Below are 72,089 nucleotides of genomic sequence, written 5' to 3' on the forward strand. Positions count from 1 at the left end.
CATTAAAATGTTATTACAACAGTCAGGACATTTTATGACATTATTAGGAAACTATTGTATTATTGGGTGCTACTATCCTCAACAACACACACAAAAAAACACATCTGCTGCTCTTCAGGAAGGCCTTTTTATCGGCCTACCTCAGTGGTGGTAGCAGTTCTTAACTGTGCACATACTGTACTGAGACCTCTGCCCTCTCTGTTTGGAGTAATCCTCTAATTTCAACATAATTTTATTCCAAAAACCAACAAAATGCTATTTAAAAGAATAGAAATCCTTTTTAAATGACTATGGTAACACTAAACAATTTTTCTCTGCTGCTATGTGTCCTGTTTTATTTACAATGTCGCCTCACAGTGTGAAGGTTCCAGGTTCGCATCCCTGCCTGGGCCTTTCTGTGTGGAGTTTGCATGTTCTCCCCGTGTCTGCGTGGGTTTTCTCCGGGTTCTCTGGTTTCCTCCCACAATCCAAAGACATGCATGTGTTAGGGTTAATTGATGACTCTAAAATTGCCCGTAGGTGTGAATGGTTGTCTGTCTCTGTTCGTCTCTATGTGTCCTGTGATAGACTGGCGTCCTGTCCAGGGTGTACCCCGCCTCACGCCAATGTCAGCTGGGATCGGCTCCAGCCCCCCGCGACCCCGACCCTGGGATAAGCGGTTGAAGATGAATGAATGATATTGCTTTTAACAACTGTATGTCCTTTTCTCTCTCATCTCTTAACTGCATGCCATGTTTTTCATCTTTCGCTGGGATGTAATTTAGGAAGCCTCGGTCAGGGACTACAGATGGAAAATAGCCACTTGGCTTATTCTTGGCCTCTTTGAATAAACTAAACAACCTTAAATGAAGATGTGAAAGACAGATACAGGATATGGAGAGGAAGAATCTAGAAGTTTTAAACCTAGAGTTAAAGATGGTTAAATCTGTGCTCCTCACAAAATGCTGTGATGGCTTTACGATACAAGGCAAGGCAAGTTTATTTGGCACAATTCAACAAGGTGAGTCAAAGTGCCTTACATAAAACATTAAAAGCATTGGGGGAAACCATAAAACGTACATTTAAAACACAAAAGGTCATTCAAATCATAAAAGACTTAAAAGACATAAAAGGTCATTTCAAACATGTAAAAGTTTATTCAAATCATAGAAGTTACAGTGACGTTCACTGGAAAGTCTTCAGTCTGGATTTAAAAGAGCTGAGAGTTGCAGTTTTCTGTAGTTTGTTTCAGATTCGTGGAGCGAAAGATGTGAACGCTGCCTCTCCAGGTTTAGTTCTGACTCTGGGGACACAGAGCAGACCTGTCCCATGTTTAGTCCTGACTCTGGGGACACAGAGCAGACCTGTCCCAGGTTTAGTCCTGACTCTGGGGACACAGAGCAGACCTGTCCCAGGTTTAGTTCTGACTCTGGGGACACAGAGCAGACCTGCCCCATGTTTAGTTCTGACTCTGGGGACACAGAGCAGACCTGTCCCATGTTTAGTTCTGACTCTGGGGACACAGAGCAGACCTGTCCCATGTTTAGTCCTGACTCTGGGGACACAGAGCAGACCTGTCCCATGTTAAGTCCTGACTCTGGGGACACAGAGCAGACCTGTCCCAGGTTTAGTCCTGACTCTGGGGACACAGAGCAGACCTGTCCCATGTTTAGTCCTGACTCTGGGGACACAGAGCAGACCTGTCCCATGTTTAGTCCTGACTCTGGGGACACAGAGCAGACCTGTCCCAGGTTTAGTTCTGACTCTGGGGACACAGAGCAGACCTGCCCCATGTTTAGTCCTGACTCTGGGGACACAGAGCAGACCTGTCCCAGGTTAAGTCCTGACTCTGGGGACACAGAGCAGACCTGTCCCAGGTTTAGTTCTGACTCTGGGGACACAGAGCAGACCTGCCCCATGTTTAGTCCTGACTCTGGGGACACAGAGCAGACCTGTCCCAGGTTTAGTTCTGACTCTGGGGACACAGAGCAGACCTGCCCCATGTTTAGTCCTGACTCTGGGGACACAGAGCAGACCTGTCCCAGGTTTAGTTCTGACTCTGGGGACACAGAGCAGACCTGTCCCAGGTTTAGTCCTGACTCTGGGGACACAGAGCAGACCTGTCCCAGGTTTAGTTCTGACTCTGGGGACACAGAGCAGACCTGCCCCATGTTTAGTCCTGACTCTGGGGACACAGAGCAGACCTGTCCCAGGTTTAGTTCAGACTCTGGGGACACAGAGCAGACCTGTCCCAGGTTTAGCTCTGACTCTGGGGACACAGAGCAGACCTGTCCCAGGTTTAGTTCAGACTCTGGGGACACAGAGCACAGCAGCAAATAAACTGGACTGACCTGACGTCCCTGGTTTTTCAGTGACCTGTCCCCGGCTGCTGCTGTCCCCAGAAATGTCCCTGGTTTTCACTGACTGAAAGACCCGAAAGTGTAATGTAGGAAAAAATGTATAGTTTCACACCCTAATACTCACAGGCCAAAGCCGAAGTGGTTTGACACCTCCAGGTCAAAAGATAAGGAAACAGAATAGAGTTAAGTTTTGTAAAATAAAAAATATACAATTAAAAAACAAACGACCCTTGTGAAACATGAGGGATGTGAGTCGTTATGCTGCAAAGGGGGTTTGACATCATTCAGTGAAATGGTTTAAATGCATACTGTGTTTTTATTCTAAATATCAAATGAATGTTAGTGATCAAACTGACTTAATGCTGGTGTCGTGTTTTGGAGGTTTTTACTCCTCTGATCCGAAACTGTGTCTGGATTAAGTCTCAGAACAATCGGGTCATATCCTTAATATAAGAAGTAAAACAAACCTGGCAACCTCGACTTCTCTGTGTGGTAAAAGCACTTTGACACGGGATTGAGGTTTACGAGGAGCACGTGGAGACAGCGGAAACTTGACCTGCTAAAAAACCCGAGCGCACGCGCTGACATCAGCGAAGCGCGGTGCTGAGTCGCCAGTCTGAGCGCGTGTCAGCTGACTCGTTTGATCCTCTGTTTCCCTTTTTCATTCAGCGGATCGACTCGTCTCCTCAGGTAGGATGTTTTCTCCTGACTACTTATTCGTTCTTATCGCAGGTTATCGCGATAATCAGGACAGGTCGTTATGATTAAACCTGCGCGCTGTGATAATTATCTCATCCTCTCATAACTTAACAGAACAACTGTTAAACGACTACATAGAAATTCACTGATTGGCAACATTTGCATACAATCCCGGCCCGTGTCCCTCGCATCCACCCGCGGTGACCTGTGCGCATAGGTGGGTTGTTTTTCACGGCTGCACACTAAAATGCAAAGCGGGCTGAAGAATGCGGGAGGCCTCAGCACTAATGACTGAATGCGGCCAAATTATCCAATTTAACAAGGCGTGCAGATATGTGATGAGAGAATGTGAAATGTGCGAGAGCTGGAGCATCAAACCGCGTCGTTAAGTCGTCCCAGTCACACGGATTAGTCACATTAACACGGAGGCATGCCGTTATCGTGTTCCACAGCCTTAATAAATGTTTTACAGTGAGGTTTAAGGAGCAGATTTCCATCCTCAGCTTTGTGAGTCACAGCAGTGATGTGATCATCATCCTCACCACCTGAAGTAAAGGATGCATTCATAAGCATGAACATCTAAATGTACTTTTTTAAAGTACTTTTTTTTTGCAGAATGGTTAATTGCAGAATTAAAATATAGGCTATTATATTATAGGATCCTATTATTGGTTCATCAATGAGGTTCATGGCTTAAATTGTGCAGCTGGGTAAGGTGGAGCCCATTTAAATATACTGCTGAGAGGTTTAATTCAATTTTATTTATAGTGCCAAATCATAACAGTAGTTATCGCAGGACACTTTACATACTAGGTATAGACCACACTAATTAATCAATGAATTATTGAAAATGTCATAGCCTACATGTTTACACCAATCTACTTCACATAATATAATTCACACCAAAAAATGGGTCGACTGAAGCCCAAGGTTTGTTTTTGCCCAGCCTATATACAATCCATAAAATAACTCGTCAGCAATAATAAAGAATGTTTTGTGTTTTGTGAAACTTTACATGATACAGTTTATCATATTGTGTTAGGTGATTTTGCATTAGGAATCTACCTCAACATCGTGGGCCTGCTTAAGCACACTACTTTTACATATTCCTATTTAATGGACGAAATGTACTTGTCAACCAATTTCACACGATCAGTATCCAAAAAAGGAGTCGACTGAAGCCCAAGATTTATTTTTGCCCATCCTATATACAAGCCATAAAATAACTCAGAATAACAGCAATAATAAAGAAAAAGAAAGAAGGAAGAACCCATTTTAACTCTGAATTATAGCCTGGTCCTTAATTATTTTACCTTTTAATCATTTTACATTATAATCCATAATAATTTTTCATGTCAAGGTTTGTTTCACATGTTTTGTGAAACTATACATGATACAGTGCCTATAGAAAGTCCTGATGCCCTTTCGAAATAGTCACTTTTTTTGTTTTACAGCCTGAAATGATAATACATAAATATATATATATATATATATATATATATATATATATATATATATATATATATACTCAGTGTGATTTACACATTTTGCCGTACAACATTCTAGTGATTTTTTTTTTTATTTCTGAAAATATAATGAAAAAATAAAGAATGGAAAAACTAGAATAGCAGGGTTGGAAAAGCGACGAGTCTCTTTAGAATAACCATTACAAACATTCTCAGGTATAAATCACCTTCCAGATTACACGCCAAGTTAATTGGCATCAATTGTGGTGTTTTCGATCACTTCTGAATAAAAGCAGCTGTACCTTGAGGATTAACTAGTGCTTGGTAACACAAATAATTCACCATTGTTGGAAAGATGCTTTCAAAAGAGCTCCAGGAAAATCACCACAGAATTTGACTGAACTCGAACAGAAATATTTCCCAATCTAGGTGCACAAAGCTGGTAGAGACAAATCCAAACAGACTGATGCTGTAATTAGAGCAAAAGGTGCCTCCACAAAGTATTACATCTGGGGACACATCACTTTTCCAACCCTGCTATTCTCGTTTTTCATTTTTTATTAATTTCAGAAATTTTGCAAAAAAGAAATTCACTTGAATGTAGTAAGGCAAAGGGTGTAAAGCATGCTGGAAAAATAGTTTTTTTTCAATGTATTATCATTTCAGGCTGTAAAACAAAAAAAAGACTATTTCAAAAGGGTATCATGGATTTCTACTGGCACCGTATATTATAATGTATTAGTTGATTTTATATTAGGAATCCAAATAAATAAAAAGTATTAAGTAGCATTAAATGGAAATACTCAAGTACAAAGTATGTCAGCATTGTGGGCCTGCTTAATGCGAAATGTACTGGGCCAAATGAAACTTTTATTTTGAAGGTCTGGTTTGTTTTGAAGCCCACAAGCCGCTAGTCACGTGCAGAGCCGTCTGATGACGTAACAGCCTTTCGACCAATCAGCTCGCCGCACACAGAGCTAGCTTTGTTTATCGCCTGCTTCCCTGTTGTTTGTTCTTCTTCACTCTCGGAGAAGCTTTTCCTTCTGCTCGGGACTCTTTTACCGGGATGTCAGCGGTCACACAGGCAAGATTCATCCGCTTTATTCATTTACAATGTCCAAGTGTGTAACCGGTGTCCACGTAAAAGCCACCGGCGAGGCCCAGCTGCCTGTTATTAGGTAGTTATTGCTCGTAGCTTACTTACGTTAAGTTGCTAACACGTCGTTTTATTTATTGTGTGGTAAAAATATGTGTTTTTTGCGTTACCCGGTGTGTAAATCCATCCGCACGTACCTCCACTGTATCTGATGTCTTGATCTAATCAGAGTAGCAGCAGGAAGTGGCTCTCAACAGCTGTTTGATGATGTTTTTAAGTGTTTAACAGCCTTTGACCCCGTTAGGACCGAGTGAACTGCAACACGGTGTTGTGTGTAGATCTGTGCTCCATATGTGCTGTCGTCTTTGGTGTTTAGTGTTTATATGCCTGATATGTGTCTGTGCCATATGGTTTCATATCTCCTAACTTTATTTAGGGATATTTTCATTTGTAACCACCCTGTAAACATAGTTTGTTGTTAGTAAGTCCGTTTTTTGCCGTCACACATTGACCATACACTTATGCAAACGGTTAAATAATGTTAAACAGTCATATAAGAAATAAAACAAACATACTTAATACTTAAAGCAGTACCCCAAGTCTACAGAAAACAACAGTGAAACAAACCGAAACAAAAACTGTGTGTTGGTAATGTAACAGGACCTGGAAAGTTAGGATGATATATGTGTTTTAATACCTGTATATTTACACAGCCTTTTCTCTGCAGCAGATCATGATGTCAGACGGAGTCCTGTCTCGGGGGGCCTTTGGATTGACCACTCAGGGAAACTTCAGCACCCTGTGCCCCAATGGGACTAAGTGGGTTTGGGAAGGACTCGGGGAATGTGCCCAGGATGCAAGGGACATGTCCAGCATCTACCTGGGCCTCCTGTCCATCCTCTGCTTCATGGTATCTTCACTTCCGTAAGTGTTGGCGTCGGTGTCTGTAGAGGAAATGCTCGCTCTTTTATCTAAATGTTTGATATAATCCTGAATGTTGTTTGTGTCCGCAGACAGTACTACAGCTCGTGTAAAACAGGGAACATGGACAGCGCCCTCTCTATTTGGTTTCTGCTGCTGTGGTTGGGAGGGGACACCTGCAACCTGGTGGGCTCCTTCCTGGCCGACCAACTTCCACTTCAGGTGACTTGTAGTGATGATGATGAGGGTGTTTCCCGTGACAGAGTAGGGCTGTAACTTAAATATCAATATATCAAATGGAGCTGCAAAGATTAATCGATTAGTAGTCAACTGTTTTGATAAAACGATTAATCTGTTTGAGTGTTTTTTTTTTCAAGAACAAAATTAATTCTCTGATTCCAGCTTCTTGTGAATATATCCTGGTTTATTTACTCCTCTATGACAGTAAACTCTGACACTTTTATAGACCAAACAACTAATCAATTAATCAGGAAAGTAGAAATAAAAGTCAAATTAATTGCCACTGAAAATAAACATTAGTTGCAGCCCTTACATCAAGAGAAATTATCACTAGGAGTTATGAAAAACAGAAATACAGAGGGTTAAGAACTTATTTATTTTTCATTTAAAGAAGCAAACGTATTTATTTGATAATGTTAGGACAACAAAACCACACTAATTGTCACAGTTTAGAGAGATTAGCAGCTCATTATCGTCTGTGCCTTGATCAGTGTCTTTGATGATTAAGTGATTATTAAAATTCTTTATTTGTGTGACCCGTGACATGTTCTTTATCCTTGTCATTCAGACATATACGGCTGTTTATTACGTCATAGCGGACTTGTTGATGCTGGCTTTGTACTTATACTACATGGCGAGGAACAGAATGGTGGAAAGTAAGTGTTTTTTTGTTGTTTTTTTTACTTTTTGCACAACTCAATTCTCCAAATATACTATATCAGAAATAAGTTTGTTGAGCTATGTGATGATTCAGCCTCTACTGATTAGTTCTGAGACGAGTTTTATTTGCTTATTAACTCATATCAGTGCTGATGATCAATGGTCCAACACAGATCCGGGCAGAGGAAGAGGGTTATCGCTGTACCCTGTCATTTTGTCGTCACATGCCTCATGTTGCCGTGGCGTTTGTTCCCTCACTGGTGACCTTTGACACAGTGACCATTGTCTGGAGGAATGTGCTTAGATGTCTTTCCCAGTATTGATGCTGAACCCAGGTGTCATCTCTTCTCCAGACAGGAGGGTTTTGCATGTGGTGGGTGTAGCCTGCGTCCTGGGCTTCACCACGAGCCTCACCTACCTCCCCGGGTTAGGCGCCCAACAGGAAGTCAGTCCCTCTGGGTTCAGAAGTCGCACCTTGCTCTCAACCTCTGACATCAGTCCTATCAAGGTGAGTCATATTCATTAGTTTAATTAGTGACCTGAGGGAAGAGAACTGGCCTTATGTGTGGTGTAACGTTTTTGTCTCTGCCTCTCTTTCGCTTCAGGCTTTCACCCCAAAAGAGATAATAGGTTTCTCCATCGGCTCAGTGTCGTCAGTGCTCTACCTCTGTTCCAGACTTCCCCAGATGTACACTAATGTGAGTATAACAAAGTAGAGATATGATCAGGCCTAGCCCTAGAGAGGAAATGGTATGGAAATTTCTTATCACGGTTATAGTGAGTATTAAAATGTGCTGAAACACAGCGAGTTTTATGTTGAAACCACAAATTAAATTGTGAGCACATTTTATTGCATGTTCTGCAGTCTGCTATGACCATCTTAAGTCAAGTTTACCTCAGCACTTTTATAAAAAAAACCCTATTAAATAATTAAATTAGGTTATTTAGGGAATTTTGAGAAGTTACAGCCTGGACCCGGCAGGTCGGGTTGGACCCGGACAATCAAACCTCTGTGACAAAATGTCGATTCCTTAGTAATATTGGCTGCATACTGTGGGCGGTAGACATGAACTAACCCTAATACTAATAACAAATGGATGATAATAATAATTAAAATAGGTATCAGCATAATATAACTTCAGCATAACTGTATATTGCATACTTTCAAATGATGATTGTTCCACCTTTTGTTTCCTAATCCCATCTATTTATTTCTCATTACACTAATGTTGGGGAAACTAAATCTAATACGTTCTAAACAACAAAGCTCAGATAGTTTGGTATAGAGTCCGGTATCCACATGGTTACCCAGTGAATAACATGCAAAACCTGCATTGAAAAAATTATTTACATACATTTAAAATGACAGGTATGGTTAAAGAGGAGTAGGCGCAGTATGTGAAATGATAATGATCATGGACAAAACATCTGTTGAAGTATTACAAGTTGTGTGCCTGCACAAGATAAAAGATGTGAAAGAGGTGTAACTGAAAGCTGAAAGCTTGTAAAGTGAATCTGATGCACTGACAGCATGACTCTTGCCTCTGCAGTCTGCACACATCACTGTGGCGGCTGTAAATCATCTTCTATTCCTTAAAAAAATGGTTTGCTCTGTTCCCACTTCCCCTTCTGTCCTCTCATTTCTCCCCACAGTTTAAGAGAAAGTCGACAGAGGGAGTGTCTTTCTTCCTGTTCGCGCTGGTCATCCTGGGAAACACCACATACGGCCTGAGCGTCCTGCTGAAGAACCCTGATGTAGGCCAGGGCGAGAAGAGCTACATGATCCATCACCTGCCTTGGCTCGTCGGCAGCCTCGGCACCCTCTCCTTAGACCTCCTTGTATCCTTTAAAGAAAAAGAAATATTGCCGCCATTGGTGGGCCTCTGGGCTCTCCTTGATCCCACATACATGCTACATTTTAGGCAGTGCTGAGTTATATATAACTGGATATAGTATCAAAGGTCCAAGCAATTAGTTTGTCACCAGCAAAGACCCAAGCCATGGGCCTCTTTACACCTCACAGAAGTGGTGGACTAAAGTACGAAGCTGCTTTGTTTTATGGACGAGGCAGAAGCATATGATCTGATGATGCCTGGGTGTGGTCGTTTTTTAATTACCAGGTGAACCATGTGAGCCAGTTTGGTTATAAATATCAAACACTACAGCCCAGCTCTGCTGTCACAGAGCTGGGCTGTGACACCTGCAGTTTATGAACAACTGAATATCAGTCGGTCCTAGCACATGGTGCATCTCCATGGTTACATCAGGCATCCATGCCCCGAGATGAGGAGTTAGAGGAGAACATTGATATGACTCCAATGCCTGTAGGTGTGTTTCAATTAGGGTCGAATACCTGGAAGGAGGCGTCTCCCTCGCCAAAATGCCCCTAAGGGCGTGATCACACTGACCTCCCGGACCACGACCCGGACTTTAGGGTACTTGTCCCCCCTCCCTCTCCCCCCCCGCGCCCCAGCCCCGTTTGTACTCACACTACCAGGGCCTCGGCCAATACTTCTTGCTGTCCATACGCCATCAAGCCGTAACACGTCACACGCATTGATCGCGTGTGTGGCTTTGTTTACAAGTCTTTCCATAGACCTCGGAGTTTTTGTGCGTCTTGTCGACTGTTTTTGAATATTTTCATCCGACCAAATCTGCAGTAAACACTCCACCTCCGCATCACACCAACGTGAACCTTTCACCGCCATTGTTGTTGTTGTTAAATGTCAGCGCATGGTCCGTCCTTCTATTTACATGTCCGAACAGGCGGACATAACGCTACGGCCGTAGGGCTCGTGCGCGTGCACGTGCGCACGCTCGTGCTCGTACATGTGCAAACGGCTCCGCTAAAGCCCACCTCTTTCAAGCGGGCCGTGGCGGCCCAGCTGGCCCCAGTTGAGCGCGGAGCGGGTGCGCTCACACTACTTAAAGGTACTAGGCTTTAGCTGAAAAACCGGTTTTGGCCGCGGCCAAAAGGATAGTGTGATCACGCTCTAAGACACTCGACCGGCCTTTTTAGCGGATGTTTGTTGGCCCTGTGGGAGAGCAGGGCCCTTTTTCTCCCCTGAGAGAAGCCTGGTTGCTGATTGGATATAACTCAAAGCGTAATGTGGTGTGTTGTAGTACTTGATGCCACAACAACACAGCAAAGTAGAATAGACACTTTTATCCAGTGATGGAGAACGCAGTGCAGAAAATGATCTGTGCACACGCATCTTTGCACAGGCTTGTTAAAATGAGTGCTGCAGTGTCTCTCTGTCTCTCTCTGTCTCTCTGTCTGTCTCTCTCTCTCTCTCTCTCTCTCTCTCTCTCTCTCTCTCTCTCTCTCTCTCTCTCTCTCTCTCTCTCTCTCTCTCTCTCTCTCTCTCTCTCTCTCTCTCTCTCTCTCTCTCTCTCTCTCTCTCTCTCTCTCTCTCTCTCTCTCTCTCTCTCTCTGTGTCTGTCTGTCTGTCTGTCTCTCACTCTCTCTCTCTCTGTCTGTCTCTCACTCTCTCTCTCTCTCTCTCTCTCTCTTACAACCTGGAATTTGAAAGGTGGAGTGTTTTCTTTCATGTCACTTGTACATAAATTGACGTTGTGAATCATACGGGCCACCTTAAATCAAACTGCAACTATTCTGTATTTCTCACTTGGAGAAAGAACGCAGCGTCATTCCCCTGTATCACTGATCATCCGATGAGTGAAACCCATTCAGAGTTGTACGTCACCTCCGGAGTCTTGTAAATCCCCCTGGGGCCTTTTTTTGTAATGGAATCACGGCGAGTGAGATGGCTTTTGAGAAGGCGTGGCCTGCATCTTTCCCAGCGGCCAAATTTCACCCTGATGAAAACCTGCCTTCTATGATAAATATGAAGCTACAACATCACACAGGGCTGGCGACGTGATGATCCAAAAACGTCAATCGTATCTGTCGTTCTATATTGTTTCTATTGGGATGTCCGATGTCGATGGGTGTTATGACAATGTTTACGTCACTGACAAAACAACCAACAACTGACAAAAACAGCAAGACGTTCAAACAAACGGCATGAATGACATAAATGAAGTAACAGACGTGATTGAGCATTATTGAGGTATGGAATTATCTTTATTGGGAGAGAAGATTTTGAGCATATTGCACTAGTGTCACAGTGCAACCAATTTCGTTTAGTGGTCACTAGCAGAGTCTATATTCATGACAGCCCCAGAGACCAACCAGTACCTCGCTGCTGCAATAAGACTTCCTGGGCTGTTTCAATTTTGTCTAAATGTTACTTTTTTTTAGGAATATGCAACACTTTTTCAGCAAATTAAATGAGTAAAATTCAGTTTCCACACGGTGGACCTGAGACTTTGGGGAGTCCTGGGACACTGGAGCCCCGGGGGCCATTTTCCCCCAGTTTGTAATCCAACCCTGCATTCAGCAAAATAATGTTTTAAGACCAAAAATTAGGGTGTCTGCAAGTATTTCTATTGCAAGAATTCTCTTCTGTTCTTCAAAGTGGCGCATGTTTCCAGCAGGATGTCTTTTCTAAATTCCTTAACGCTGCGCTTCAGATCTCCATCCAGTTCATAATTTATCGCAAAGCCAAGGTGGAGGTGGGCGGCAGCTTCGGTGAGACGACGCCTCTGATCGGGAGCTAAACCGACGAACCCAGACGTACGGGTGGAACACGAACAGACACTCGCTTCACTTCCCGTGAACCCTGAAAATCCCATTTTAAACGTAATCAGGATGAAAGAAAATTGTACATTTAAGTTTGATTTTATAGCGGTATTTATTATGCTCTTTTTTTTCTTTTCTTTGTTTATGTTTACAATGTGGTTTTACCGGCAAAAGTACTGTGACGGACGGAGTTCTTCGCTCGTGTTCAGCTGCGGTGATGTGATTGACACTGCTCTTGAGTTTTTAAAGGGGACCATGGAGGGTCGACATGGATGGAAACTCCTGCGGTGAACCTGAACTCTGGCTCCTGATTTTAGGTCATAGATATCAGAGACCTGCCGACCACAGGGAGGTTTCTCTAAAATGACATTTGTGCTTTTTAAGTTGCCAAACACTTTAACGGTTGTGACACCAGCCGCTGCACGAAGCCTCTGCATCTTGTTGCGGTGGTGTGTCTCATCGGAAAAAGAAGAAATGTTTTGTGAAACATTTTCAAGTGTAAATTGTATTTAGTCCGTTTTTAACTGATGTTTACACCAAGTGCTGTAAAAAAAACATTTATTTTTGTTTTGTTCATTTTAGATATATTTTAAATTGTCGTCGTATGATTCTGTTTGACTTTTTTTGTTTTTTTTAATACAGACACTTTATGGGTTTTGTTTGCACTGGTGATAAGTGACAGATTTTCACCATTTAATTTGACACGTTTCATTTTTTTTTCCATTCTCAGTGTTTTGCACGACAAACGTTGGTTTTGTACGTTGAGAAAATTGTTCAATGTGCTGTAAAGAATAAACAAAGAATAACACATTTTCTCTGTTCTGGGTAAAGTATTTTCGTATCGTCCCGATTCTCTTCATAATGGTGTTTTCATGACTGTTACTATGACGGCTCCTCCTGAAATTTCTCCGGAGCTCTTCCTCCCTACAGTTTACTCTCTCTCTCAGCCTAGCAGAGGTCACGGCCTGCTTTTGGCCTTGATGTTGCTCTTTGACCCTTTGCCTCCGCTGACCTCCACCCCCCGGTGACTGTGTTCGACCCGCTCCTGGGAGGCCTTGACAGCCGTGATGTTTTTGGTCATTAGAGGATTCACGCTGGCCTCTCAGTTGCACCCTCCTCCCTCATAACACCCACACAAACACACACACTTTCCCTCACGTCTAAACATAATGCAATCACACACTTAGAACAGTAAGGGCCCACCCACCAAGGAAGCAAGTTCAGTGCAGAAAATATCATGGGTTCAGTGTGTGCGTGTGTGTGTTTGGGGGTGGAGGGTTGTGAAACAGTGGCAGACAGATTGTGAAGCGGGTTGGGGAGTTAGCAGGAAGAGCCAGTGATAGGGAGCATCCATCCATCACATGGATGAACAAGAGGCTGTTTATAAACACTCTATACTGGGAATTTCTTAATGAGCTGACTCCAGTTCCTACGAGCAGGGGCGAGATGAGGTCCTCTGTGGCTCAGAGGTTGCCGGTTCAAATCCCCAGTGCAACCCAAAGGCCCCATGCTGGGAAGTTTCAATTTAGGATATTTTCAATTTTCCACTGCGAACATACACAGACACAAAATATACTATTGTTCCCAGGCTTCATTTAAAACTTTTTTTTTTCTAATTATTCCCCGTAAAATGTCTGAATACTTTATTTCCCTCACTGACAGACTTTTGTCCTGCAAGAGAACGTTTACAGCAAAAGAAGATCTTTGATCAGGTTCCCGCACGTCCACCTAAAACACACATCAAAATCAGCTGTCTGTTTACTCTGTGTGTGTGTGTGTGTGTGTGTGTGTGTGTGTGTGTGTGTGTGTGTGTGTGTGTGTGTGTGTGTGTGTGTGTGTGTGTGTGTGTGTGTGTGTGTGTGTGTGTGTGTGTGTGTGTGTGTGTGTGTGTGTGTGTGAGAGAGAGAGGATGGAGGCTGGGCTGGAGTCAACATTACAAAAAGTGAGATAGTTGGACAAAGGGAGAGGACATTGAGACGCTCGGCGCAGCAGGAAGGCTTCCACCATCAGCGGTGAGTCCACAACCTCTGCTCCTAACGCAACAGAAAGAGATCACTTCATAGATGTTGTTAAACGACCTTTGACCTTAACGTCTGAGCGCTACTGTCGTACCTTTCTACATGGGTCAAATGAAAGTGTTTTAACGTTACTTTTTGTAATTGTTCTGCTGCACTGCGTTCAACAGTTTCTAGTTTTTAGATCAATTCAACTGCAGCAGAGCCAGAACTTCAGTGCCACTCTCACAGGCTGATTAGGGTCAACAGGGATACTTCAGAGGGCCAGTTTGCACATGCTGCACTGTTTTTATAAGGAACTCAATGTATTTGATTGCATCCAGCTATAGAAAACGTAGCTTAAATCTCACTATAACCTCTACATACCAGAGGAAATGGTTTCAAACAAATGCTTTTTTTTTTTGCTCCCGCATAAGCTACGGACTTTACTCACGAACACAGAGGCCACTTCAATGTAAGCGTCAGTTTCCTGCGTGGATCAGTAAACAGTGCAGGCCATTAGTGAGCCGTAGCTACCAGCCAGCAGAGAGGAGATAAAGAGAGGAGCTGGACACATGGAGAAGACACCCTGAACAGGATTTATGATGTGCTGAATTTATCTGCAGGCTTGTACTGTGAGTGACTCAGGACTAATGAGTTCAGGGGGGTTTTGCACATGCCATCAGTCTGTTTGGTTTGTTTAAGTTTGTGTTATGTGGAAATGCCAGACTTTGCTCTACTCCTCTGCTGTTCGCCTCATCGTTCCTTCTCCGTGCACACGTTTGCAGGATTTTTGGGGCACAGAAAACAAATGAATTCAGGGAACGCTCCAGAGACCAGTTCAACCAACCGTGCTTGATGCGAACGTGCCCTTAAAGTCTTTCCCTCCTCCCCCTCTTGTTTCGTGACATTCATCTCCCATGGGGCGAGCCCTCATCGTCAGGGCCTGTGTCCAACAATGTGTCCAACAGTGTGACACCTCCAGAAGATCCATGGCGGCATTTGCACACTCTCAGATATTGTCCCCATCGTTTAGTGTCACTCTCAGTACTGCTGCCGGCTCTCCACTCTCCCTCCGTTCTTCAGAGGTCAGAGAGAGTTGGAGGAAGGGCTGATGGCTTGTTTTGCCTCATATTTTGGGATGTGACACACTGCTGTTAACTAAGAAAAACATCTTCTTCAGCAATGGAGCCATGCCATTCCACGAACCGCCCCCAATCTATCATATAGAGGCATTTGTTAATGACACAGTGTACTTTACTTTGATAATACGTTCCTACTCCCCCAGGAGATCTAACCAGTAGGTTTGAATTTGAACATTTGGCAGTTATTTGGTTTTTGTAGCCGTGCTAAAGGCACAGATCTTCTGATGTTTCCTTTTGCACCAAAATGAGGTATTTGTTTTATCTTAGACATTAGCAGCTGAATTCTCACGATAATAGCAGATCATGAGAGAATCACGGGTTAATGTGTTATCTGTGAAACAAAAGCATCTGACGAATCAGGTTAATTAATGCTTGGATGGCTGGAAATTACCCATTAATCCATTAAGGAGAGGCATACGGAGAGAAACTGACCCCTCAGTTCAAGTCACTGGCACTCACTCCCAGGCACCAGGCTAAATTCACTTTTGATGCCTTTATCACATACTCACAAACTCATGCACGCTTTGTCAGCTCAACTACTACCACCCAAAAACAGCCATAGATCAGCTTCAACTGACACAAAATTCATCCGCCCGTGGACTGACCAGGATCAGAAGCATGGCATACACAGGGTTCTTGGAAATCCTTGAACACACTTGAAAAGTACACTGATTTTTTTAATATATGATGCCAAGACTTTTTTTTTTGGCAGTTTTCAAGCCTTTTATTATATGGGACAGACAGGAAATGGGGTGAAAGAGAGAGAGGGAGACATGCAGCAAAGGGCCGCAGGTCAGAGTCAAACCCACGGCTGCTGCCTCGAGGACCTTCAGCCTCTTTACACGGAACGACTGTTTTAACCACTGTGCCACCTTGGTGCCCCACCAAGTCACAATTTGAAACATGAAACTTTGTTGTCTTTAATTTGTCACCCTTCAGTAGAATGCTGTTACATAAAACATAATTATGGCCGTGCATAGCACAATAACATCTTATTTAATGTGATGAAGAAGTGCAATATTGAGTATATACTGTATAGAAATATGTAATTTACCACAGCTGTCAGGTGCTGGAAAAGCTTGAAAAGGCACGTTGAAATGCTCCAAAAGTTCTCTAATTTTACTTCAGAAAAGGTGTATGAACAGACACTGACACATTAGACCTGTTTTTATAACCCCTACACTGGCTACATGTTCTATGAATTCATGTTAAGATCCTGTATTGGTTTACAATAATGACTTTGTTGTGTGTGACATGGTTTTAAGGTATGTAATGTATGTAAAATACAATTGGAGTTGCATTTGCGTGGCACTATATGGATAAAGTTTGACCTGACAGTGAACTTCTCACCCTCTACCTGATGGATTTGCATGAAGTTCAAAAGCTTAAAAAACTCAAATTTGGCTTTTCTGAGTCCTGTTTTTGATATGTAGGCTTTACAGTAGGACACAATTAGTTGTTTGACCTGAAAGCTGTGTGTCATGGTTCACTGTGATCACACGTGTACCACTTTACCCTTTGGACACAATCTTCAAAGAAAACACTGTGTCGCTAGTAACCACATTCCTGTGTCGTTTGTCACTGAGATCGATCGTGAGCATTACCGGCTCTTCCCTAACCCTCTGCTGTCCACGCGGAGCCCTGGTTCCCATAATGAGACAGTGAAAGGGATGATATGCGGGTGGGAGGACGACGTTAATCCTCAGTAAGCATGTTGCATGTCAAAAGGCCCTGCTCAGAGATCTACAGGCCAGTGTTAAGGTCACTACTCTGTCTCCGCTGGACAGTTCAGGCCTTGACTCCTTTCGCTCTGCCCCTGCCTGGTTAACTGTCTGTGGGGGAGGCAGAGGTCCCAGAGTCCCTTAAATCTAACTGCTGTCCAATATTAACTGCAGCACAAACAAAAGGCAGAGTAAACACACTCCCAGAGGCTTGGAGGACAAACATGGACACACACACTAGAAGTATAGCAGCATTCAGTCCATTAAAAACAACTTTTAACCACTGACTTAATGATGAAAAAGGATCTTATTTCACTCACTTTGACTAAACTGAGAAAACATTTCCTTTGCCCAGCTGTTGCATTCTGGGATCTATTCAGGACAAACCTCGACACACATGCACACACCATTAGTGTTGAGTGACCCTCCCTCTGCCCATCCATCCCTCCCTCCCTCCTTGCTGATCTGGCCAGGTCCAGCTGTTTGGACGACAGTCCCATCCCAGTCCTTCCTGGGTGTCCCCACTTTCCCTTTCGTCTAGTCCCCGTGGGGGGCGGTTAAGACCTCCTCCAGCATATCATCCACCGCAGAGCGAGAGCCTCAGCTGCGCTCGTCCTCTCTGCTTTTTAAAAATAGGCTGGGATATCAGCCGGGACAGTTGAGAGACCTGAATGCATCCTGGGGATTGAGGAATGTCTCCGCACTTCCCAGATCCTTCATATCTGTGTGAATCCTCTGAGTAATTGTCTGTGTGTGTGTGTGTGTGTGTGTGTGTGTGTGAACATAGATCCCGTATTACTAGTTGGAGAGAGGCTCTTCTGTCCAGATGAGAGAGTGGACTGAGTTGGACATGAGCTTTTCAGCAGGAGGGTTTCTCTCCTCCTCGGATGGTTACTGCTCCACAGAGCAGCTCCAGTATTACGGTGAGTCCACAGTGACACGTCTGTCTCTCTCTGCATCTTTCTCTTTTTCTGTCTCCTCTTCCGTCTCTTCTTTTGTCTCTTCTTCTGTCTTTTTTGTGTCCTTCTATCTCCTTCTGTCTTCTGTCTCTTCTTCTGTCTCTTCTTCTGTCTATTTTTTGTCTCCACTGTCTCTTCTTCCGTCTTTCTTCCATATCTTCTTCTGTCTCTTCTTCTGTATCTCCTTCTGTCTCTGTCTTCTGTCTCTTCTTCCGTCTCTGTCTTGTGTCCCTTCTCCTGTCTTTCTCTTTTGTCTATTTCTTCTCTCTCTTTCTTTTGTCTCTTTATTCTGTCTGCTTCTGTATCTCTGTCTCTTCTTACGTCTCTTTCCTCTGTCTCTTCTTCCGTCTGTTTCTTCTGTCTCCTCTTCTGTCTCTTTTTTCTTTCTCTTCTGTCTCTTTCTTCTGTATCTTCTTCCATCTCTTTCTTCTGTATCTTCTTCCATCTCTTTCTTCTGTCTCTTCTTCCATCTCTTTCTTCTGTCTCTTCTTCTGTCTCTTTGTTTCTGGGTACCAAACTTCAAACCTTTTAGGCCCTGACCCAACTGCTTCAATAGTACAGAGTATCAAAAAACGCTTTGTCATTCAATACCAAATGTCAATACCATCAGTGTCAGTGAGCCAATAAGCAAGCACATGCTCATACCAGTGACTAATCAGGCTGGTGACTGGCAGTCCCAACGGCAGGAAGGAAAAACACCAAGTTATAGACAGAGATACATGTGTATGTTGTTCTGTTTTCAGAGGCTTGGCTACAGTGTACATCACATAGGTGTAAAGGAACTGAAAAATACACTTAATGTTGTTTTGTGTTTTTGTTAAAATTGAACTTATAAAATTGGTATCGAACAAAGACATCAGGAACAGGTATGACTAGTGTGGTGGCTAATGTTAGCTCACATTAACAAACCTTAAGTAGATATTGCTGTACAATAATATTCCTGAGGCACACTTCTGACTTTGTGACTCATTTCTACTCATCTACCTCTACATGACATTTGCAATTTTAACATTATCCCATAATCATCGCTTGTGTTGAACAAAGGTTACAAAAGCTCCCTCAAAGCCAGTGCATCATTTATATCTAATATTGTTACACAACAAGGATGTGACTGCACTCTATCAACGGCAAGCGTTTATGTAGCGCTTTCGAGAGCTCTCTGACATGAGAAAAATAGTGCTTGAGGAAGTTCAGCCGGCTCAGTGCGTTAACGGCACGCAGGGAGGATCTACTTCATACTGACGTGTATCATCAACAACCCCCCCCCCCCCCCTCAGTTGTCTCCCCTCCTGCCCTGAGGAGGAGGGGGAAGCTACGGGGGGTAGTTTGCTGGTGTTGTTTGGCTCCGTAGTGTGCGTGGGATGGAAGGGAGGCTGAGGAGTGTTTAGACAGCGATCGAATGGTTTACAAACAGTGCGAATCACAGCTCTGTCACATGCCGAGAAAGCAGGGACGCCCCCCCACCCCCCACACACACACACACAAAAAAAGAAAAAAACATCCCTTGCCCTCTCGCCTGCTGACGACAGGAAACATCTGGAGAGAGGATGACAGAGAAGACACACGAAAGCAGTGAGGAGGGGTTAAAAAGTGATGATTCTGACATTTACTCAGTCAGATTTCTACAGAGACTGTCATTCATCATCAACGCTTACAGACCCATTCTGAATTTTGATGACTCTTCATCAGTCAACAATCTTCAATTTTGGAACTGTTTTTTCTCTCCATCTCCCACTGTTTTACTGCGTTTATCATCACACTCTCTTTAGACTCTTTGTGAGAAGTACGTCTTACTTCTTCTTCTTTGGTTGATTTGCACAGTGTCTGCGGTTTCAAATGCTGGAACAACACTTTTTCTGCAGGATCTTCCTTCACTGAATCAGGCTTGCACCCTCTAAAGGGACATGCACATGCATCTGCATCTGTAGAGCAGCCAATAGGAACGCCCTCTCTCTCTCTCTCTCTCTCTCTCTCTCTCTCTCTCTCTCTCTCTGAAACGACCTGTGATTGTCCAAAGCCTCCCGTCACAGGCTCAATTTTCTGGGATCATCCCTATGTTCCCAGGGTCCTGACTCTCTTGATGTTAACTAACATTGTAAGAGATTGGTAAGGGCTAGCCTCACAGTTTAAATTGCAAAAGAATGAAGTGAGATGGATGTGTTCAGTGTAGTGTGAATGATAAAAAATAAACAAAATAAACATTCAGCCACTGTGGAGATATCAATGTCTACAGTAAAGAAAACGGACTGTCTGTAAATGTAAGGGCGTAGGTCGGTTGACTATAAGCTGTAGGTGATTTCAGCATAGTTACCCAGGGAGAGATACATTGAACATTTGACCTAGGGGAAAAACATGGCTGTGAACACAAAACCCCTTTGACAGCTCTCCTGAGTCATATCAAGAGGATATTAAGCTGGGGAACATAGGACCCTGGGAACACAGATACGCTCCTAAAGCCTGAAAGCAGAGCCAAGAGAAGGATCAGAAGTCTGGTTTCTCTTGAATTTCAATATACTGAATAAGGTAATTATGGGATTTTGGCCCAAATGACGCCAAAAATAAACTGCCTTCCCCAGTTTAAAGTCATACTAGGGACTTAAAATCAGGATATCATGACTTTTGCTGCTTCGATTTGTCTCCTGTGATTCCAATTACTTAACTCCTTTATCTGCGCTGCACGTCTACTGTGCAAGGATCATTGTGAGAGCTTAAAGGCACACTTCAACCCCAATTTAAAAGACTTGACTTTAGTCCTTATCTTAATGCAATGTGTTTTTACCCTTTAAACTTCCATCTCTAGCTGCCCAGAGACTCCTGACTGTTGGGTGGGCTCTCCGTTTAATCAACTCAGAAACAGATCCCACAGCAGTCCCAGTCGCACTGGTCCAGCTGTTCTTTCAGAGGCTGCCAGTGGTCACACATGTTTTCTCAAAGGAGTGAGGACTTGCAAAACACAAGCTGCTGATCTACACTCGAAGACGCTTTTAGTCCGTCACAACACTTAATGACCATTACAGACTGAAAGAAGCATCCAGAGAAGAGGATCAAGAAATTCTAAATGGCACTGGGAGCTCTCAGCTGCATCCTGTTTCAGCGAGTTCACAAGGTCTCGCTCTCAGCTTTTTATTATTTCCCCCAAGAACCATAAAAGCAGTGAAGTCACACGAGTCACCTCAGACCACATTCCTATGACGCTCTCTTTTTAACGACGTGTTCATTCACGTTCTTGTTTTTGGTAATGCACTTGTTCCCTTTTTTTTTAGTTCAAATGTGTGTGAGTGTGTGTGTGTGTGTGTGTGTGTGTGTGTGTGTGTGTATGTGTGTATGTGTGTGTGTGTGTGTGTGTGTGTGTGTGTGTGTGTGTGTGTGTGTGTGTGTGTGTGTGTGTGTGTGTTTGTTCGTGAGAGAGAGAGAGAGAGAGAGAGAGAGAGAATGAATGGTCTATGTAAGTATCCCCTCCCAAATGAGATCAAAACTATAGACTGAATAAAAAATGGACGTAGCCTCCGTTCTCTCAATTTGATCCAATTATCCTCTTCTACGGGAGCCGCCATCTTGTCAGACTTTGACTCCGCCTCATTTCCTCTTACCAAAAAAAGGGCTTTGATGTGACATTGGGGGGAGGGAGATACGTCCATCTGGCTGACGTATACCTTAGAGGAGAAGTGAGGGCCAGCGGCTAGCTGTCACTCAAGAGGCCGCGCCCCTAGTTATTCATAAACTTTAACCTCTAATAAAAATAAAACAAATCACCCCCCCTCAGTGTTGTCATGGAGATATGACCTAAACATACAGACTGGAACGTTTTTTTATACCAGGTATTAAATAGGTTTAAGTATGCTGTGAAAATGGCCTATTTAACATTGGGGTCAATAAGAAACTGCTCTATCATGAAACCTGCCCCTAGTGGAAGCTTGGGAACTGCAGTTTCTGACACTTCTTTATTGGATCAACCAGGAAGTCCCTTTGGTGGGGGCTTCATCAAAACCAGACACAAACACACTCATCTTAAAGGGACAGTTCATATTTCTTTTAAATGTCTGATTTGCATGAGGTACTTCTCCATAGTCAGTGTTTTACCAAGATGTTTGAAGAAGCAGACAGGACTGACACTGAAGATAAGCAATGTACTGCAGCTAAACAGAATTTAGGCACCTGCACGGGGAGATTTGAAGCCATTTTCTTTGCTCTGTTAAAGCCACTGGGCTCCATTGATGAATATTGATACAAAGGTGTCTAACATACAGTACGCTTCACTGCTGCCCCTGTCCACAGCAGTACATTGCTTAGCTTCTGTGTCAGTACTCCTGCCTCTTTGTCCAAACTGTGGGAGTCTAGGGAATACACTGACTATGAACAAGACCTCATACACTTCAAAAAGTCTGAACTATCCCTTTAAAGAATGCATTTGGTATTGAACTAAATGTATCTCACTGCCAGCAAATCCAATGAGCAGACCAACACCAATGTTTTTTTTCCATCTCTCAGTTTCCTTGCCCTTTCGGTGCTGGTCTGCCTGTTTCCATCGGCTCCTACTGACCATATTAATCTGTAAAAAATGTAAAATATATAGCTACGTTTTTTTAAAGCACAGTAATTTAAAACTAAAACAGATGTGTGCTGTAGTCTTAGCAAACATTAGAGGGCATTTGTTAGGGACTATTTTCAGTTGTGGGCCAATACAAGTTTGGTGCTAGTGGGTCTTTCCAGCAGCAGGAGGGTGTTTGTGGGACTGACTGAAAATATACTACAGTGCTCATGTTCCATGTAATGGAGGAAAATGTCACCCAGTGCAACAGTGATGTGTTTTAAACTATGGAGCTCTATGGCACAGAGCAAGATACATCAGGCTGTGACACACAGACAGTACCGGTACTTGTCAGTAGGATCAGTTTATTGTTGGTTTACTCTCCTTTTATGAGGTTTATTGATAATAAGGAAACAAATATCACTGGCTGTGTCCTAAACCAGTGGGATGTTAGTTACAGAAATGCAGCATCAGTGAGGATGTGCTTTTTTGGTGCCTGACTTTGGAGCCCGTTCTAGTGTAATGGGGCAGGCATGGCAAGTCCCACTATAACCCATCATATCTACCTTTGATTGAAACATAACAAACAAAGGAAAACACATTATGTGATGTGTTGACTAATGTTTTTAATGATCTGTCTATGCTTGGGACCAATGACGTCATGACTGTTCCTTCTTTTAGAGGTTCCTTGCTACTTTCCACGAAGTGACAGATTCCCAAGGAGTTAATTATTCCCTGATAAATTCCTTTTTCCAGTGGTCTTAAAATGTCAGATCTGAATACTCCTTTACATTTTAACAGAATATTACAATAGCCACGCTGAAGTGCTCTAAATTTGCAGGTGTGCACTGTTCGTTTTTGAACTCACATTTCTGACCAACATATCTTTGTCATTTCAGACATGCTGGCTGACCCTTTGGGTTACCCCTTCCAGGACCCTGACCTCCAGCTTCTCCCTTACAGCCAACAACAGTACGGCCCTGCCAACCTTCCCTTCTCCCTCTATGGCTCTCCACCTTCCTCCACCTCCTCTCCCTCCTCCTCCTCGTCCTGCTCGCAGCCCTGCCATCCTTCGTACCACTACAGCCCTCATTGCCTGGAACCCCCCTTTGATCCCATCCCCGAGCCCCACTGCAGGGGCCTGGCTCAGGGGCTTGGAGTGGAAGGACTGTCCCTTGGGCGGAGGACACGGATGGGGTCAGGAGGGAAGAGCAGAGGTCAGGAAGAGCTGTGTGTGGTGTGTGGAGATAAAGCGTCAGGTTATCACTACAATGCTCTCACCTGCGAGGGATGCAAAGGTATGACTCACTTTTCAATTTTGTATCTTTTATTCTGAAAGGTAGTCTAGTAAGGCTTTGTTTCTTTGCCCTTCATTAGGTTTCTTCAGACGTAGTGTGACTAAAAAGGCTGTGTATCACTGTAAGAGTGGTGGTGGCTGTGAGATGGACATGTACATGAGAAGGAAGTGCCAAGACTGTCGGCTAAGGAAGTGCCGCGCTGTGGGGATGCTGGCTGAGTGTGAGCGGCCTCCAATGTAGCTCACACTTAAATATTGATGAGAGTAGCAACCACTTATCTGAGTTGATGTTGAGTCTGAAAATGCATCTTTTCTCCTCAGGCCTTCTGACAGAGGTGCAGTGCCAGTCCAAACGACTGAGGAAAGGAGGTAAAGGCAAAGGACAGGAGGAAGAGGAGAGCACCGACAGCAGGAGGATCAGCTCTACCAGCAGGATACCTGGACAGGTAGAAGAAGCAGGACTGACTCAGCCTGATTGGATTGCATCTTTTTAACCATGCTAGTGGCACGGCTCTAGTGATGGTCCAGACTGAATGATTTGGTTGTTTGCCATGAAGTGTACAGATTCTCATGATCCCCAGAGGAAAATTCCCACTGATGTTGAGGTTGACACTTAGGTTTTTCAGTCAAATGTCTCATGTGTACTGTATGTAGTAGGATTGGGACCGTACGCATTTCTCCCAAATTGATACTATGACAATACTTGGGTGCTGATTTGATGTGTATTGTGATTTTTAAAGGAGCTGAAGTCAACATTCACAACATTATTTCAGCAAATAAATATTTCCTGTGTTACAATATAGTGGAGTAATGAATGAAGTCAATCTCCCTCTGTGTGTGTGTTGTGATCCAAGTTCCTCTGGTGGATGCCTTGGTAGCCGGTCTGGCCGTGCGTGCACGTTAGTGAAAACAAAACATCTGTATTTCACGTTGTAGGTAACGTTCTGTGAGAGCTGTGTGGACATTTCCACCTCAGAGATTTGTCAGTATTTATGTTACAGCTCCTTTAAGTATTGCGATTCAATATTGAACATTTTAAGAAAAACTTTGGGGAAAAAGTTGAATTATACACTTCTAGAGACTTTAACTTTTGGAATAATCTCTATTTGAATTGAGGCATGTATGTAGTCCGAGATGTCCTGAAGTCAAAGACATCAGTCATTGTCAGGAATTATGGAGCAATGTGTTTTTGTAGCGCCTTAATATTCAGAAAGGTACACATATGAGACTTTTACTTTGGAATATCTCTACATTTATAACGTGTAAGTGTTTGAATTGTGTCTGTATGTGCTCAGAGATTTCCTCAACTCAAATGTATCAGTCATTAGTGCTAATTAACATACGGTAGCTTGCCTGCTTGATTTATATGTTGGTATTTGCATTTAGCGCAAATCACTGCTGTGTCGAAGATCTGCCTCACAGATGCAGTCATTTAGTCTGAAGGACGCTTTGCTGCTTTAAATTATTAAATGGTTTGTTGGTTTACTGTTATATGATTTTTATGACTGTTATATATTGTGATACGGTGCATTTTGTAGAAAGTAGTTTGGCTGGTAAGATCCTTCGGTGGGTAACTGGATGGTTGGATAAATGTTTGGTTGTGTAACTGATGGATGATTAAACAAACCTTTATAGGACAAGTGTAACCTCTCTGACACAACATTTATCTTTCATCTCAATGCATGTTCTATGTTGTAGTTTCGACATGAGGGAGGTTATATCATAATCAGGGTTATCCTTGTGCTGTTCAGGCTTTGTCTGCCAGTTTAACCCGAGAACAGAAGTACATTGTGGACAGGATGGTGGAGGCCCATCGGCTGTGCAGAGCTCAGGACAGCAGCCACCTCAGGGTAGGTCCTAGTGTGGAAACATCAGCTGTCCTTACATTTATGTTGCCCTCATGGTTTCTTGTCTGTGTCTGCTCAGTTATTTGAGTGGCCATGTGCAGAAGCAGGGGAGCGCTCGTCCGATGTTGTATCACCCCACCTGCAAAGACTGCTGCAGTTTGCCAGGACAGTGCCAGGTAAGATGGACGGGAGTATGTGACCTTCACAGTAGGGAATCTGCTTTCCCCTGTGTTCACTTTGTTTATATACATCAACGATGTTTTCGTGTTTGGAAATGTAAACTCTAAGCTTTATGTAGAATTGGAAATGGATCAGGCAAAGATCCATAAAAACTAAAATCCATATCAATGGGAAATGAAGCTGCCCATACCCATGCTGATTGGTTGGTGTGCAAGGGTGCTCCATTAGACCAGACTTTAGATTAAATGGTAAATGGACTTGTACTTATATAGCGCCCTTCTAGTCTTCTGACTACTCAAGGCGCTTTCACACTACTTGCCACATTCACCCATTCACACAGACATTCACACTGATGGCAGTGGACATCTACAGACCATCTAATCTAATGTAACCATTCACACCACATTTACACAGCCATGTGCAGCACAGGGAGCAATTCGGGGTTCAGTGTCTTGCCCAAGGACACTTTGACATGTGGACCGGCGGAGCTAGGAATTGAACTGCCAATCTCTTGAATGGCGGACGACCCACTCTACCACTAAGCCACAGTCGCCTATTAAACAACGTTATTGTAACACAAGTGAGCGATAAAAGCAAAACAGTTGATTCTGATTGTGCCTAAAATATCAGTCAGGACTTTCAATTACATTGTTAGGTTTTATTATATTTTCAAGTGCAAATTTTATTATATTTCCCAGAAATGATTACATAATTGGACGCTACTAAGAGGATATTTTTGGGTGTTAAGACTTCTAAGGACATACCTGTTTGTATATTGCCCTTGTGAAGTTTTGTATTTGGTCTCCAGAGACACAATTACATGCAAATACACTTGAGAATATCTATGCTATTTCTCAATCACATGCACATCACACGCTGCTTCCTGCAGGGGTATTTAGGCCACAGCCCCTACATGCACCGTGTCTTCCTCCATCACATGCACAGAGGATTTCTACTTATTGTTTTCCAGGGTGAGGTTAGGGGGATAAGTCATATGTTACTTAACATTCATGTTTTTGATTGTTCAGTAAAATAATTGAAACTTGATAAAGTTCTACTTACAAATGAATCTGTTGAAATGTAATGCTTTTAATCGTATTATTTAGCATGGATGTCTGCCTATGACAAAACGAAATGTTTATATATATGTTTGGATATAATACAGTTTGTTTAAATGACCCCCAATTTCCAGTTACTTCCCATAAATTCCCATAATTCCCATTAAAAAGTTTCTAATTTGGAATATTTCCCAAATTCCCCTGCTTATCTTCCCATGAAAGGTTTCTGGAAAGTTTCCTGAAATTTACCGCCCCCTTTCAACCCTAATTCTAATAATTAAAAATACCCTGACAAGATGAAGAGTGAAGAGGGCTTAAGGTCGCAGATACATGATGATCTTCACTGTGATGAGTAATAGAACAAACTCTGTTGTCTTCATTTGAATATAAAACTTCATAACAACACAAATATATGTTGTTATCAGAGAAGCTTTTTGGCAGAAATATCCCCAAAAATAAGCATTACTTTTGCTCAACCTTTTACAGTATGTCCCATATGTGTACCACCATTTAGCAGATACAATATTGTGTGTATCGGTGTGTGTGTGTGTGTGTGTGCGTAAGTCTCTGTCCAGACTGTTTACACAGGCTGTTGACACCTACAAGGTCATCATCTTATTTCTCTAACTCCAGACACCCATGGCCTCCTCACATGTTGCACGCCAAGAGTGAAGGATGATGCCATTCACATACCTTCACGTCTAATAATTTGTATACAATACATAAAAACATTATGATGTATTTGACGTGCATACTGCCGTCCATCATAGCCACTGTGGGGAACAAGTGATGATAACACATACAAGGGAGTAAAAACACGTAAATACAAAGTGGATCTTCACCAGATTCACCCAGGAAATCCTGAAACAACCAAATAAACATACTGTATATTGTATACAAAAGAAAAACACATAATGATGTTCCCCTCAGGTTTTGAGCTCCTGGATTTCTGCGACCAGAGCTCTCTCCTGACGGTCTCTTCTCTGGAGGTCATGTTCCTGCTCTCAGCTCAGCAGTTCTCCCACAACCCAGCCAGCCCCTGTCCAGGTGAGTTAACCAACTCACACACTTTTGTGATCCACACGATCAAGTTCAGACTGACATTTACTTCTTCTTCTCTGTTATCAGCCCTGCAGATTTTCAGTGTGTCAACACACAGCTGGCTGAGAGATGTAGAGTCAAAGAAAAACGTGCACAGCAGGACGCAGCAGGTCAACTCAGGTGAATCTAGACAAACACTCACTCAGATAATATCTAGCATCTCACAGGCTGTGAAAAAAAATAGGTCAAGGTGGTGTGTACAATTTCCCATTTGCTGGTGTGAACAGGAGGCAGTGATGATCCTCTCTGGCCGGTGCTCAACTTCTTCCACAGCATGGCTTCGCTGCGGGTGACGGAGGCTGAATACACCCTGCTCACTGCCACAGCTCTGCTCTGCTCAGGTCAGACCCGGAATCAATGAAATAATACAATCAGCATACAAGTGAAGACACGCTCTGTTCAACTGTAAATAATCATTATAAACCTATCTGGAGCTGTTCAGCATATTGTGAATCATTGACTCTGAGTCTGTCTCAAAGGGTCTTTATCAGGGCAGCCTAACGACTACACTCATGCAACACATTTGACTGTTTCCAGTCAGTAGCCGTTTAACGTTAATGTGCCGGTGCCTGTTTGGATACAAACACAAAGAAAACAGATCTAAGTTTTAGTGTCATGAACCGGTGTCTCTCCGTATCCCTGTCCTGCAGACCGTGCGTCTCTGCAGGCTGCCAGCTGCGTTGACAAAATGCAGGAACTGATCCTGGACCTGTTGTCCAGGGTGTGTGGGGCCCAGGCTGGAGCTGCACGAGGAGGACCGCAGCGATTTGGCCGCCTGTTGGGCAGACTGACGGAGCTACGGACCCTCCGTCACAACTACCTCCTCCTGACAAGTCAGCAGCCTGGACACTGACTGAGAGGACACACCGCAAAACCAGCACGATCATCTCTGGGGAGGACTATATGGTCCTGCATGAGCTGAGAAAGGTTTTCACCTGATACTGATCAGACTGTGGGATTTTCTTGACTTCTTATGATGGGACTGAAATGTTTGTGGATTGCTGCAGTTTGTTTGGACTAAAGATATTTTATAGGTCATTTTATAACTGTTGTATACAGCTAACATGTACACTTACAGTATTGTTAAAATAAAACTAAGATGCAGACTGTGTGCTAGCTGCAGTTCATCAGTGAAAAAGATCTTTTTCTGACTGGAATCAGGGACTATATGGACTCTCCACACCTATTAGCTCTGAATCATTGCGTGTTCGGCATTTAAATATCTTCCATGGGATTAATAAATGATACTAGGAGCAGCACTGATCCCACCTTTGGCTTTAAAAGAGAAAAAACACAAAACTGCAGTTAAGAATCGCAAAAAGTATTTGATAGATAATTTATTTCCCAAAATGTGGAAATACCGGTTGAGACAAAATATTTGGTGGGCAGGTAAAATACACAGGTAGTACAAGCTTATAAAGGTGTATTTTTCCATTTGATAAAATGGGGCTCTGGACAATAAATACAATCTTCTCGGGGTCAACAGTGAATGATGGCAGTTGGTCTCGGGTAAAATCAAACCAAACATTTGAACTCCTCCTGCTAAAATGTGGGCTGCATGTTTTAAAAATCTCACTCCATTTCATTTTAAATAAGATTTAATTCTCAACTTTAACCAATATAACTTTATTTCTATAGTTTTCCATAAATAAATTATTTCTCTCTGTATCAAAAAGAGAATTCAAATATAAAGAACGGCTCATTGTGTTGTATGCTCTGAATGTACACACACACACACACACACACACACACAGCCAGACAGACAGACACGCACGCACGCACGCAGCACATTGAATTGACATCAAAGACAAGCGAAGTACACTGCAGCAAGTCAGGAATTATTTCATCTCCACAAATATACACAGCCTCGCTTTGCCCCATGTGGGTTGATTGAAATACGCATTTTAAAAAGGTCAACATTAAATTAAAATCGGTTTGATAATACACATACATATGTACACAAAGTGTGCCTTTATAATATACAAGTGTCTTTGTAAAAGATTAAAATGTAAAAAGCTATTGTATAAAAGATGGCAGTGATCCATTCATACGTCTTCTGCGTTCTATATAAATATGTCAAATCTCTTTTCTGACAGTTTGATTCCTTGGCAGTAGCATTATAGAAAATAGAGGGGAATTCTTTTACATATGATCCAGACACACAGCTTCAACAGGTGAAGTAAGGAGATACCTCGATACACGCCTGAATAGGGAATTAACGCTTACTGGTGCAGCGACTTCATTCCTGTCTGGAACTCCGCGAAGGCAAACACCACTGCTCTGTGTGTCGCACACTAGTGGTTTGGTAACAAACTACAGTCCAGGACTCTGCGCTGTGCTGCATCTCCTTCAGACCCCAGTGTGAATACAAATTGAACTCACAGACAGTAAGACTCGACCACCTGCTGCTTTAAGACCAAAGAGAAATGCATAGTGGCTGACTGCGGGTGCACACAGGGGATCGCCGCCGCCCTCTACAGGTAGTTGGAGGCCACAAAGCCGTGGTTGTGGCTTACTCGGCTCTGGTGGATCATGGCCCGGTCGTATGCCACCTGGACAGACTTGCGGATGCTGGATTTGCGGCCCTCCATTATGCGCAGCTTGTCCGCCGTGTCGTCTACACCCAAGGGTGTCACCTTGTCACGCGGGAGCCACTGCCTGCAGGAACAAGGACACAGATTAATGATGACCACTCACTGCTTTACACCTGTTTGCATGATTTGGACCTGTATGTGTGTGTTCCAATGCAAAGATATACTGTACGTAAAAAAAAAAAATGTTCTAATTGGCAGAATAACAGCTTGTGTCTTTTTCATGATCCTCCTTGACTTAACTGCATTTCACTACAAACACAGAAAGCAGGGTTCCTACACCCATTTTACATTACAAAATTCCATACTTTTTTCGACTTAAATGTTCAGACTTCTTCAAAATTAAAGATCTGAATATCACTTTTTAGATGCTTATGTCAATAAATGGTTTTAAAATCCAACTTTGAACACGTAGGACTATGCATGCCATTATGTTGCCAAGTAATTACAAGACATTTTTACACATGTGTTGTAGGATAAAAGTCAGGAAAAGTCATAGAAAAAGTATCTCCAAAAAATAAGCCAAAAGAAGAAAAAAAGTCACAGTATAGTAAAAAAAAGTAAAAAGAGAATCAAAATATATAATGTCCAATCATAGGAGAGCCTGTCTAAAGCAGCCATGGCATAAGAAATTATGAAAAGTCAGGAAAAAGTCAGGAAAAGTCATAGAAAAGTGTGTCCAAGAAATATGTTAATATGTTAATTGTTGAAAGTCTGTGTTGCTGCTATTCTTTGCCAGGTCTCACTTATAAGAGATCCTTGATCTCAATGGGACAAACCTGGTTAAATAAAGGCTAAAAAAACACCTGGACACCTGACCTCAATGTGGCAGTACATTTGAGCATGTCAGTTTGACCCTCACCATGTCCGCTTGTTATCAAAGAAGAGCACCAGGTAGAGCCTCTCGTGGGTCTCCTCCTGCCTCTGCTCCCCCAGACCGAGAACGTCTTTGGGTGGGACAGGGATGGGCACCCCGTTGTGCAGCAGGCCCTCCTCGGGCATCTCTGGGTCAATGACCTGGAACGAACACACAGTCAGACTCTACGCACTAAATGTAGGTCTGTTTCTCTCACACAGCTGTTCTGTGGTCCTGAAGAACTCCCGTTTTTTTGTTTCTTCTAGATTTGGTTGTATCACTGTTTTTTGAATTTCACAAAACGTGGATTGGTGAGAGCCGACTACTGTATTTCAGAGATCATGTAAGCTGATGCTTCAGTAATAGTAATAGTAAGTTAGAATAAGGGATTACCAGAGCAGGATAGGAGGGGTATCCCCGACACTTGGCCCACACCAGATCTAGAGGCTCCAGCTCCATCCCATCATCAGACATTTGGCTGCCGTTGCCTGAAAAACAGCAAAATGATTTCATGAATAAAGAAGAAAATAAGTGGGATATTCGTGCATACATATTTCCAATTAGTTTCTAGTAACATTTCCTTTTTGTGAGCATTAGACAATAGATAGGGAAAAGAGGATGACATGCAATGGTACACAGCAGAAAGACTGCTATTTAAATTCATACCTGTGTAATCTGAGTCTCCATTGACGATGTCCAGAAAAGGAACTTTGGAAAGAGCTGGTTTCCCAAGGCTTCGTTTGGGCGGTGAGCTGCTGCAAAACAGCACATTGTATTGTATGTCAATGAATTGTCAATCATTACCATAACCACACAGTCGCTGTACACAGATACACATACATGTCTTACATTTCTTTGTGCAGGACTGGACAAGGGCTGTACTCAGAGTCGGACCCGCCGTCTTTGTGCTTGTTGAAGCCGTTGGTTAGCCCTGAAAGCAAATTAGGGAAAAATCTCAGAACAATCTCCTACGACCGGGAGGAAAACTGGACAGAAAAGAACAAATCTACAGACAGATATCAAGAGTACAGCAAACAATAGATCCGAGATAATGGGGGATGCAGGGGGGGTGTAAAGGTAGAGAGAATTGGGCAATTGTTTGTTTTGTTAATTCGGTGGACTGAGGTAGGCAAAAACAAGTTCCTATGCAGCGATCGGGAAGCACAACAAAGAGTATTTTAACCTGTTGTGGTAAACAAATAAAATGGATAGATAAGCTGCAGACTGCTCTGTTGTCTCTTGACGATAAGAGAAGATGACGAGACTGTAGCTACATTTAAAATTACATAGAACATTACAACTCAACTGCTCTCCAACAAGTCATACATCCATTCACATTTATTTGCTGTATAACTTTTGTCACGATTCTCATTCCCTTTGCCACGGCTTCTTCTGGCGATGAATAACGCTCCCGGTACCCTTTCAACACCTTATACTCACGAGTTTCTTTCAGTAACAGTTTCACCTTGTCGTCGGTTAAAGCAAATAAATATTTGGTGTTACTTTTTGCCATCGCTGTTCTTCCTATTTTCAACCAAAGAGTAACATTAGACAATGAATGTAGCCCTAAGGCCTACTCACACTGTCTATTCGACCGTGCCCGAGCAAGCTTCACGGCTAAAGTCTAGTTCATTTGACCAGCGTGAATACAACTGTTGAGAGGGGTGGGCTTTTGTAAAGCATGTATGCCCATACGAGCATGAGCACGAGCACCCGCACGAGCATTCGCACGAGCATGCGCACGTGTATGAGCGTGAAGATTGACGCCTGATGTCTATTTATATACAACTGTTCCCTGTGACGGACATTTAAAAAGAGCTGCAGAAGGGTTTGCGGTTGTCTGATGCGAAGGAGTGTTTACTGCAGATTTGGTCAGAAGAAAATAGTCAGGCAAAACTAAATCTCAGAGGGGTGATGACGTCTATAAGCAAGAAGCATTCGAGCCGAGGCTCGGATTAGTTCAAGTAATGTGAGTGCAAGCGGACCAGGGCCGTGGGGGAAGAGGGAGGGGGGACAGTCATGCTAAAGCACGGCACAGATCACCAGGGCCAGGTGTGAGTGTGACCTTGAACTCATGGCAATAACTAAGTAAAGCTTCTCACCACTTTCCAGTGTATGTTTTGGAGTCTTCTCCAGCTCACTATCTGAGCACACGTCTCGACTGGGGGTCCATTGTTCATTAAGGGTGGGGGGTCCTGGGCTTTTCTGTGGGGTCTTTGATGGAGTGGACAAAGGTGTGGAGGATGGGGTATTGACTATGGAGACGGGTGTTGTAGGGGCGTTTCTTGTATTGTCGTCATTTCCGTTCAGCAAAGGATTGTCTCTCTCTCGGAACAGCTTAGCTCCGTTTTTTGCCTTTTTGAACAATACAGAGGTTCGTCGTCCAACTCCCCCAGTGGTTGGCCGCTGCGGACTGCTGAGCTCTGGCAGGCCGTTGGCCACCGGCTGTCCTTCGCTGTGCGAAATGGGCGGCGGCGGCGGCGCTGGTGCTTTAGTGCAATTTATCTTCTCTGTGGTGCTGTCTGTGAGGTCACCATCCATCTTTAGGCGTTTGCAGGCCCAGTTGGCAGACTGGGGCTCCCCTGTGATTGGTCGCAGGGTGGGAGGCTCCAGAGGCGCGTCCCCATGTCGTGGAGGAGGAGCCGGCCCTGTTGGTTCCAGTGTTGGGGGTGAAGTGGATTTGATGTCTTCTGGAAGATAAAGAGGAAAAAAATTGTGATTAAATTTCACTCAGCGCTCATTTCAAATGAATGTCCATTTAGTATGTAGTGTGATGTGGTGGTGTAGTATTCACACTGGAAAATGGTGTCACTTAATAATGGTTGACATTTCATTCTAACAGTCTAACCACAGCCCAGAAGGAGTTGAGGTATTCTGTAGATATGGAGGACCTCAAGACGAGTGAATAAATAACTTTGCTCTCACAACTGTACACCAGCAACATGGTAACAAGGCAGTATTTTATGAGTCAACTGACACAAATCACAGGTGTTCTGCTGCACACCTCTACGGTAGCAAGAGACTGGACTAGCCTGTAGTCAGAAGTGGGATGACATGGCATGACTGTACGTGGCCAATGGAGAGTGGTGAGTCCATGAGAGTGATGTATAGAAGAGGTGCAAACATAGAGTGCACTGGGAGAGAGGAGTTGTGAGGCAGCCATGGCTAACGAGACTCTGTGGGCCCCTACTTACTAGACTGGAGACAGTGGGGTGGTTGGGGTTGGTGCGTGGGGGGGACCCTGGCTCAATTACCTGAAGACAATGTTCTGTTAGCTCATGTTCACAACTGGTCTTATTGAAAAAAAAAAGAGGCTTTTAAAAGGTTCATGCATTGGCAATTTCATACTGTTGAAATGTTGTTGTTTTTTCATTCCCCACCTTTGTCCGAAGACAAAAGGCTGTTGTCTGCCTTGACGTCTTTGTCGTCGTCTTCCTCGTCATCCTCATCCTCCTCGTCTTCCTTCAGATGTCCATTGTGAAGGCTGTTGCGGGGGTGCTGGCCTTGCCTGTAGCGAATGTTGTTGATCTCGCGGCGAAGCAGGCGGATGCGACGAGTTCGTGCGCCACTGCACCTCATGGAGCTGACAAAGTCCAGCTTTTCTAACAGCTCCTTCAACTGTTCCTCCACGGTCATATGAAGCCGGTTGTCTGGATCCAGCACACTGTCAACTGGACACAACAGGAAGGAGTTAGGCCAACAGTGAAGCTAGCATTCATGTCCCAAGGTAGGTATGAAGATTGTGGGTTTAGTCTTAAATGTTTTTTGACTGAACTGAGAGGCAATGAACTTGCAAATGAGAAATTAGCTTGATCTCAAAAAACCAGAGAGGCACCCAGTGCGGTTGGATTTTCCACAAAGGTCAGTCACATTAATTGACCATGAACCAAGAATGAGATGTGTGGGCCAGTAATTATTGAATTTAAAATGGTATTTTGACACACATTTTGCCTTTAACAAATTCCAATTTAAAAATTGCTGTAGGCTATATTGCGATTTCCATAATATTTCGATCAATTGTCCAGCCCTATTTGCCACAGCTATGTACACCGTCTACAGACACAGTACACCCTAATTTCTTAAATAACAAATCTTCAACATGAGATGGCGATCAACGAGTGACATATCCGTAATCAACGAGTGACATATCTGTAAATTGATACAAGAGTTAGAAAAACAACTACACTGATGCAAAAACGGATTCAAAACAAAGTCTGGGAGAAATTTTAAACAGTTCTCAAAAACAATGACCCACTTAAATATATACTACCCAGCCCCCTCGACCTGCCAACCTGACAAATCTCATACTTTATTCAAACCTATCACTTCCCCAGGAAAATGTCAGACTTCACTATATACAACAGTCTCAACAGAAGAACATTATGCAAAATAAGACATGCAACAGTGGTGGCCACATCATTCTCCTTCATCATCATTTAAGAAGCTGACATTTATGTCACCGGAAGGAACACACAGCTCATTTCTCCAAACTACTCTCATTTGAAACTGAAGCAGTAACATTTTGTAATATTATACAGATTCTCCATCTGAGGTACACAATGGCTGCTCAGCAGCATTTTAGTGACAAATAAATCCATAGCCCATTAATATAAACAAAGTGTAGACATTTTTGGAGAGAAGGCATTTGGTTCTCAGCTAGCACTGACCATAAAGAGTGAAAGTGGAAATGATTGAGATTTATGTCCACAATTAGAAACAGCACATTGCATCTTATAAAATATGAAACCGAATCTGAGCTAAACTCAATTTCATTCCTATTTAATCAACTTTGAGTTGCAGTGTATTGATTCATTATCATTAAAATAAATGTGTTTCTTAACTGTAATGAGACCATGCATCTTTATATTAGCATCTGTTTATATGTATTAAATCATGAGAGGGAAACATACAGACAGACCCCAATCTAAAGTACAAAAGATGTGTGTTCACATTTCCTGTCAACTACCACTGCTGTGACTCACCATCCTCCCAGGTGCAGCTGTAAAAGTCTCGTTTCTGCGGTGACTCTGAGAGGTGCATGCCAGTGTTCAGGTCTAAGCCGGTGTTGGTAGCTTGGCGTTGGGCATGGCGCAGTACGGCTCCCCCTAAGTCTCTGAGACGCAGTGCTAATCGGTGGAAGACAGTGTCCTTGCTGTTGTATAGGAGACAGTTGGACACCATCAGGTTGAAGTCGGTCTCTAGGTCAGCCACTGAGCTGTAGGCGTGACTTTCCAGCTTAGAGCGCATAGTGGAAAAGTCCATGGGCTCGCTGATGAACTCCAGGTAGTCCGGAACCTGAGGACAAGACATAACTCTGAAAGTTAATGAGGGGAATGAATGGATGTGTAAAAAACTAGACAGTTATATATAGAGGAGGTGCTATTTTGGGTGCCCCTAAAAAAGGAACAATATCGGTAAAATAAAGGAGTAATGATGGATTTTAGGAGAGCGATTTAATGCTTTCAATTCACCATCAGAAAGGACTCTTTAACAGAAAGGTAAAGCCGTGAAAAATATTCTAAATATAGCACACGCATATGTTAATTAACACTGTGACTGAGCATGTCATTTAAAGAAATATTTGAAATGGTAATACATTATGGGGCTCTCTCACTTCACAACTCCATATAACCTGTTTACATAAATCTGGTCTCTGGCAATTGGTGTCGTCACAGTGAAATGTCTGACCTCCTTGATGTTGACTGGCTGTGCAAAGATCTGGGCTGTGTCCTTCTCCTGTAGTTGATCCAGAGTGGAGCGGAGCAGCACCAACATCGGGGTCAACTGCAACTGCAGAGCCTCCTGGTGAACTTTGACCTGCAGTTGTCAGATGATATGCATGTGATGTCACCATGTGTGGAAGTCGCTGCCATAAAGATTTCAGACAAGTTTTTACAGACGGCCCAAAGGCTAAAGCGAGAAGAGGCAATGTGGGCAAAGAGATGTTGATGTATACTCTCTGTTGAACAGGCAAAGAAAGGTGTGATAATCTCAGAACGTCAGACAACAATGGTAAACACCTTAAAATGTGAAATATCTGTAATTTACGTACTTTAGATTTACAAACGTTCACCTGAAAATGAAACAAAGTTAGTAGCCATGCCTTTGAGCACATGAGATTCATCTGTGTATGTTACCTGCTCTCGTTTGAGTTTCTCCCTCTTGCGGATGAGTTCCACCAACAGCCTGGCTTTTTCAAGATCGTGCCGCAGCTTCTGCCAGTATCTCAGTGCTTCTCTTGCAGCAGAAACCTTCTCATCCACCTCCGGCTACAAAGTAAAACACATCTTGAGTGTCCTTGTTAATTAATTTCAGATATTGTTTGATAGGGCAATGGCTAAATAAATATATTGAATACCATCACAGTGCAGAAATAGTCACAGTGCCAATGCTGTAGTAGAGTGATTCCTACCCTGACCTGTTCCGTTGTCCTTTGGGACTGGATATTAGAGTGAAGACGGCGGACCAGCGGCACCCCGTTTCTCGACTGACGCTTCAATAACCAGAAGCTATGCAGCCTCTGCATGAACTGGTTTTTCCTCTGAAAAAGGATTCCTTTACAGATGATATTCAGCCTGGACAACAGAGACAGACGCAGGTTGATTGTGTCCACTAGAAAACACTTTCTTGTAATTATACACTTAAACTGGAGCAAATCCAAGAATCTGTGTGTATTTTTTGTTGAATATCAGATACACAGCATTAAAAGTATTCAAAATAAAAGAACATTGAACCTGCTTGTGGGTATCTGAGGCACTGTCACTTGTGGTGAAGCAGTGAGTTGTGCTGTTGACTCCGCGCTCTTCTTCCCTTTCCTTTTATCCATCTTGGCATCGTTTTCAGACTTCCTGCCTTTTTTTGGCGTTGTGGGGCCCTCTTTGTAGGCACTCCGTCCTCTACTAGCCCTCCCTCTGCTTCCCACCACTCTTCCTTCACTCTCCTCATCTGAGGCGGCCTCTTGTCCTGGTGGTGAATGGGCCTCACAGAAAGCTGTCTTTTTAACAGAGAATGTGGTCCCATTAACATTTGTCTCTCGCACAGGATCAATCTTCATAAACAGACCAGCACGCTGAGCACATGTGACGTGAAATGCAGTGTAACAGTTGGCCTTGTGACACTGAATTGATGCTCCACGTCCCTTCTGTTTGCACAGGTAGCAGGTCAATTTCCAGCGTGCTGGGGGGATGTTATTGACCCCTTCCACTGGTTCCAGAAAAACTGTGTTGGCAAAGCAGACTTCAGGGATCCAGATGGCACAGACCACATGTGCCCAGCGGCCGTCACTTGTTTGCTTGAAGGCACCACCACGATTCGGACACAGAACACAGTCAACAGGTTTCTGAGCAGACTGGAGGCAGCAGCGGCACAGCCACTGGCCTTCGGGGATGTAGGGCACACCGTAACACTCCTGATGCACAGCCAGGTTGCAGGAGTCGCAGAAGAGGATGACGTTGCTGTTGAGGCACTCATCATCCAGGCACACGCAGCAGAAGGCATCATCGTCAATAGCACTCTGAGAGGGCGCTCGGCTGCGGGCTTCCCGGTACGCCTCCTCTTCCAACCGGTCAACCAGCAGCTCAAAGGTGTCTGGTGGGACAGCTGAGTAACCCTCTGACGTCCGGCCAGCATTGACCATCTCCAGCCAGGCAGTGTCCTCATCGTCCATGTCATATTCCGCCTCAGCTTCTTGCTCCTCAGCTATGCGTTCAATGTAACGGTAATATGCTGTAGGCAGAGGAGGTGCCTCGACTGGCGTGAAGGTTTCTAGCACATGAAACTTCGGTTCAGGGAGGGTCATGTGCTGATGGTGTGATGAGTTTATCTTTTCAGGTGTTTGCAGTTTAGAATTAGGGCAGTGGTTCTTGGGACGTGCTGGAGACTTGACAGGAGGACATTTGGAGTCTTTCCTGCGTCCTCGGGGTGTGACGGGTTTCCGGATTGTTTGGGCACTGCTGGTGGGAGATGATGACTGCTCACTGTTTTCCTTGTTGCTGTTACACTCACTAATGTCCTGAGCCATCATCTCATCGTCAGTTATGACCTCCAAGGGCTCCAGAATAGAAATGCGGTGAAGCCTACCGTCCAGTTCCACCTCTACTACCTTCTGGGCCTGAGAGTAAGACAGCGTTTCCTTGCTTGGAGATGCTTTGAGGCTGTAAGGGGATGGGGATCGCTGGCGGGTACCCCCACGCCCGCCCACTGTCCCATTGGACTTCCTGACATCAGCTCTCCCTCCTGTGGCCACTTGGCCTTTTCGACGTGGCTTCCTCATAGGCCACCAATCACACTTTACCTCCTGTTGGTTTAAAAGGAAATAAAATAATGTGATGAAAAGTGTCAGAATGTGAATAATAATAAATATACAAAATATATTTTGTACAATACGCATGTATGGTGCTACAGTAAATATAAAAAAACATTATGCAATTATTTCACCCTTTGAGGATAACCCTCTATATTGATTTACCATTCATACAGGACATGTAATATTTTGCTGTTATTGTTTACTTTAGTTATCTTGATTGTGTAGCAATCTCTTAGACTTATCACAGCTTCATTTCCCCTCGTGATAATCAAGTATTCACGGGGAGTGTAGGAAAACTTTTGCTCCCACTCATGAGCTGTATTTGAAACCGTTCCCTCATTCACTCACTCACTATTCCCTTTATAGTGTTAAATAGTGAACTATATAGGAAACACCCAAATGAGATTTTGGACACTAAACTTCTTCTTCTCCTCTGGGAAAAAAAACCCAACTGCACTGCATTGTGGTATACAGGAGTAAAATAAAGGGTGCATTGTATGTACACTCAAATTAGCTGTGCATTGTGGGTATTTTATAGTGGACTATATCGTGAATGAAATAAACCACTGAGAATTTGAACACCACTACAAAACGGCAAACACTACATAGTGATCTATTTCTGTGATAGGGAACGATTTCGAACACAGCTACTGTCTAAAAAAAATAAATCAGGGCATTTACAACATTTTGGGTGCATTCTATAAACAACTGTATTTAGAGCACAAAGTTGCTGTTTAATAGGAAATGATTCCAGATTGAAATACATACAGTAATAACCACCATGTACCAACACGAGTACATTAAATACAGTAAAATAAAAAGCCTGCTATGGCTATTATCGGTGCATTTATATGTAACAGCATTGTTTGTGTGAATGCTTGTTAAAGACAAAAATGGAAATTAAATTTACTGAATAAAAGTAAAATGACGGCTTCTTGCAGGATTAGGATATTGGATTAACCCCGATCTCTTGCCATTTGCCATCTTTAATGTTTGACACCGTTTACAGGACTAAACTGCATCTAATGCCATTGCTGTAACATGTTAAGTCATTCATAGCATCGCTGTCGTGCGTTGCATGTTACTGCACTGTTATTAGGCAGGGCTGTAGTGTAAACATTCCTTCACACATCTCAACCCTCAATCACTCACTCACTCACTCGATCCAAATAGCTTCATGCAACGGGATAATTTACTGACAGCTGACCATCTGTCAATCTGAATCTAACTCTTTCAACAGATACAGGTAAAGAAAAACAATCTGTAGATTATTCAGGACTTTATCTCATTAACTGTTGGCAACTACCAGGACTAGCCACAACACAACAGACGCGTCCAATCAGCTTCTAGGAAGGTTTGAGTGATTCACCCCACAGCCAATCAGCTTCAAGAAAATAGGACGGTCTCAACAGATCAGTGCTCTTATGTCGGGAGTAAAAAAAAATGTCAGCCATATTTACAGTTTATAACACTATCGAAGCTCTTCTTGGGGTTTCATTTGAAGTACAGTTTTGTAGTGGGGAAGCAGTCGTTACTCTTGTCAAGTCGGGGTGAGAAAGGCAGTTTAGAGTGACAATATCCCGGTCCTCTGACACAAAAGTACAGAAAACTAACTTTAAAAGAAGGGCAGAACTAACGTTAGCTGCCTGGAAATATTTAACGTTGACAAGGCGCAGAACAAGTTAAACCGTTGCTAGGTAACAAGGAATTAAAAGTGCTGAGCCACTCCATAATGAAGAAACAGCACAAAGCAAACTTAAGCCATCTTACCTATTATGGCAGCGGAGTGACACAGATAGCTCGAAAGCCGGCGGTGTGGAGCTCCTGCTACAGTAATGGTTGCCCGGCCAGCCACCTCACTTGCTGTATTCTCGAAGCGAACAGCTACTGTTAGCCCGCTACAGTCTGCTGCCACAGCCGGTGTATTCAGCTGTATTATACCGCTCCCGTTTCTTCGCAACACGGCGTTCACAAGGCAACGAGTTAATCCCACAGGTTCACTGAGAACACGAGTGGTATATTTGCATTATTACTCTGAGAGAAAGCTTATTGTCGACTGAATTTTGTGAGAAGGAGAAATACTAGCCTCCTTCGGCTAGCTGGCTAGCTATTTGGGATCCTGTGGGCTAAATCGATATGAGCCAGGGTAAAAACATCGGACTTCCGGGTGCATTTTTCAAAATAAAATCCTTATCAGAATCAGAATTGACTTTATTTCCAATTTGACCTGGTGTTTTGTGTTTATACACATAGAAAAACACAGAATACACATACACAAGCACAGAAAGAATATGCTAACTTTGTTAAGTTACACACAAAAATTAGGAATTGAATAGAAATACTTATTGATCCCAATCTGGGAAGTTGCAGATTGACAACTATATAAAAGGAAGAATTTAAGAGTTATAAATTTGAATATAAGATACAAAATGTGCACATGTGCAGTACAGGTCATTTCATTAATGTACCGCACCATGATCAGGATTTCCTTATATACAAATTTTACTCTTCTGTGTGTTGCTCTTTAATGTACCAATATATTCTTGCTATTTTTCAATTTTCCTTCTATTTTGACTCACTTTTTCCCGCTGTGACATTTTCTGGGGACACATTTGACTAGGTAGAGATAACTATGGATAAACAGTATATATATATATATATATATATATATATATATATATATACCGTACATATAGACAATAGTGCAGAGTGCAAATGGTTCTGGAATAAAATATTGAACGATGAATGATAAATATGACATGAAATGAAGCAGTATTATCAATTTATACATAAGCATTTTGTATATTTTACCTTTCCCTGGGACATTCTAGGATAAATAACTTTAAAATAATGTCTTGCTCCATCATTGATGAATCAAATTGTTGCGCATGATTCATTCATTCATATACATACACATGTAATAAAGTGACAAAACACCATGCACCTATATTTTATTAATTGTTGATGCACTAGGTTGGTCATTCTCATATCATTATGTGTACAACAATGTTTTGCACTATAATAATTCATACTATGATTAATATTGTGTGTAGTTTTTTTTCTGCACTAATATTCTCATATAGTTCATCATGTGTACAGTTGATTCGTTATCTTATTTTTTGCACTCAAATTCTCATTCAGTTAATTTTCAATATTTTAAACGTGTACAGATTATGTTTTGCATTACATCTTTGTGATGCTATAGTGTATATTTTTTTCTTTATATAATTGTTGTAAAAGTTGTATCAGACTGTGTTTGTGTGCTACTCTAGCCTCTGCAGATTGCCCCCCGTGGATAAATACGTGTTTTTAATTGATTTGTTTACATATTTACATAATTATATATTATTTTATTTTGACAGCAAAGTGGCCCACTTCCGCTTTATGGCAGCCTGTGGGCTAACGTTACAACAGCAGTTTGATACAAGTTTAGCCCGCCCCCTCTACGTCACCAGGCCTTGATTTTCGCGCGCACGCTACTCATTGGGGTCAATGCCAGATAACAGTCTGTAACACAAATGTATATAAACAGTCCGTTCGTGCTCTATTCTGATCTGTATGCATGTCATTCTAAATGTGTAGTTTATATGTGGAGTGCAAACTTGACTCCTGTCCTGTCACCCACTGCCATCCCAATTAGGCTACACAAAACATTTGCACACATGCATGCTCATGAATTAAATCGTGTATTCTATTCTTACACACATGCACACACTCACCTACTCAGAGTGACAGAGAAGCCTCATAGTTTAGGGTATCACATGATTAAAATCTGTCTCATGGGCAGCAAGTACAGGATCCCTTCAAGTAGATGACACAATAAATTAAAAAGAATAACTTCAACCTTAATGATTGACCTCTGTGCAATGTTATACATAGCACAGCAGCCTCTAAATGTACCAGCCAAGCTATGTGCAGAGTAAAAAGGTGTTACATCTGGGAAAGACCCACAGGAGTTGGTGTACAATTTGCGCAAAGTTAAGATCTATGCAGATATCAGACATTAGTGACGTATGGAACCGCAAAGTGATAAAAGCAGAGATGTGAATAAAACAACTAGTTGCTTTCAGCATCACACAACTTTTCATGGTCATCTTTCGGGCTCTTTGTTGTTCAGGGGTTTTCAGGGCATTTAATGGCAAAACCCGGACTTGGTGACAATTTTAATGAACAAATACAGATATTCACTGTAGGGCTGCGAGGAAGTCTTATCTTGGGCAGCGACGTTTACTATGTGCTGCAAAAACAAAACTTTGTACATGTCTTATTGTTTAATTGAAAAACAAAGCAAAACAATATTACAGTAAACCCTGTGACATTTGGCCACAATACATTTGCAAGACACTTCACTGATAGGGAATGTGTAACAGGAAGAGCAATCCACACGGAGGAAACAATTGCACCACAAAAGTGACAGTTTTCATAAAATCTCTCTTCTGAACACTGATTCTAAGTCTAAATCTAACCAGCGTGAAATAAAAAGAGTGAATCCATGGTTTGAATATACAAGGGCACCGTTGGCTGTATGCTGTGTAGGTTGTGGGGTATCAGTAGCCACAGGACATCCATCCTGTCACTGAGACATAGTCAGGGTGTTTTTCCTCTTGGAGTCCCTGCGAGGGAATGGCACAAAGCTTTTCACCTCTTTGAAGCTTAACCCTGTGAGCAAAAAAAACATTTGTTTTCTGCATGTACTGCGTGTTCACATCTCCAGTGACTCAAACAGAAAGCCATTAAAGGCATTTTACATTTAAACATTAATTATTAATTACCACATTTACAGAATCGCTGCAACAGGATGTTTCTGTAGCTATAAATCATTTAATACGGTCGACATTGTAAACAGTTATAATGCTATATTATTTAGAGGTTCATACTTGTATTTTGGCTTTCTGCTAGAACATGTTTTACCTGCTTTAACGTACAAAAAACAGATTATTTTTCTCATACTGTCTGTTTGAATATACCTGTATCCTCCCTCTGTCTGAAACACTTTGTTTGAGTGCCTGTCTCTTTAAGGCTACACCCTTACTACTAAGTTTTTGTTTAGAAACGCATATCTTTTGCTACGTTTACGCCTGGAGTCCAGACTTTTCCCCTTAACAGGAGACAATTGGAAATGCTGCTGAGCCTGTTGCCGTTTAAAAACTCCAGGGTTGCGTTTTAGGTCTGGACGGGCAGAAACAGAGACCAACGATGACACAGGCACCCAGGTCTTATCAGTTAGGGAGCTTGGCATACCTAAGATACCTACAATTCATAAGCAAATTAATATCTGATCTTACTTTTCACCATTGGTGTTCTTTTCTATTTTCTGTATTTTCAACTTACACATCCATGATTTTCAACCGCAGAGTAACGTTAGATAATGTGCTTACTGTATGGCCGGCGCACGCATGCCCAGTGTACACAAATGGTCATGTGAAATGCGTTTTCAGGCGTGTTAAAATGGACTGAGATTATTCCTGATACGGAGCTAAAACGCATGTGGAAAGAGATAATTTTTTGTTTCATTAAGGTGTTTTAAAATGAAAACATAGTGTGGATGTAGCCTCAGCCCCCCAGTCTGCTCTGATTGGTCTTCTACATCTGCGCTCTCTGCGTCTTTGCACCATCATTGCAGCCAGAGGACGACTGTAACGGCACTGTAGCAGCACTTTCTACGTCTATACTAGTGACATCACAATTGAACGGCATGTGTGTTTGGATACTTTTACATGCTTTATAATGATAAAAAAAGAAATGGAAATATCACATCTTTTTTAAAAAAGAGAAAATGTCCAATTCAACTATTTCAAAAGCAGGACAATAATACAGTTCCATGGTACTGAATCCATGATGAGACACTTTTTTGACTTCTTTCTCATATAAAAAAAAAATGCCTCCTTTCTGAGAAATTTGTAAAATGACACCATAACTGTTAAGTAGTACACTACTCAGATGTACACATTGATAATATTCTAGCAGGTTTTGTTGCAATCATTTTTGCTTACGCTTCCACTCATCCAGGGTCAATGTGGCGTTGTCATGGCTGTCATCATATGGCGCAGGCTCAGGTAAGTCGTCTGGATCCCTGAGGCTGTCGAAATATGGGTGCTCCAGAGCTAGTTCGGCTGTGGGTCTCTCATCCCCGTCCAGAACCAGCATCTTCTCCAGTAGGTCGATACCTTCAAAAAGTCAGGGGAACAAAAGTAATGATCAAACATAAAAAAAAACATCAAGTTGTGAGTGTCATGACATTAGCAAAATGGCAGGTTGCTGCAAGCTTTTCAGAAGAAGGTTAAATTACTGCCAGGTACACACGATGTACCATACAGATAAGTTTGCCTGTCCAAGCCCAACCTGACACTGATTGTTTTGAACAGTAGGTGGAGAAACTTTGAACAAGGTACAAAGAGAGTTATAGCATAATAAAGAGACAGAAGGTAACAAAATGAACATTATCTTGGACAACAAACATTTGATCCCCAACTGCCTTGGTGGAGCAGCACTGTGGACATTAGGAAAGGACTGTACTTGTACCAAATGTGTCTCAAGTGGGGTAAAAAGGTAAAAAAGAAACATGTGTGAACCAGTGGAGCTTATGAAAACAGCTAAACTCACCCTTTGCACTGGCTCTGGGGAACAACGTTGAGAAGTCTTTTCTGGGATAGCGAGGAAGGGCCTTCACATACGTTTTGGCCTGTTTATTAAAGTTAAAAGGGAAATTAAATGTAGCATCAAAACAAAAAGTTGACTAGAACATAATGCAAATTAAAGAAACAGCTCATACTGTATTATTTCAATTTTATAGAAATATTGTAGTTTTCTCTAGTCAGGGACTAGAATGATTCAAATGACATTTCAACCACTCAAAAACAGACAGTATCACTTTTGTCTGTATACAATATATATATATATATATATATATATATAATAATAATAATTTAACAGCAATTTTATTTATATAGCACTTTTCAAGCATAAGCACAAAGTATTTCCCCCCGTACAACATATATAAAATAAAATAAAATAAATGCATTTGTATATAAATAACTTAAATATGGAATTTATAGAAATAACAGCATATAAAACAGGTGAAACTAAACTAAAGGAAATAACCACATATATAAACAAGATTCAAATATCAGAAATGATCTCATATAAAACAGATAGGATGCCGATAAAATAGCAAACTCTTGACTTTAAAACAGATACAAGTGAAATGTAGATGGAAGTGCATAGACGATACTAAAACAAGCACGATTTAAATATGTTATGACAATAGAGTTCATATTCTTGACATCAATTGCTTGTTAGCTTTTATCTTGTGTAAATGAAAGACGAACTGCTTCAGCCTGCAGAGGACCAGCTCTTTGTGTAAAAGAAAATCAGTAATTCTGTTATCTAATTTACTATCCTTACGTTAAACAATATTCTGTATTCATTTCACTGTATGCTCTGCAAAAATGTGCTGAGTGAAACTGACTGCTTAAGTCTAGGTGAGCAATGTGTTTTGAGACTGTTGCACATTTCATTGCATTCCTTATGTGTGTAATTAATAAAAGACAGAATCATTTATAATTCAGTCCTTGTTTCTAGGTTTTATAAAACAATGAACAGGTGGTTTAAGTTGCTTCACTTGTTTAAGCTGTTCCCTGTGGATAAAACTTTTATTTCCTTGATTTATTTCCTTGTCTTTAAAAAAACTTTCTGCTACATTGTTGACTTTTCCTCTAGTGCCACCCTCAGGACAGATTTCATACTTTACTGCCACCACCAGTAAAGCTTTAAAAAAGGCAAAATCTTCAGTGTGTTGTTATTGCTGGATGTAAAGTATATTGCAACTTCTGAGTGCTGCTAGCAGGTCTTGTTAATAATATATTTTCAGGAGGTGAAGGATTTAGTGTACCGTGGTCCACAGGATTTTAAAGAGATGCGGCATGTTCACTCTCACCCTGTGGGAAAGGAATTCATACTTGGCATTAATCTAGTTTTACATCATCATTTTCCCGTCCATTATCCAACGCCATAACTCGGGGGCAGACGGGGAGACATTTGGTCGGATACTGAATTGTGGCACTAATCTTGAATCTGTGCTGACTGTATAGATCTTCTGTGCTGTTGGGTTGAACATGTGTGTTAAGCATCCACGTCTCACCAAAAAATATGCTTTTATTCCCTTTTTAAATAAAAAAAAGAATTCAAGGTTTTTACTACATTTATTATGTAAGTCTGTACAGTTTTGGGGCGGTGTGGTGGTTAGCACTATCGCCAACTGACAGTGAGAGGGTTGCTGGTTCGAATCCCGGCTCGAGCCCTTCTGTGTGGAGTTTGCATGTTCTCCCTGTGTCTGCGTAGGTTCTCTGGCTTCCTCCCAAAGACATGCCCGTGTTAGGTTAATTGATGTCTTTAAATTGCCCGTAGGTGTGAATGTGAGTGAATGGTTGTCTGTCTCTATGTGCCCTGTGGTAGACTAGCGTCCTTTCCAGGGTGTACCCCGCCTCAAGCCCAATGTCAGCTGGGATCGGCTCCAGCCGCCCTGCGACCCCGAAAGGAACAAGCGGTTGAGGATGGATGGATGGATATAGAGTTCTGATGTAAACTGCAACATGACTGGTTGGTGGAGGCAAAGCAGTAAATCTAGTTTTTAATTTGATAGATTGAATATTAGCATCATATCAGCCCCCGGGATCAGTGATTAAAAAAAACGCCCAGACAAACTGTAATTTCATGACATGCACATATATTTATGACATGCACAAACTGTAACTTGTCCTACCTCTGGACTGTCCAGCTTCTGTATGAAATCTGCTCCAGGTACTCCAGTCACTTTCATGATCTGAGTCAGCTGATCCATGTCTGGTAATAAACGGTTACAATCAAGGATATTTTTTAACCTGGGAGACCCTGGTGGTTCAATAAGCCAGAACCCACTCAGAAGCAGTGAAAAGTAGGGTTTTAATGCAGGCCTATAAAACAGAATAATAAAGGAAACTAAAAGCCACAAGTGACAGCTTTATTTTCCAGTAGACGCTATAAACCATTAAAGTGCATCAAGTGCAAAAAAGAACATAAAAGTACATATAAAACATGCAGTATGTAATATATAGGGCTGCAGTATCTGCTGGATGCTGCAGGAAGATTGTCTTTTTTGTGTGTGTGTGTGTGTGTGTGTGTGTGTGTGTGATTTTTAATTCCTATCATCAAATAAAACTGTCACTGTTTGATCAAGGGGCTTTAATTTTCCATTATTATTAAAAATATTTAATAAAGTGATATCGAAACTTGATATGTTGTTATGGGAACCATACAGTACATTTTCTGCATACTGAAACTTATGTCATTACACAGGCTTCAAAAGTTACAATGCCACTAAACAAGACAAGGCCGCTGAGAGGATACAGTCTCTCCCTTTGAAAAGGGTTTTTCCATTGATCATTTCTGCCATGATGCAGCCCACAGACCAGATGTCCACTAGAATAAAAAAAAAGAGAAAAACATGAGTGAGAACCCAAACTCAATAAGAGTGTTTCAACTTAAGCTCAGTGCAGTGTAAATGAGGAAGGTGGCATTTATATACCAGCGCAAAGTTCCCAGTCGTAGAGTGCAGAATCTATTGTGCTGTTTATATTGGGGAGTACTTGGTGAGTAATAGAATCCGTCGAAGGGTGTAAACTTGCCAGAGTTGCTTTCTGAGCTACATCCCGTTCTGTAGACAGTGTTTACAAAATGAAAAGCCACTATCTCTTAAAGAAACATAAATCCCCCTGACAGCTCTATCATTGAGTCTCAGCACTATCAGGCGGCTGTCAGACCCATCTTTGTCAACTGCTAACAGTTTAAGGGGAAAAAGATTTATTGTCAAAGTGACACCAGTAGAACTTCAAATGCATTTCACGCGCCAACGACCGGATTATAAAAACTGCTGACCCATGAAGTACTGAACAAGCCGCGCATGAAGGAAAACTCTGTAACTTGAGTTGGGATGTTTTCACAAGACTAAGAGCCAACAGTCACAACACCGACAGGCAGACTCAATACTGAGACCACAGCAAGGACAGAGGTTAGAATATACACAGCTATAAACAGCTACGATTGTCTTGCCAGTCTGGGTGTAGTGCATCCAGTTCAGAATGACCTCAGGCGCCCGGTACCAACGAGTCACCACATAGCCTGTCATCTCAGCGTCAGTGCTGCGAGCCAGCCCGAAGTCCAGGATCTACGTCGAAAGAGGCAAAGACACAATCACAATCTGGGATGTGAACACTGCACATAACTCACATCAATACAGTTAACGTATTGTTTGATAAGGTGCTTAATTTTTATATGCTTGTCCAAACGTGTGGACACATGAACACAATATCATTATTTTAACATACACTTAATGTGTTTCTACATTAATATTTTCTGAGCTGCATTTTAGTAAGAATTCAGTCCGGCAAGTAACAAAAACAACTGTCTGAAATCCATATACTGTGTCCCGTATTTTGCTAATTTGAGACTATATCTTGAATTTTATCACTTTTTTTATTACCTGCTAAATCCTCTTATTTCGCTGCTGCAGCATCCCTATCATATAAGCTTTGTCGTGTTTCTAGTGTAATCCTCACAAGTACAAACCTTCAGTTCACAGTCTTGGTTTACAGCCAAGTTTCCAGGCTTAAGATCCTGCAAAAGAAAACGTGATGAGTGGTGGCTGCTTATTGCATATACATAGCGATTAACAGCAAATTAAAGTGTTTGTACTTTGAGGTATCAACACCGGGAAGTGCCTGAGGGATTGGTGTTCCTGTGGCCTATCTCAGCTGTGTGAACAATGGCTGAACACTGTGGGGATTTTAAAACAGGGGTATAATGGTGTGACTCAACGATAAGCTGAAAGACTCACTGCAGCTTCTCAGCAGCCACTCATAAAATACTGTGATATAATAAGTGCAGCACTGTTAGTGAGGGCTGATAACAACATAACAGGTAAAATATTTAATATTATTCTAAAAAACAAAGTAATCCCTCTCAATCATGGCTTATGACCCTCTAGAAGTGTGTGGTAGTGTCTGTATCTGCAGAGACACTGAACTCTGCCTGGATTTTCCTTTTTCTTGTTGTTTACCCAGGGACAGGGGTGTTTCTGGGTATAGGCTTTGCCCATGTGGGGGTTTAACCCACAGCCAATAACAGCATGTGGGGTGAGCAGCCCTCCCAACTGCTGCTTTGTCACGCCCCTCTCCCTCTGTGTCAGATACTGACTCACAGGGCACAAGACATTGTGTCTGTTTTACCAACACACACCGACAGACAAGATGAAGCTCTGCATTCACTCATAATCCAACAGAAAATACAGATTTTTTCCTCTGATTTACTGATTTGTCCTCAGTGTCCTGAACGGCACTAACTCTCTTGCCCGCTTGACTATTGCTGCACTGAATCAGAGAGTGTATGGTCATGTTTTCTACAGTCCACACACACACACACACACACACACACACGCACACACAAGCACACACACACACACACACACACACACACACACACGCACACACAAGCACACACACACACACACACACACACACACACACACACACACACACACACACACACACACACACACACACACACACACACGATCAAAACAGGAAAAAAGAGGTACACAGGTGGACATTTTAGGTCTTTGGGAATCCGAGAGATAAGAAAGCATTATCATCTGCCTGATATACAGTACGTAATATACTGTAAGTGCTGTATTGAACCTGACCTGCCATGCTCCACACACACCCACTTGGCACTGGCGCTGACGGGTGTGGCCTAACATCTCGAGACATGCAGACAGACATCAGAGTCAACTCATCCTACCTGTTGGGGCAGGGTTTGACCTGGCTCGATCACAATGACTAATTAAATTCCCATGTATTTATGTCGTACAGGAAAAAGGGCTGTCTGATGTAAAATAGTGTACAGTACAATCTAATACACAAATTTCAATTTCTTAATAGTAGCATGTGAAGATACATTTATCATAGAGCAAAACATTTTCCCAGAATGTCAACTCTCTACAGTGACATGTGACTGGTGCTTACCCTGTGGATGATTCCAGCCTTGTGAATATACTGCAGAAAGGGAAAGACGTTGTTATTGCATCAACCAAGACCACTGTCTATCATAGTTAAATATGGTGTAATATATAGATTATTATAGTGTATTATTGTGTGTCTTTCCAAATATGTTTTAGCACCTCTCTACTATTCTATAATTGTGAATAATTGTGTTGTAATAGCCCATTTAATTCTCCACCGCACCATTCATTATATATACTATATATGCATGCATGCACTTATTGTAGCATATATTAAAATACAGAATAATCCTGGCATCATTTTGTAACATGATAACCTTGAAACATATTTAGTGAGTTAGTTATAATTATGTTTCACTAATGTTCTCATGATGCTTCATGATGAAAGTGTGTGTTTGTGAAAAGGTGCCCCGGCTCACCCTGAGTCCACAGAGCATCTGGTAGACGAGAAAGTTGACTTTGTCTTCTGAGAGATGACCTCGTACCTTTGACAGGTCAGTAAACATGTAAGGCATCACCAGGTAGCTGAGGCAAAGAGAGGGAGCAAGAGAATGAGTGGGTAGAAGATGTACAGTATGATTACCTCTATTGAGCAGTCGAATCAAGATCACAACTAATGGACAAGAAAAAAAGCTTTTCCTTTGCTGTTCTGCACCCTGTTAATGATGTAATCCAGGTCTTTTTATACTTTCAGTGAGGAGCTTAGGGGGCTTGTGTATGTTTATGTAACACTTGTGTTTATCCAGCCTTCAGTCTATTCTTCCTCTTTGCACCATCCTCCTAATGTGCTGCTGCAAAAGTCTAAGTTTGCACTTCAGTGTATTTGTCTGCATACTAAACTTAATCATTCATTTAAATCAATCAAAAGATATTATAATATATATCATCCATATTGGCATTAAAATACTATCATGAAACCTGTGTGGCAACAGTATAGGGAAGGTCCTTCTCTGTTTTAACATGACATTGCCTCAGTGCACAAATCCAGGTCCATAGAGAAATGTTTTTTTTTAGAGTTTGGGGTGGAAGAACTTGAATGTCGTGCACAGAGTCAAAAATCAATACATGAAAGAAATTAATTACCTGATAGATTGATTTGCCATTCAATTTATCAAAATGTATCAATTATTTATTGACCTTCGTATTAATTGCCCTATTTAAATACCATCCTATTTGTTTGTCTCTTTTTTATTTTTGCATTCATTTCATACTTTTTCAAAATACATTTTGAACTTTATTTGTCCATTTTTGTTATAATGAATTAATTTATTTCTGTATTATTTATACATTTCTTTTACCAATGTTTTAGAATTATATGTTCAGCATTCAGACATGGGTGTAATATTTACATGTCCACATGCATTTGGCCATATAGCGTATGATATTACATTGGACCTTTGCTTCACACATCATCACACTTTTTATCCAATGTCCACGGCTGTCCTGAAAAGAGGCATTGCCTGTTTCTACCTGAGGGCTTTGCTAACATGACAAAAAATACTCACAAGTCCTGAAAGTCATCGAGGCTTGAGGCAGGTGAAAACACATCAATAAGTCCTATCACCTGGTTGGAATGAAAGGGCGAGGTGACTAATACACAGATATGGGAGCAGGCGTGCCAGTAGTATTAACAGGATATTATCACATACAAAATGCAAAATGATTATGCTATTTGAAAAACAAATGTCAAAAATGAGGTCTGTTAAAAGGAAGAAGGAGACGCGTTCGGTTCACTCCACTCACGTTTTCATGCTTCATGTGTTTGAGTAGCCGTAGCTCTCGGTAGGCCCTCTTAGCAAAGATCTCTGACTGGAAAGGCCTGTGGAGCTTCTTGATGGCCACTTTCTCTTTGGTCTTCTCATTTATTACTGAGCTGTGATGAATAATGGAAAAACAAGGCATTAGCTTTGCAGCCCGAGTCTGTGTGTGCTTACTAGTATCACTATGATTTCACTCTTTTGAAGCCAGAGTGGTGAGAAAATGACAGGATGGTCTATTTTGAGGTTTCACTCTCACTAATGAAATCATGAAACAGCACAGACGTTCTCAGATGGAGGTACTGTACGTGGGACTCATTCTCTCACTGAGTGAGGGGGTTTAGTGAGTATGAATATGTGAATGTTTGGCAACTCTTGACGTGCATGTCTGCAGTGATCTGCAGGGCACCAAATCGTAGGAGGACAGGATGGTTGGGCTATTTGGAGCCACATCCACCAACACACACTACACACATCGCTTGCACATCGCTGTGGACAACACTGATGCACTAATGTAGGATATTAATGTCAATTTTACACGCAGCAGTGGATCCGCACCAGATGAACATCCACATTAAATACAGAGCATCTTAAAGTAGTTATAAAACAGTTGGTTATTTATTTCTCTTCCCATATTTGCAATTTCCTACAAGACGATTTATGAGAGAAGTGCAATCTTGCAAAATTACAGATAAAAGTGGTGGCTTGATTCAAGTTCATCAGACAGTTCTCCTTTTTAAGATCAAACAGCTTTAAAAGACTATCACTCCCACACTCAATACTCAAAAGTAGGGATGCACCCATCCGATACTGTTAACGGGAAAATACTGTCTCAAATATCTGGTATTGGTACCAGTGGAGTCGATCTATTAAATACAACTAAGTTCTATAGTTACATACAGTACTAAATACATTATAAACTGGAATTGTTTTTAACTTCCTGTTTAAGTTTTGACCAACTGGTTGTTGCATTTAAAATGTTTACACTTGTTAATTTTGAAGATGTTTTACTAAGGCATACAGCTTATTAATCAAACACTGATCAGTTTCAGTAGTCAGTATCAGGACCCGGAAATTGGGATCTGTGCATATCTACTCAGAAGATATCAGACATCTGAAGCTCTGACCACAAACGCACCAAAGTAAGTATAAACACCCTCAATGTGATAAAAAAGAAAGCTGAGACTGAGTGTGGCTAAACACCAAAACTGGCCATAACACAGTGTTTTATGAATAAATCCAGCATCTGTGTTACCTTGCACAGCAGCCAAATTGTTGCAGTAACAAAAGATCTAATGTATGACATTAGAAAATCCATCTTGTCAGGCTCCAAGTGATGCGTTTGTGTTCAGATCGAAAGTGAGCAATCAGCATCCTGCACCCCCCTAGTTAAGGGGGGGGGGGGTCAGTTCAGTTGGAGGAGGATCAGGAGAGCATCAGTTCTTTCAGGACTTGCCATTTCTACAAAGCGTTTCTAATGTGAATATTACAACATGTGCATCAAAATGCATTCATAGAAACACAGCTATTGGTAAAGAACGGGGTATTTAGAAGAATCGAAAAGTTGGTGGTTGGTAGAAGTGTCTTTGGGTAAGACACAAAAACTGAATCTGTTTGGAATAAGTTTCTTTTCTGAAAAAAGAAAATGGCACGGGAGTTTTTCTTGATGGAAAATGTGTTTTCTCCTGACTGACTTCGGCAAGAGTTTGATTGTTAATGGTTCATCCGATCACACGCTGGTGTGTTTTGAAAGAGCGTGCTGTTTCCCAATCAGTTATCAATAAAGTAATCAATACAGACGCCTTCTCAGATGGTTCTGTGAAACAAACCACCGGGTTAGCATCAGTACAATGGCGTTACAAAATGATCTGATAATAATTTATGGTGCTGCAAATTACACATATACATGTATATGTATTTTTCATAGCTGCACGTTGCTGCAGTGCAAAGAATAATATAAGTAAAAATGTGACTGTGATTGACTACAGTGGGAGTGATCTGAAAGAATAATGAGATGTAATGAGCATGTGGCGGAGGTTAGCAGGGTCATGTACTCAGTAAGAATAAAAGAAATGTAGTATTCACCATAATTACATACTGTATCTTGAAGTGTGTGTATCCACTATTAATATGTCATATATGTCATTTATAACAAATGTAAAGAATAACTGACCTACACTGATTTGATTTATTTATCTAGTCACCCGGATAAACAATATAGCACCTGTAAATCAATAATGTAGCATGGTGTCGTGGGTGTGTGCAATGTATTTATACTGTTTTCTAAAACAAACAATTGAATGTCAAGAGATGTTGACACTGAAAGGGGCTTCCCTTCCCTAAATGTAATGTAACTTCTTCTTATGTGTGTGACTATATTTGAATTATGCTTTTTATAGCCACAGGTATTGTGCCATACATCATGTTCCTGTGGCTGCCACAGTGTATCCCTGTGCAAAGTGAAAAGAGGCCATCTTTAATATTGACACTGTAAAACAGCTACATCTCTTTGTTATTATGATAGTGAAGTTCAAAGGCTATGCGACATGTATTAGTCTTTGTGCTTACACTCTCAGGTAGGATGCTCTATACGGTGGCAGCTCTTATAGCACAGTTACTGGCTGTCATCCGTGTTGACAGTGGGTCGGTGTAACGTACGTTAGAGAGGATATAAGCAGGCCCACCACGGGCTGCTGCAGCCAGGGTAGCTAACATTCATTAAAGCTCAGACTGAACAGTATTCACACACAGTGCACCCACAGCTACGACACGCACGCACACTCCATACAGCGTAAAGTAAACACACTCCACATAACACGGAGAAACGGCACTCACCACACGGAGCCGTACGCCCCGGTCCCTATCTGTTTGAGCCGTGTGTACTTCTCCGGGACTTCCCACACCGTGCTGTTGATTTCCTCCCGGTAGTAATGCGCCCGAGCCTCCATGATAAAGAGGAGAAGAAGGAGCTAGAGAAAAAAAGTTCCTCCTGTTTGCCTGTCACTTGTTCAGGAGGTGAAGCAAAACCACTGTTCAAGTACGGGACAACAACCCCACAGCTGACTTCCGTTAGAGGTTTTCAAAATAAGGTCCGTTAAAGGTCCCATATGCTCGTTTTCAGGTTCATACTTGTATGTTGGGTTTCTACTTGAAGATGTTTAGCCTAAGTACTTTAATGTAAAACAAACAAACAAACAAACAAACAAACAATAACAAATATTCTCGTACTGTCTTATGAACATACATGTTGTGGCAATTCTAATTGCCTTGAGAAATTTGCGAATAAATCCATTTGTATACTGTAAGAAGTTTGGTTTAATTACAAAAGACAACATAATTCAGAGTACAACAGAGTTATTTTACAGCTGAGTCAGAGCTACATCATTAGTTAGGTTCAGAGGTCTGACTCCGAACATACGGTAGCACGTAGCATAGGTTGGACAAGGTTGGACAAGATGATTAGTTTACAGACAGAGGCTCATAATCAAAGGAAAAACCGGATCCACACACACAGCCAAACACCGCACATGTGACTGTCTGTTCCTGTGTGGCTGAAGGTTTACCATGTGGTCAGTGTAATTTCTTTTTTTTTTAAAGATTATTTTTTGGCAGTTTTCCAAGCCTTTATTATATATGACGGACAGGAAATGGGATTGAGAGAGAGAGGAGGAGACATGCAGCAAAGGGCCGCAAGTCGGAATTGAACTTGCGGCTGCTGTCCTGAGGACCTTCAGCCTCTTTACATGGGGTGACTGCTCTAACCATCCAATCAGCCACCGGCCGCCCCGGTCTGTGTAATTTATGAATTTCCGTTGTCAGCCGACAGGGAAATGCAACGTATATGAACAAATCATTTAAACCGAATGATAAATTGACAGGACACATGTATGTCTGAAACTTTAGTGCCTGTCTCTATAACCCAGTCTGCTCTGATCTGGATCTGGATCTGTGCTCTGGGCGTCTCTGCACCGTCAATGCAGTGGGGCAATGTATAGTGCCACTTATTAGCGCCATATAGGCCAGGTTATAAAACGGTTGAATTATAACTTGGTCCATAAAAAGCCTTTTCCGCTTGACTTACACGACAAGAAAATCTTTTTTTACTAGTGTCACAACCTCCACAAAAATGTTGGTTTCATTATCAGAATTTGATCCACGGGTCACTGGGCAACTTTCATGGGAATGAACGGGGCTCTACTCTGTATCCAGTTATCATCTAACGGCCATGCTATAAATAGGCTAGTAGACTTTACAACTGTATGAAAGTCCTGAGGGCTCAGGACACAGTTTCTGAAAACAAACTGGATACATTTCTCTAGAGATTGAGGAGTTTGTTACTTCCATGGTATTTATATAGCACCTCAACTTGCTTTATAATAAAAAAACAAAAAGAAAATCTATATGGGAGTGGAAACAAACTTATGTTAGTTGCAGAAAATCTGGGATAAAACAGACTAAGCACGTAAAATGCACACTGAAAACTAACTTTATTTGTCTCTTAAAGGTCATAGGTGTGATTACTGTATAATTACTATATACTCTTAAAAAGGCATTTAAAGCAAAAATAAATAAATGATGGCAAATGTATTCTGGAAACATTATATTTAAGGGTTTTGTGTGACATTCTTGTTTTTTTTAAGGTTACCATTGTATTTTTATGACGTCATTCGCCTCTATTTGATTAGTCGAACAGAACTTTATTTTGAAGGCAGAATCATTACATTTCCTGTCTAAACGTGGCTGCCTGTGGTTGGCTTGACTTGACTTCACAGCCTTATGCTGTCAGTGAGCTACAATCCCTATATTAGACCAATAACCTGAGGACTATTGACGTTTAGCCTCGTGTAGTGTTTTTCCCTGTGACAAAAACATCTCACTATAAGCTTCTTCCGCCGTATGGAAAATAACCAAAGGATGTGTGAAAAATCAGACGACTTGCTTGCTGAAACATGTCAACATGACTTGATTTGCTCCCACCCACACACAGTAGGTGTTACTTGTCATGAATAATTACCCAGAAGTTTATGAATCATGGCGGCTTACAGCAGGACCTCACACTTACAGGGACACACTGAGCTGTGACATTTGGGCTGAATAGAAACACACTGTCAGTTTATAATTAATTAGTAAATGACCCATGGAACATGGATGGGTTAATGTGTTGTGTTGTGGTATTTGCAGTGTGTTTTCTAAAGGCTGTGCATGTGTTGTCAAATTGATGAAGAAATTTTCTTAATTTCCTTTGATTTTGTCTATTTGCATGTGTTCTCGTTGCAGAGCCGTGAGCTGTCAGGGCCTCCGAGTAACCCCTCACAGGTGCTGTTTTAAGTGTGTTTAATATTACCCCTGGCTGTTCTGTAGCCTAAACATTTGTTTAAGAGCAGTTGTCCCTTAAAGCCTGAAAAGCCAGAAAATGAACATTGAAATCTACATTGTCATCATGTACATAACCCGGAGCTGCAGTTGATGTTTCTTTACAACTTCATGGGTATTCTGTCGCAGCAATACTGACAGATCTCAGTTATTAGAACTGCAAGATCATTATCATTTTTCACTAGATTTCTGTGGTGCTGTGAATATATCTCTGGGGAATTCATGTTAACTCAGTTTCAGTTGTTTTTTGCTATTTATAAATCGGTGAAGTTCTCAATAAATCTTATTTCATTGGAACTAAACCTTGTGTATACATGTGTACAAAGGGCGGTGTTCAGAAATTTAGATTGTTTATTCAAGATTCAAGATTCAAGATTCAAGAAGCTTTATTTATCCCGAGGTAAATTATTGTGCAACAGTTTCAATACAAAGATGGGAAAGGATCAGAGTGACAATAAGCTAATATAATCAAATCAAAATAAAGCTAACATAAAATAAATCAACAATAACTAAGTGTGACAGAGTGCAACAGACATTGTGGTTAAACGTAGGTATATACAATATACAACAGCGTGCAGTTTAGCAGCATGTTGAAATAAAATAAGTACAAACTAAATAAAAGATAAGGAGCGATAATTGAAAAGGTTTTAAAAACGTAGCAGCATTTCCTACAGAACTAAGTGACAGTAAACCACAGTGAAGTGTAGCAGCCTTCCTTACTGAAGTAAGTTAGTTACAGTAAAGTACAGTGAAGTGTAGCAGCATTTCTTACTGAATTGAGTTTACAATACAACTAAATAAAGTAATCTAGTGGTGATATAAAGTGACAGTGGAGTGTAGCAGCCTTTCTTACTGAAGTTAGTTACAGTAAAGTACAGTGAAGTGTAGCAGCCTTTCTTACTGAAGTTAGTTACAGTAAAGTACAGTGGAGTGTAGCAGCCTTTCTTACTGAAGTAAGTTACAGTAAAGTACAGTGAAGTGTAGCAGCATTTCTTACTGAAGTAAGTTTACAATACAACTAAATAAAGTAATCTAGTGGTGATATAAAGTGACAGTGGAGTGTAGCAGCCTTTCATACGGAAGTTAGTTACAGTAAAGTACAGTGGAGTGTAGCAGCCTTTCTTACTGAAGTTAGTTACAGTAAAGTACAGTGAAGTGTAGCAGCCTTTCTTACTGAAGTAAGTTACAGCAAAGTACAGTGAAGTGTAGCAGCCTTTCTTACTGAAGTTAGTTACAGTAAAGTACAGTGAAGTGTAGCAGCCTTTCTTACTGAAGTTAGTTACAGTAAAGTACAGTGAAGTGTAGCAGCCTGTCTTACTGAAGTAAGTTACAGTAAAGTGTAGCAGCATTTCTGACTGAAGTAAGTGACAGTACAACTAAATAAAGTGATGCAGTGGTGATATAAAGTGACAAAGTGACATTTTCGCATGTGTATGTTGTAATGGGATCGCACATTATAATTCCCCAGAATGCATATATTTTGAATATGACATATTTTGTTAAAGGTGGACTAATGGTACGGTTCAGTTGGGATTTCCGAGGTAAACTTACTACTGGAACGACCCCCAGGGGACGATCCACACAACCCCTCAAGTTGACATGTAAAGATGGCTGCCCCTGTTGTAAACAGTAAAGAAACTCCTGTAATAATCCTTTTATTAATATTTTTTTTACTATTTGTTGTCACAATAAGTCAACCATATACATAGTATTGTTAGATGTATATATATGGAAATGCTGTCATAGTGTAATTTAGATATTTCATGTGTTTATGCAAACTACAAAGCAGGCCATGCTAACAACACTAACCTTACCCTGGTAGATTCAGCCATGTTTTTTTCCGCCTTTGTAACTGAAACACCAGCTCTGCTTTATTATAATTACATGAGAAGGGTAACATTGTAAGGTGAATTTATATTTCATGAATATCTTATGTCAGTCAAGTTATCAGTGAAGGTGTTAGTAATAATTGTTTTATTTAATGGGAGAATGTAAGAAAACACAATATAAGAGTCAAAATAAATAAAAAGGTGAATTAAACTCTGTGTAAAATATGTAATATTCAATGTATTCATAATGCCTGTTTTAGATTCGAGTCAACGCAGCTCCCATATTTTAGATTTCAAGTTAAAAAGGGATGAGGTGACTGTTTTTTAAGTGTACAATAAGTACGATTTTTACTACAGGATGGCACGAAATGACCATAATATATCTGTGGGGGTTGAAAGGATTATGGATCAATGCCAATGACTCAGCCATTACTTGGCCAGCTGTTGAACTGTCTGGCTTTTAAAACCTACTTCCCATCACAAGAGAAAACATCCCCAAGCATTGGAGTTTCAAGAGCTAATCTAAACAGGTCTCTGTTTAGTCAAGTGATTAACAACACTACATTAGTGAGCATCCTGACGCAGTAGAGATCCCTGAGGCCATTAGGATCATCCACGGTGGTAAAAGGTATAACATTCTCCCGATCTTTATATGTCCTCTGAGCGTGAGAAAGTGGAGGTTGGTCTTGTGATGAAGGTGTGGTCATTGCCTATTTCTCATCTGATGTAGTTTGAGTAAAATGAGAAGGATGAAGAGACTGATGGCTGGTCTGACAGGCCTGTTTGGACCAGCTATGATTCTGGTGACACAGAGTGAACTGTGATACCGGGAGGTTATTGCCAAGAGAGCCCAGAGTGGTTTGATGTTCAGATAAGGATTATCAGACCTGTATGACGCAAGATAGGGGTGGAGAAAGGTCAGTCCAAACCTACAGGGGTTCCTCCGGGAGATTTTCCCCTCCCATTTATGGCAGCTATAGGCCTATGCACTATTTATGTGATAATAGAATACCTACAAAATTGCACATAATTTAAAAAAAGAAAAACACACAAGCGTTGCTAAGAGGGAAAACATAATGAAATGCTAAATACTATGCTCCCAACAAAACACAACATATGTTAAGGATGACTCATTTTCACTTATGCCACGCTAAAGAGGCGGCTCCTTTAACTGCTAATGAAGGACAACCAACCGATGTCAAGTAAATGTGATCTTAAATACTCAACAGAAGAACATTCACTCGATTATATTAGATTTATTTAGGGAAGAGCATAAAAGTTGTAGAGCATGCCCTCATGACAATGTGTTGGCGGGCCTATAGATGGTGATAATACCCAAGTAATAGAACCTTTGCTTTGTTGATTTGCTGCTCCGGTCAGACAGACTGAGGGGAAATTACACTAAATTTAAGATTTAAAAACCTAAAAGAAGAAGAATTACTTAATCAATCATGCAACGGGAAATTCGATTTTTTTCACTCCATTATTATTCATGTTACACACACACAGACCCGAAATACACACACATGCACAAACAGGACCTGTATACATGCAATTAACGGAGAGATGTCAAGGCGAGGCGACCCCGACCCCGGGATAAGCGGTTGAAGATGAATAAATGAATGTCAAGGCGAGGGGGCTGCCAGTGGACCAGCGCCCTTGGTAGTTGGGGGTTAGATGCCTTGCTCAACAGCACCTCAGCAGTGCCCAGGAGAAGTACTGGCAACTCTTCAGTCACCAGTCCACATTCCTTTGATGTTCCACACAGGGACTCGGTTCCCACCCGAATCACCTATGGACTGATCCCCCCCAAAAGATATATCCACAGTGCCGAAACCCGGGATCGAACCAGGGACCTTTAGATCTTCAGTCTAACGCTCTCCCAACTGAGCTATTTCGGCACATGAAACAACACCAAAACGCAAAAAATGATCCAGAACTGATGCAGGACTGATCATCCATGTGATTAGAATCTGGTGACTGGACAGCCATGCTGGTATTGTGCCCTCATTGGGGCCCTCCACTCCGAGAGCTCTGTCCGGCCGGCCTGCGGGGGTGCTGTTCTGGGGGTTGTCCGGGCCTGGATAGTTGGGGAGTCCTGACCCAGGGCTTTATGGCCGTGGTATGGGTCCCTATCTGTTTGGGTGTGGCGGCGTCCCCTGTAGTCGTGGGCTTGGACGGCTCTCGGTGGGGATGGCCCCCTTAGCGCGGGGTCTCCACGGGGTCTCCGGCTTCCTCCCACAGTCCAAAGACGTTCACGTGTTAGGTAATTGATGACTCTAGGTGTGCCCGTAGGTGTTAATGTGATCGTGGATGGTTGTCTGTCTCTGTTGCCCTGCGATGAACTGGCGGCCCGTCCAGGTTGTACCCCGCCTCATAACCATTGACAGATGGGATCGGCTCTAGCCCCCCTGCGACCCCAAGCGGTTGAAGATGAATGAATGAATGAGTAAATACATTTGTACATCTGTATGCAGGGTTTCACCAGTCTCTCTAAGAAGTCCTCTAGAAACAGCACTCTCTTCTGTAGCTTTGCCCGGTGCCATGCAGATCACAAAAGCACAGTATCTCCAGTATGCTGTAAAACACAGGAAGTGGTCAGTATTTTTTCCTAGGCAGCTGTAGAAGGATGCCAAATCATGGACATAATCTATCAAGCACTTTTTCCATATTTTGCACCAAAGTGATATACCGACTGACAAACGGAAAGACCTTTGAGCAAAGCTGGTAGCTGATACCTCCATCCATCCATCTATCCACCTACTTTCTGTTGATTACTGCAGAATGGAATACATTATTCACCAAACGGTGACCAGGGGCAAATATAAGACAACAGGGCAAATACATAAATACGGACATGATATTATATATGGATGAAGAATAAAGCCTTGCAGACACAGGCAGATTGGAGGTTTGAACCCAAGACCCTTTTGATGTAACCACTGAGCCACAGTGCAGTACAGTACAGCTGGAGTAATTCAAAAATCAATAAACCTCAGATGGTTTTCAGTTCATAAAACACATTAAAGCCCAGTGTCATGATATAACCTCCATGCATGTGTTTTATGATGGGCTCCCTCCTGTTAAGTCACATTTAAAAGAATAATCCACTAATGGCTGGAACCAATGATCTTCAAAGGACAATTTAGCACCTGGCACATGGCTTGATTTAATACTCTCACTGTAAAATGAACCAAATGAGCTAAAACTTTCCTTCACCTTGTCATTCACCTTAACCACAGGCTGAAAAGTTTGAAGTATATTCTGGCAGCCACACGGTCCCTCTGTCCTCTGGAAGATTAGGAATCCAGTCTGAATTACATTGTTCTATGTAAATCTATGTAATTACTTTATATGCACCCGCAGGCTAATATATCCAAAATTGAGAACTGCAATGCACATCTGCTGTCTGTCTGCTGTTGCCAATATTGATCATAAATCCATTTGCTCTTTGCTATTTATTTACATTTTGTCAGTTTTCCCGGGTTATTTCCGAAAATAGTTTTCATCAACTGCTCGAAGGGGGCCTGTTTCACTCTGTCTGGGTAAATGTCAGTGAAATGCCACATATCTGAGACATTATTGGAGTCTGTGAGACACCAAACACTAAGGGATTTTGATTAAGTTGTATTGAGTGAATTACAGCTTCTGTGCATTAAGGTTTGGTAACGGTGTCAAATTGGCTTCTGTGGAAGGAATTTGGCGGGGCTTTGTGATATGAGAGTAAAGGATGCACATGCAATTTCAAAGGAGTGTAACAGTTAAGACTGTAATTCATCGACATGACATGTCTAAGAGTCAGGTAAAGCAAAATGGATTCTGTAAAATCATACTATGCTAATGCATATTTAATATCACCAACACAGTGATTGAAATAAACAGTTTGGTAACACTTCTGTACCATATCTGTGATGTATTATGGGGGCATTATCTGATGCACTTGATCAACAGCCATAAACTACTATAGATGTGACTTAAAATTAATTATAAATTATTCAAGTGTGTACTTACAAACTAGAGGTTGACTGACGGGGGTAATAATACATTATGACTCGGCTTCACCTACCACAGCAATGAAATAATATGATAAAGTATGCATTATTATAGACAAATAAGTATGTATTTCACTTTACTTAACACACATAATGATAACTTAGGATGCTTCATGGACTATTATAGCACATTGTGAGACCTTACAGCTGGTTGTTGAGGTGGCATAGAAGTGTAGGTAATCAATGTATTATAAACCCCATTTGACAACCTTGAGTTTACTAGCCAAGAGCATGCACAAGACACTTAAACTTATAAACCATTAAAGTGAAATTCCAGCTTAAAATCAAACCAGGGTCTTTTTTGGCAAATACACTCATCAAATAAGCCATTGAGACAATTTTTTTTTCATATAACAACCATTAAAGGAGAAATCTGGTAGAGTTGCTAACGTCCGATTGCAGCTAACACTGATTAGCTCGGGGCAGCACAATGAATGTATAACATTTTTTTAACCACTTAATGTGGCTCGGGAAAGGGAAGTTTGGGGTCCCCTGCTAAAGCTGCTGCCCCCGTGACCCGACCCTGGATAAGCGGATGAAGATGAGATGAGATGAGATGAGATGAGATGAGATGATGCTGCTCAAGATAACACCAAACCTCTGCAGTAGCATGATAAGAGTCCCTGCACATAAAACGAAGCATCAATGGGCTCCTTCCTTTTGGTTTGCATTTATAATCGACTTGAATGGACTTAACTATAAGAGGAGCTGGTACCGGGGCCAGTAAGTCTTTCAAGACACTCTTTTAATAAACTCCGGGTTCACTAACCATGTTGTTGGTGCTTCGGTTAATGTGTAAGGACTCTTCTCATGCTACTGCAGAGGTTTGGTGTTATCATGAGCAGTATTAGTGGTGAAAAAAGCCATTTTAATGCCTTCCCTGTCGCATTACATTGCATTTATTACTGTTAGCGACTGTTAGCGACTGTCCGGGATATCTCCGTTAATAGTTGTTACAAGGAAAAAAATGTCTTAGTGGCTTATTTGATGAGTGCATTTGCCGAAAAAGACTCTGGGATAATTTTATGCCGGAATTTCACCATAAGTCACATGAAAAATGTTTTATGACCTTTGATATAGTTCATCAAAAGCATTATGAATGCATTCTACTTCACCATGAATTAATTTATAATGAACTATAGATGTGGTCTTCATAGAAAGTGTTAGCAACAGTTTGCATTACAAAGCTCCAAAAAGCAAGTCATCTCAATCTACGTGGATTTATGTTATGCTTAAACAAGAAATGAAGATTTCAACACAGCATCAAGTATTCTTTTCTTTTGCCTGATCACAACCGCCCTCTCTGATCATAACACACACATCTCTCAGTGCTACTTCAGCTCAGTTTAGCTGTGTGAATAAAAGCTATGAATGTGGAAATGTGGTAAAAGACGTCACACCCAGGGTGCAGCTTTATTTAGCTCAATATTTTTTGAAAAAAAATAGTCCAGAAGATGGAGCTAAAGTGTAACAGAGGGCCACAGGATGAGCTGAATGGTGCATTCAGCTCATTTAATCACATCAGTGACCAGTGCAGCTTTTGTTGCTGTTTCTTCAGGTCTTAACTGCTTAGAAGATATAATACAAGTTATACGTTTTTAACCTGAATCATACAGTGTTAACCCATAAATCCATGTTTTTCCTTCTATTTTATTTTTGATGTATTTCTACAGGAGCTGTTCTTCCTCCAGCAGCCGTGACTATCCCTGCTAATTCTAACTACCAGGTTCCTTTCTTCTTTGTTCATGATCAGTCTGAAATGCATCACTTCCTGCATGCAGGAGGTTTATTACCAGGAAAGATTTTTTACAGAAAATGACAATAAAAAAAATAGCAAAGGTAAAAGGTTTTAGGTTGAATCATCACTCTGCTTTCATTATTGTCAACGAAAAACAAAAAGGCTGAATGATATAGTAGTAGATGACATATATTTATGTGAACATGTCACACAGTGTTATTTTAAAAGAAAAAGCCCCTGAGCGGTACATTGCATCAGCTTCCTTCACACAATGCGGATTGGTAGATAATAAAATAACATGGCATGTCCTCTATTCTTGCTTGTGATGCAAATACACTGGCGAGACTGGTGGCGTATATGTTACTCAAGACAATGACACACACACACACACACACACACACACGCACACACGCACACACACGCACACACACACACACACACACACACACACACACACACACACACACACACACACACACACACACACACACACACACACACACACACACACACACACACACACACACACACACACACACACACACACACACACACACACACACACGTACCTATACATAATTGAGGACATAAATGCACAGGACGCGACAGACACACACTCTGTCTGTTCTTTCCCCCGTCATTTGTGCTTCAACCCATCTGCCAAAATTCTCTCAAGCAAAATGTGACATGACATTTTCCAACACTGAATCAGCAGAGAAAGTAGGCTAGCAAGTACACGGGTACTGCTAGAGAGACAGGAAGTAAGAGCGAAGGGGAAAGCAGCTTGTGTCACAAAAGGCCACGGATAGAGGAAGACATCCATTTGCCCCCCCGATGCCACCGGAGCACACGATGGCATTAACCTAATGAGTCTTTACATAGTAATTAAAGGTTCCCCACTGAATGATACTCTCTGTCGTTCTGTGCCACAGGAGAATTAATTATTAGTATCAATCAATGATGTTATCTGTGGGTGTTACTTGGTTAAGAAGGGAGACGGGCAGACAGTGGCATTTAGCTGTGATTAATGAAGTGACCTTCCCTACAGCCTTGGCTGAGATCTAGAAAAATCTATTCCATTTCAAAGTGACCTCCAGAAGGGGACGGCTGTTTGCAACACCCATACACTCTGCATCCAAATGCAACAAAACACACACATGCACACACGACCCCTTCCCGTGAGGACTGGACAGTGATGCACTTCAGAAATGAATGTCCGAGGAAGTCACGTTAGATGACCCACTGTCCTCCAGTCACTCCTCGCTCTCATATGCAGCTGTTCTGACATATGACTGAAGATCGTCGTCATTGTTGCTAAGTTTATTATTCCTTAAAGCTTTAGCACACTGGCTACTGGCATTTAAATGTGATGGTAGCAGAAGTGGAGATGATAATGATATTAATGGGTGCCCAAAGACTTCTGCTAAGAAATTACCATATTTGTCCCATGGGCCTCAGTTGGTAGAACATGGCATTAACATTTTTATATTGGTACCATTCCCACTAGTACATGTGGGCTATATTCATTCCTCGTACTAGAGAACAGGAGGGAAGAGCTGTGTTTTCCACATGGAAAGATTCACAAAGCAGGAAAATATTCAGGGCAGTTACTTGACGGTAGTTGCTTTAAAAAAATGTAAATAAACATGTGGAATATTTTAGAACGTGTGTTTGTATTATGGGCAATAATAAGCAGTTTAATTTCAGTCCATTTTGAAACTGCAGACAGTGTAGACGCTGTAAATATTTACATGTAGAATGCTTTGGTTGAGTTCTAGCACAAAACAGGGAAAACAGGAGAAAATGGGGCACGTAATGAGACACAATTTTTATGTTTTTATATCATGCTTTTTGAACTGTACAAAATACAAATATGATAGTTTAAGAGAGCTGAGATAGGAGTAGATGGGTTAAGTAGCTGTATTTGGTAATCCTCATAAACATCAGTGGAACTAGCTGATACACCTATGGCATGGGCAGATAGATTATGTCAGTCTTAAATAAATAAATGCAGCTAAACCAACCCAATTACCAATCCCTTTTGCGTGGTGAATCTGCACATAGCATTGCCCTATTTCATTTTCTTACTTTCTCAAGATACTTTTTTAACAGAAGACATTTTGACATGTCACAGTAGGAGAAGCACGGTTGTAAATAAAATGATTAATGGCTGAATTCCATTCAGGGTCCTGCTGCCTGCTGTCACACTGTCAGGACTTGTCATGAGCAGGGCCATTAATGTTTATAGCAACACCTTTGCTTCTCCTGCTACGACAGGTCAAAATCACAAGACCTATGTGAATGTAAAAAAATGCTTTGGAAATCATGGATCTGGTGGAATTTAAAACTAACCAAATTGTGAAAAAGAATTTCAGGTTCAAATCAGTTCAATAAGATGAACAAAACAATAATTCTTTAGACATACAGGGATGAGGAAGGGCGGGATAAAAATTATGTAGTTAGTTAGGGGAACAACTTCTTCCTACTCATTTTCAGACATGTTATATTTATTCATGTTATTTCTGAGAATTTTCACATTGAGTGTGCTGCACGTTTATTGTTTTTCTTGTTTCATATATTTATTCCTTATTTGTTGCATGTTCAGTTGTTTTATTTCTTTAAAAATTCCCTTAAAATTCAGTTGGCCATTTGGAGCATGGCCAACACACCCAAAAACATGGCTAACCCCCCCAAAAACCTGGAAATCACAACCAGAATCAACTTTAATAGCCAAGTGCATTCAGTATGTGTACAATACACACACGAGGAGTTTGATTCTGGTTTGTATTTTTTTGCGATGTGCCTACAGAAGAGAATAGACATACAGCTAAAACAAAAACATCGAGCTGAACAAAGTTAAACATAAGCATTTGACCACTGTGTGCAGATATAAGTACATAAAACCTGTATAAACCATATGAAGACATTAGTGCAATGGTGCAAATAGTGCTGGAATAAACTGTAGAATGATAAATGCAACAGGTGGCTTTTATATGTGAGGTAGGATATGACAGTGACATATACAGTGTATGATTGATTGAGTGAAAGAATGAGCTGAAAGAGGCTAAAATAATTCTGTACAGTTGCGAGGGACTGCAGAGTTAGATTTTAATTCTCTGTGAGTTCATCAGCAAACCATTTCATATCACACTTCATCTAATCCATTGTTATTATAAAATATTGATTAGCGCAGCTTGAAGTCCTTTACTTTAGGTCATTTAAGACATTTGATTAACTTCTAAATGACCCTGCAGATAGCATGATGAAGTGGTGCTGTCCAGTTTGGACCTGGCTGTGCAGACAGCTGTCATGGAGGATCAAAAGCATCATCATCTATGATGATCAGGACTCAGATTATGAGCATTATACAATCACAAATGTGTCCAATCCATTCAGACGGCCACCTGGCTCTCCCTCCATCTGACCCAGCATCAGGTCAGCACGGATCATCTCCCAATGAGGGTGAAGAGGAGAATACATCAGTTAAAATAACTCTTTAAGCATTGCAGATGTTGCATTTGTTGTTGTCACAGATAAGCAGTTGGTAACAGATGGGTAATACATGCACATGAACACAAACAACGCCGGCAATAGGTAACGCACTGGCGCTCATCTGAACAGCGATTACCATCTTGTATGAGGCTGGTCTCCTGCCCAGACGATGACAGCTCCTTATACAGTGCAGCAAGTCCCTGCGGTGCCACTATACCGAGCCTCAGAGGCGTGCAAGTCATTGTGCCATGTTTCATCTCACCCACTCATTAATGTTGCTCGCTGGCCAGCACATGACAGACCTCAGCTTTACCACTGTTTGTCGGCACGCTGCCTTTGTAGCAAAGAAGGCCAGTTCTAATAGTATTCATGCATTTAACTGCTGCATTTCTGAGTACGGCAATAATGGGCTATAGGAGGCTGTTGCTGGAGTGACCCTGAGTATAATGACCCAACTAAGGTCTTATAAAGTTTTCAGGACATTTACTTTTCATTCATGAGCGTGAGACGGAGGAAACAGCAGATAATAATGAGCATTAGTCAGGCTAGCGTATTCATTTTTGAGAGTGAAGACCCGAATAGTGTCAGAGGTTACAGAGCCATGTCAGTGAGAGGATATAATCATGTCTGCAGGATGTGTCCCTGTATATATATATTCTATGTATATGGTGATTTTATCGCAGGAACAATATTAGACTACTCTTAGGAGAAAAGTGCAGCTTGTGCTGATCAATAACATATTACAATCAAGCCTAAATTGCCCTTGTAGCCAATGAAGTGAAGCTAATGTGGAGTATAAGACTGTCTTCTCCACTTAGCTCCCATCAGGAAAGCAGCTGCAGAGTTTTGGACAAACTGTAATCTTGATATAATCTGCTGCTTTCGACAGCTTTCCAGGGAGCCGTAACGAAGGAGAAGCATGGCTTGCGGTTTAAGCAGCGAGTCCAAGACAGAAAATCTCTAAAGTTATAGAAAACACAACATAATGGTCTTAACATTTTTTTTTAGAGCTGAGACAAGACTTCAGCAGGCATGTACGGATACATTTGCTTATGATGTACCAGTATGATAACTCACTTACACTTTATTAAGCTTAATTACAGTGTATTACAACTTTGGTATTTTTTTATACTTTTGGTTATCCTCTGTATCGGTAATGATACTATTGTACTAACCTAAGTAACTATGCAAAGTAGCTATAACATGCAGTGGGGGAAGAAACATGAGCGTTAAGGCGATCAGACAGGTTGAAAACAAGATCCTGTAAGTCGTTATAATGAGACACTTTCTTGAATGAATGACTCGGCATCGAAATAAGGACTTAGTATCTTAAAACCATGACCTACTTAACGCATAATAATGACTCAGAAAATACTAAGTCATTATTTTAAGGTAATAAGTCATTATCTAAAAATACTAAGTCAGTGTTACTAGAGTGATTCTCATTAAAATGACTTACAGGATGTTTTTTTTCATCCCATTTGCAGAAATCGGCTTCCATTAAAATGTAAATGACTTTGTTTGAAGGTAAAATGAGAGTGAAACAGATGGAGAATCATTTCACAGCCCCCTATTGTGTTCTCGTCCAAATAAATTTGGCTAACCTGGAGATTTATTGAAAACCTGTTTGCCATGTTCCAAAATATCAACAAGTTGTGTTGTTTAGTGTGTACAATCTTACTATTAGTGATAGAAGTTTTGGGCAAAACTCCACAATAACAAGCAGGTAATAATAAACCAGAATCAGCCTCTGATTGTGTTTCAATTTTCACAATGAGACCTACTTGTCCCCCTGTGTCCAACATGTGCTGGTGACACGCAGGGTTTCTCGCTGCTTATTTTGTCTTATTATTTATAATGGCACATCTTTGTCACGTTGCATTATCACAAGAGTCACCATCAGTGACAGAACAGGACAAGATCTGCCCCGTTGTGTGGTGTTGCTGTTAACGGGTCCTGTCCTTGTTTGCGATGCTCTTGCTTCCACAATATTTGTTTTCTACAGTTAGAAAATTGCAGACAGCAGACCAACAGCACGGGGCCTAATGCGGGGACGGAGTCATGGGAATGGAATGAGTTCTGCATGCCTTTAGGGAATAATCTGTCACAGTAGTGATATGGTAACCTTAAAAAGCTTATACGATGACA

The 72,089-nt window shown here is 41.6% G+C and overlaps 4 protein-coding genes across 8 annotated transcripts; 2 read left to right on the forward strand and 2 right to left on the reverse strand.

Moving 5' to 3' along the window:
• Positions 1 to 6,333: 6,333 nt before the first annotated feature.
• slc66a1 (solute carrier family 66 member 1) lies at positions 6,334 to 12,845 on the forward strand (the record flags this gene model as incomplete). Its single annotated transcript, XM_083920621.1, has 7 exons — positions 6,334 to 6,524; positions 6,614 to 6,743; positions 7,330 to 7,417; positions 7,775 to 7,929; positions 8,027 to 8,119; positions 9,075 to 9,260; positions 11,958 to 12,845. The coding sequence occupies 7 exons, from the start codon at positions 6,334 to 6,336 to the stop codon at positions 12,042 to 12,044; spliced, it is 930 nt and encodes a 309-aa protein (XP_083776747.1). The 3' UTR covers positions 12,045 to 12,845.
• A 4,907-nt stretch (positions 12,846 to 17,752) lies between these two features.
• nr1h5 (nuclear receptor subfamily 1, group H, member 5) lies at positions 17,753 to 28,749 on the forward strand (the record flags this gene model as incomplete). Its single annotated transcript, XM_083919945.1, has 10 exons — positions 17,753 to 17,849; positions 23,313 to 23,711; positions 23,791 to 23,931; positions 24,032 to 24,156; positions 25,462 to 25,560; positions 25,637 to 25,733; positions 27,726 to 27,842; positions 27,924 to 28,016; positions 28,124 to 28,237; positions 28,547 to 28,749. 10 exons carry the CDS (start codon positions 17,753 to 17,755, stop codon positions 28,747 to 28,749), a joined length of 1,485 nt encoding a protein of 494 aa, XP_083776071.1.
• Positions 28,750 to 29,237: 488 nt separating this feature from the next.
• On the reverse strand, positions 29,238 to 41,644 carry brpf3b (bromodomain and PHD finger containing, 3b). 5 transcript variants are annotated; one of them, XM_083920574.1, is made up of 13 exons: positions 41,419 to 41,644; positions 38,078 to 39,639; positions 37,762 to 37,918; positions 37,481 to 37,612; positions 37,032 to 37,160; positions 36,326 to 36,638; positions 34,724 to 35,014; positions 33,446 to 34,033; positions 32,193 to 32,274; positions 32,010 to 32,095; positions 31,737 to 31,831; positions 31,350 to 31,504; positions 29,238 to 30,554 (listed from the first exon to the last, which is right to left on the reverse strand). In XM_083920574.1, exons 2-13 carry the CDS (start codon positions 39,613 to 39,615, stop codon positions 30,371 to 30,373), a joined length of 3,750 nt encoding a protein of 1,249 aa, XP_083776700.1. In that variant the 5' UTR covers positions 39,616 to 39,639; positions 41,419 to 41,644; the 3' UTR covers positions 29,238 to 30,370. The 5 variants fall into 5 exon arrangements, with proteins under 5 accessions (XP_083776700.1, XP_083776699.1, XP_083776698.1 ...); XM_083920573.1 differs by having other exon boundaries at positions 32,010 to 32,098; XM_083920572.1 differs by having other exon boundaries at positions 32,010 to 32,098; positions 33,446 to 34,030; positions 37,756 to 37,918.
• A 1,388-nt stretch (positions 41,645 to 43,032) lies between these two features.
• On the reverse strand, positions 43,033 to 56,482 carry mapk13 (mitogen-activated protein kinase 13). Its single transcript, XM_083920832.1, has 12 exons — positions 56,293 to 56,482; positions 53,444 to 53,573; positions 53,206 to 53,264; positions 52,120 to 52,225; positions 51,705 to 51,734; positions 50,251 to 50,298; positions 49,735 to 49,849; positions 49,033 to 49,104; positions 48,410 to 48,489; positions 46,252 to 46,330; positions 45,642 to 45,815; positions 43,033 to 44,307 (listed from the first exon to the last, which is right to left on the reverse strand). The coding sequence occupies exons 1-12, from the start codon at positions 56,403 to 56,405 to the stop codon at positions 44,222 to 44,224; spliced, it is 1,092 nt and encodes a 363-aa protein (XP_083776958.1). The 5' UTR covers positions 56,406 to 56,482; the 3' UTR covers positions 43,033 to 44,221.
• Between the last annotated feature and the right edge of the window lie 15,607 nt (positions 56,483 to 72,089).

This window comes from Echiichthys vipera, assembly GCF_963691815.1.
Source record: "Echiichthys vipera genome assembly, chromosome: 9".
In the NCBI taxonomy this organism is placed as follows: Eukaryota; Metazoa; Chordata; class Actinopteri; order Perciformes; family Trachinidae; genus Echiichthys; species Echiichthys vipera.

Excerpts from the sequence above, each read along its gene's own strand:
- brpf3b (XM_083920570.1), bottom strand. The coding sequence starts at position 39,615 with ATGAGGAAGCCACGTCGAAAAGGCCAAGTGGCCACAGGAGGGAGAGCT. Across the intron at positions 34,034-34,723 it reads CCTTTTGTCTTCGGACAAAG|AAGACATCAAATCCACTTCA; the intron begins GTGGGGAATGAA and ends TTTATCTTCCAG. Across the intron at positions 30,555-31,349 it reads TTTGATAACAAGCGGACATG|GCAGTGGCTCCCGCGTGACA; the intron begins GTGAGGGTCAAA and ends TTGTTCCTGCAG.
- mapk13 (XM_083920832.1), bottom strand. The coding sequence starts at position 56,405 with ATGGAGGCTCGGGCGCATTACTACCGGGAGGAAATCAACAGCACGGTG. Across the intron at positions 49,105-49,734 it reads GATGCACTACACCCAGACTG|TGGACATCTGGTCTGTGGGC; the intron begins GCAAGACAATCG and ends TTTTTATTCTAG. Across the intron at positions 46,331-48,409 it reads AGAAGCTGGACAGTCCAGAG|GCCAAAACGTATGTGAAGGC; the intron begins GTAGGACAAGTT and ends TTTAATAAACAG.